At 37.2% G+C, this 71,614-nt stretch overlaps 5 protein-coding genes across 11 annotated transcripts; all 5 read right to left on the minus strand.

Moving 5' to 3' along the window:
- Positions 1-20,485: 20,485 nt before the first annotated feature.
- LOC122020624 (protein CASPARIAN STRIP INTEGRITY FACTOR 1-like) lies at positions 20,486-21,493 on the minus strand. 4 transcript variants are annotated; one of them, XM_042578627.1, is made up of 4 exons: positions 21,345-21,493; positions 21,115-21,269; positions 20,962-21,017; positions 20,486-20,820 (listed from the first exon to the last, which is right to left on the minus strand). In XM_042578627.1, the coding sequence occupies exons 2-4, from the start codon at positions 21,203-21,205 to the stop codon at positions 20,665-20,667; spliced, it is 303 nt and encodes a 100-aa protein (XP_042434561.1). In that variant the 5' UTR covers positions 21,206-21,269; positions 21,345-21,493; the 3' UTR covers positions 20,486-20,664. The 4 variants fall into 4 exon arrangements, with proteins under 4 accessions (XP_042434561.1, XP_042434563.1, XP_042434562.1 ...); XM_042578629.1 differs by having other exon boundaries at positions 21,115-21,243; positions 21,345-21,490; XM_042578628.1 differs by having other exon boundaries at positions 21,115-21,251; positions 21,345-21,476.
- A 1,100-nt stretch (positions 21,494-22,593) lies between these two features.
- LOC122020500 lies at positions 22,594-29,257 on the minus strand. The gene is made up of 5 exons (XM_042578456.1): positions 28,756-29,257; positions 28,303-28,381; positions 25,887-26,744; positions 24,679-24,936; positions 22,594-23,290 (listed from the first exon to the last, which is right to left on the minus strand). The coding sequence occupies exons 1-5, from the start codon at positions 29,180-29,182 to the stop codon at positions 23,131-23,133; spliced, it is 1,782 nt and encodes a 593-aa protein (XP_042434390.1). The 5' UTR covers positions 29,183-29,257; the 3' UTR covers positions 22,594-23,130.
- Positions 29,258-29,817: 560 nt separating this feature from the next.
- On the minus strand, positions 29,818-30,793 carry LOC122021131 (bZIP transcription factor 11-like). Its single transcript, XM_042579218.1, has one exon. It carries the CDS (start codon positions 30,342-30,344, stop codon positions 29,832-29,834), a length of 513 nt encoding a protein of 170 aa, XP_042435152.1. The 5' UTR covers positions 30,345-30,793; the 3' UTR covers positions 29,818-29,831.
- Positions 30,794-34,029: 3,236 nt separating this feature from the next.
- On the minus strand, positions 34,030-36,744 carry LOC122021137 (iron-sulfur assembly protein IscA-like 1, mitochondrial). Of its 3 annotated transcripts, XM_042579226.1 has the most exons (5): positions 36,630-36,744; positions 36,478-36,542; positions 36,131-36,321; positions 34,474-34,591; positions 34,030-34,396 (listed from the first exon to the last, which is right to left on the minus strand). In XM_042579226.1, exons 3-5 carry the CDS (start codon positions 36,318-36,320, stop codon positions 34,267-34,269), a joined length of 438 nt encoding a protein of 145 aa, XP_042435160.1. In that variant the 5' UTR covers position 36,321; positions 36,478-36,542; positions 36,630-36,744; the 3' UTR covers positions 34,030-34,266. The 3 variants fall into 3 exon arrangements, with proteins under 3 accessions (XP_042435160.1, XP_042435159.1, XP_042435158.1); XM_042579225.1 differs by having other exon boundaries at positions 36,131-36,542; XM_042579224.1 differs by having other exon boundaries at positions 36,478-36,727.
- Positions 36,745-58,565: 21,821 nt separating this feature from the next.
- Positions 58,566-61,857, minus strand: LOC122020398. 2 transcript variants are annotated; one of them, XM_042578316.1, is made up of 4 exons: positions 61,733-61,857; positions 60,784-61,465; positions 59,389-59,832; positions 58,566-58,853 (listed from the first exon to the last, which is right to left on the minus strand). In XM_042578316.1, exons 2-4 carry the CDS (start codon positions 61,382-61,384, stop codon positions 58,684-58,686), a joined length of 1,215 nt encoding a protein of 404 aa, XP_042434250.1. In that variant the 5' UTR covers positions 61,385-61,465; positions 61,733-61,857; the 3' UTR covers positions 58,566-58,683. The 2 variants fall into 2 exon arrangements, with proteins under 2 accessions (XP_042434250.1, XP_042434252.1); XM_042578318.1 differs by lacking the exon at positions 61,733-61,857 and adding an exon at positions 61,546-61,704.
- Between the last annotated feature and the right edge of the window lie 9,757 nt (positions 61,858-71,614).

Here is a 71,614-nt window from a genome sequence, read left to right on the forward strand (position 1 = left end):
CATTAAGTAGATATATTTATATCTACTTAAATCATCAGTAAAAGTCACGAAGTAGGTATATGCTCCTCTATCCTGAACTTGCAATGGCCCACAAACATCACTATGTATGAGTTCTAGTAGTTCCTTTGCCCGTTCACCTATCTTGGTGAATGGCTTTTTGGTCATTTTTCCTTGTAAACATGCTTCACATGTATCTATAGGCTCTAATTCAAAAGAGTCCAAAATATCCATTACTGAGTAATCTAGTGATGCGTTTCTGGGATATATGACCAAGTCTACAGTGCCAGAGATATGTTAAGTTTGAGTCATGTAATTGTTGTTTCTTACTTTCAATACAATAGATCGGTTCATCTAAGTTAAGAATATAAAGATCATTATTCAATAAACCATTCCCATATAATATATTATTCAAATAAAAGGAACATAACTTGTCCTTGAATTGAAATACAAATCCCTTGGTATCTAAACTTGACACTAAAATGATATTCTTTGAGAAACTAGGAACAAAATAACAGTTTTCTAAATTTAAAACAAGTCCAATAGGTAAATTTATTGAATAGGTTCCTACAGCTAATGCAGTAACTCTCGCTCCATTAGCTACTCGTAAGTCCATTTCGCCCTTGGACAATCGTCTGCAGTCACTTAGACCCTGCATGTTCGCACAAATGTGAAAACTACTTCTAGAATATATGACACATGATGAAGAAACAGAAAGATTGCACTCTATCATAAACATACCTGAAGCATCTGCTCCACTGGCATTCTTCTTCATGAAAATATAGTAATTTTTCTTCCAGTGACCTTTCTTGTCACAATGGAAGTACATGGCCTCCTTCTCATCAGATTAGGGTATTTGCATCCCTTTCTTAAGCTTCTTCTGAGCTTGATATCTAGGATTCTTCACTGCATTAGCCTTGGGATTAAACTTCCCAGTGTTAGGGCACTTGTTGATCTTTCTAACCATCATTGCATGCAGTGAAAGATTTACCTTCATATCCTTCTCAGTAGTTTTCAGCATTACCATCAAATCAGTCAAACTCTCATCCATGCTGTTCATGTTGAAATTCAACACAAACTGAGAAAATGATGGAGGTAGATGTTGGATCGAGTCGCGCTAGAGGGGGGGGTGAATAGCGCTCGCGGCTATTTCGTTCGATTATCGGAATCGTAAAACGTTCGTAGAGTAATTAAAGCAGCGGAATAAAGGAAACAAACACAAGAGCACAGTGGTTTACTTCGTTCGGAGCCTAGGTCGACTCCTACTCGAAGGCCCGCGATCCTTGATCGCTTTCCGTGGACAACAACTATAATTTCGTATGAATATTACAGATTAATTACAACAATGTAACTGCAATTAGAATTATACCGACAACAGTAGTAGAAAGGGAATCTGAGCTTCGGGTCGTCGGACTGTTGCAACAGCACTTCGGAAGCAGCACTTGAGCAGAACACAGCAGAATGGAAGCTTGGAAGTTGTTTTCTTGTCTTTCTTGGTGCTACTGCTCGAGACCCCTTATAAAGGGTGTTCAAGGCGCCTTAACTGTTCATCAAGGCGCCTTGAACGAGCCGAGTCACCCGCGTGGATCAGCACGGACCTGGTCGAACTCTATCTGGTTCAAGGCGCCTTCAGCCTATCCAAGGCGCCTTCAACCTCCGGTCCAAGGCGCCTTGAACTCCTTTCAAGGCGCCTCCAGTTTGCTGCGCTGGCCTTTTCCTGGCTCGCACCCGAGGCGCCTCCAAGCTCCATGGAGGCGCCTCGGACACTGTTCATCCGAGTTCTTCTTTGTGTTTTTGGTACCTGCAAGTATGTTAATCCAAAAATACCTGCAACACAAAGTTAACACAAAGTAATAGTATGAATATGAAATTATGACAGTCTCCGGACTGTCCGGGTCTGACTTCGGATTTCCCGCCAGAAACCCTACTGTTCCCTCTACGGGGAACGCGTCCTCACCTACTCCACTCAGGAGATTTTACCTGTTGCCAGTACGATCCTCCAGATCGACTGGACTTTTGCTCGGCACTCGATGCTCCCGGACTTTCTGCTGAACATCCGCTTCACCGGCCAGTTCAGACTTTCACCTGGTTTGCGACACCAGGACTTTCCACCTAGGGTTACCACCCCCTAGGACTTTTGCCTGAAGCCATCGACCTGCCAAGGCTTTCCGCATAGGGTTACCACCCCCTATGACCTAGGGTTACCACCCCCTAGGGTTTTACCTTGCCTAACCGCAGTTAGGGCTTTCCTGAAACACTCAGCAAAAGCTGTCAGAAAACAAAGCACCTTAACTTTGAATCCTTTGCCATTATCAAAACTTAGGTTCGATCGTCGGATGCTTCCCACACCAACAATCTCCCCCTTTTTTATTATGGCAATACGTAATTCAAAGTTAAGAAAAAAGAAAAAAATAACATATGCATAAAGTTAACCAAGCTTAAGTAAATAAACTTCAAATGCAATAGCAGTTAAGCTGGAAACTTTTAACTTGGTAATATTAGACTCCCCCTTAATAAAAGCCCTCCTTTTATTAAATATTTTGAATTTTCTTTTAACCTTAATTTACCTACTCTCCCCCTTTGCCATATATCAAAAATAAACCAGTTTGAAAGTAGATTTGTATTTTTTCTGAAGGAATATTTTCAAAGAGAGATAACAATGAATTTTCTTCTTAGATTGTCAAATTTGAAAATACTTAGCTATATATTTAGCTTCGAAATGACTTGTATTGAGAAAATATTTTGCCAAATAGCTAAGTTTAGAGTACAATCTAATTGAGTCTAGTTAAAATAGTCTTTAAAATTAACTAAGTTTGAAAATATGAGTATTTAAATTTTCAATAAAGGAATTTGCTTAGAAGTTATAAAATATGAGGTCACTTGAAAACTTTAAAACGTTATAAAAAGTTGACTAGTTTTGAAAATATTTGAATACTTAATTACATGGGCAAGTTTTAAAAAACTGTAATTAAGTTTTGAATATGCATTTTGAAGAAACTTTGATATTAAAAAAATATATAGTTTTGGTTCACAGGGAGTAGTAGTAGTTTGTTTTCTAGTCCAAGCATGAGTCAAATTAAATTACTGAGTTTAATTTGATTAAGTATCAGAGCCTTGAAATAATCAGGTAAAGTAATTTGATTAGAACCTTAAAGTGCAATCATGCTTAAAAAAATTGAAACACACTTTTCCCAATTGTCTAACCTTTAGCTACTTGCTGATTGCCTAGAGGGCAGTAGCTTTCACATGGTTAGTCAGGTTGAGTTAATTTGATCCAGGTAGACTTGACTAGAGCTGGAGAACTTAACTTGATTAATGTTTATTACATATTTAACGCCCAGACTCATATTGATGCACAGATATAAGCATTCTTGAGTCCAGGCAATACCCTATGCATCTCACGCCTTTCTAAGTTTTTCAAGACACAAGCAAGGTATACCTAGGTGATTGTGAGATGCTCTGGCTTTAATCTAGGGGTACATGATATCTAGGGGAAACCTAGGCTAAATCCAAATTTTAAAAATCTAACAAAATTGGAGTTTTGAAAACTGTTTTTCCTAGAATTTTTAAAAGCAAATGATAACCAAAAAAAATTGTCTATTCTACCCAACACATTCCTATTTGTCTTCTAAGTGAGCTGAACTCAAGTTCAGGTAAGGGTTTTGTGAAGATGTCAGCTAGATTTGATTTTGACTCAACATAGTTGAGTATAATATCACCCTTAGCTACATGATCCCTTACAAAATGGTGCTTCACTTCTATATGTTTAGTCCTTGAGTGATGAATTGGGTTTTTTGTTAAATTTATGGAACTTATATTATCAATTGAGATTTTTGTGTTATGATAGTTCAGTTGATAGTCTTTAAGAGTGTGCATCATCCAAAGCAATTGAGATGTGCATTCACCTAAGGCTATATATTCACAGTGGTAGATAAAGCAACACAATGTTGCTTTCTACTTGACCAACTTACTAGGCATTGTCCTAGAAATTGACAACTACCACTTGTGCTTTTTCTATCTAACTTGCATCCGTCGTAATCCGAGTCAGAATAGCCAAGAAGGTCAAAGGTGCAAGTTCTAGGGTACCAGAGTCCTATATTTAGAGTACCTTTAATGTACCTAAGTATTCTTTTAACATAGGTTAAATGTGACTCTTTTGCACAAGATTGGTATCTTGCGCACATACCAACCGCAAATAATATGTCGGGTCGGCTTGCAGTTAGGTAAAGCAGGCTTCCTATGGCACTCCTATAGTACTTTGGATCTACTGGTTTTCCTTCAGGGTCAGAGTCTATGTTAATGTTGGTTGCCATTGGTGTATTTATTATTTTTGAATTTTCCATGCAGAATTTTTTAATTAATTCCTTTGCATATTTAGTTTGATAAATATATATTCCATCTTTAGTTTGTTTTATTTGTAAGCCTAAGAAAAAATTAAGTTCACCAACCATACTCATTTTGAATTCATTTTCCATTAATTTAATAAATTCTTTTAAAAATTTAGAGTTATTTGATCCAAAAATTATATCATCAACATAGATTTGAGCTATGAAGATGTCTTTGTCTACAGTTTTTACAAATAGAGTTGGATCTACTTGACCTTGGTTGAAACCTTTAGATATTAAGTGATTTGACAATCGTTCATACCATGCCCTAGGGGCTTGTTTAAGTCCGTACAAGGCCTTTTTTAACCTAAATACATGATTAGGATATCCTAAGTCCTCAAATCCTGGGGGTTGGCTTACATATACTTCCTCCTTAATAAATCCATTTAAGAATGCTGACTTGACATCCATTTGGTATAGTTTAAATCCTTTGTTTGCTGCATAGGCTAACAACATTCTAATGGATTCGAGTCTAGCTACTGGGGCATAGGTTTCATCATAGTCCAAACCTTCAACTTGGCTGAATCCTTTAGCTACAAGCCTAGCCTTATTTCTAATTATTTCGCCTTGATCATCTAGCTTGTTTCTAAATACCCATTTTGTATCGATTATTGACTTATTTGAGGGTTTAGATACAAGTTCCCAGACTTAATTTCTCTCAAATTGGGCTAACTCTTCCTGCATAGCTATGATCCAGTCCGGGTCAGGTAGTGCTTCTTCTATTGTTTTTGGTTCGATTTTAGAAATTAGGGCAATCTGACTGTGAATTCTATAGGAGGATCTAGTTCTTACCCCTAGATTTGGATCACCCAAAATTTGATCAGATGGGTGAGAGGTACTGACCCTAGTTGGTCTGATAAGTGGGTCAGGGGCTGGTTCCTCTGGTATATTAAGATTTGGTTGAATTTCATCATCTTCTATATTTCTTGGGTCAACTTCAACATTCTCATTTATATTTGGTAGATTATATTCTTCATCAAATATTAAATTAGTTGTTTCTTCAACTTTTAGGGTGTTTTGATTGTAGACTCTATAGGCTCGACTGTTTGAGGAATATCCTAAAAATATTCCTTTGTTAGATTTGGGTGTGAATTTTCTTAAATAATCTTTAGTATTTAAAATATGAACTTTACATCCAAATACTTTTAAATAATTTAAGTTAGGAATTTTATGATAATATAGTTCATAAGGGGTTTTCTTGTGAAATTTGTTGATCAAGATTCGATTTTGAATATGATTTGCAGTATTTATTGCTTCTGCCCAAAATTGGTGATTTAAATTATATTCATTTAACATGGTTCTTGCGGCTTCTTGTAGAGTTCTATTTTTACGTTCCACCAGACCATTTTGTTGTGGGTTCTAGGACATGAAAATTCATGTTGATATCCATTTATTTTACAAAATTGGGTAAATTTATGATTTTCAAATTCCCCTCCGTGATCACTTCTTATTCTTTTAATTTTAGTATCTTTTTCATTTTCTATTAATTTACAAAAGTTACTAAATATTTCATAGGTTTCATCTTTAGTTTTTAGGAATTTTACCCATGAAAATCTAGAGTAGTCATCAATTATTACTAAACAATACTGGTTCTTGCTTAGTGACTTAGCTCCATGTGAATCAAATAGGTCAAGGTGAAGGAGCTCAAGTAAGGAGTTGGTTCTTTCAAAATTTGTTGATTTGTGTGTTGACTTAGTTTGTTTTCCCTGTTGACACGCATTATAGATAGAATTTTCAATAAATTTTAGTTTTGGTAAACCTTTAACTAAACCATTATGACTCATTTTTTAAATGAGTCTAGTGTGAGTGTGACACAATCTTCTGTGCCACAAATCAGTTTCCTCTTCTTGTGTTAGAAAACACCTTTTTGAGGATGTCGGTAGATTAATTGAATACATATTATTTATCCTAAGTCCCTTAAGTAAGATTTCAGGATTTTCAATGTTTTTAACTAAACACCTGGTTTTGTCAAAAGTTACTAAGTATCCGCTATCACACAATTGACTTATACTTAATAAATTAAACTTGAAATTTTCAACTAAAAGGACTTTTCGAATAATAAAATCGGAGTTGAGTTCGATATTACCTCTTCCGATTACCTTAAGTTGACCTTCGTTACCGAATGCAACTGATCCTAAGTTCTTGTACGTTAGTTTAGTAAACTTCAATTTATCTCCAGTCATGTGTCTGGAGCAGCCACTATCCAACATCCATTGATCCAATTCCTACATAGTAAGTGGTTGACTTGTTTTAATGGATTTCACGATAGTTAAATTGAAGTAAACTTGTTAGAGATAAATTTTTGAAAGAGTTTTGAATAATTTTGAAATTTAGTTTAATTTCGAGATTTTAGTAATAATTTTGAAATTTGATTTTAAAATAATTTTGAAATTTAAGTTTTTAAATTAAGTTTGAAATTTAAGTTTAAAATAATTTTTAAGTTTTTTTTAAATAATTTTGAAATTTAAGTTTAAAATAATTTTTAAGTTTTTAAAATAATTTTGAAATTTAAGTTTAAAATAATTTTGAAATTTAAGTTTTTAAAATAATTTTGAAATTTAAGTTTTTAAAATAATTTTGAAATTTAAGTTTAAAATAATTTTGAAGTTTAAGTTTTTAAAATTTAAGTTTAAAATAATTTTGAAATTTAAGTTTTTAAAATAATTTTGAAATTTAAGTTTTTTAAAATAATTTTGAAATTTAAGTTTAAAATAATTTTGAAATTTAAGTTTTTAAAATAATTTAAAATAATTTTGAAGTTTAAGTTTTTAAAATAATTTTGAAATTTAAGTTTAAAATAATTTTGAAATTTAAGTTTTTAAAATAATTTTGAAATTTAAGTTTAAAATAATTTTGAAGTTTAAGTTTTTAAAATAATTTTTAAGTTTTTAAAATAATTTTGAAATTTAAGTTTAAAATAATTTTGAAGTTTAAGTTTTTAAAATAATTTTGAAATTTAAGTTTTTAAAATAATTTTGAAATTTAAGTTTTTAAAATAATTTTGAAATTTAAGTTTAAAATAATTTTGAAGTTTAAGTTTTTAAAATAATTTTGAAATTTAAGTTTTTAAAATAATTTTGAAGTTTAAGTTTAAAATAATTTTGAAGTTTAAGTTTTTAAAATAATTTTGAAATTTAAGTTTTTAAAATAATTTTGAAGTTTAAGTTTAAAATAATTTTGAAGTTTAATTTTTTTTTTTGAAATAATTTTGATTTTTAATTTTAAATTTCTTAATCATCTCACCTGACCTAGATTTTCAATCAGGGAATCCTATAATTGTTGTGAGATGAATTATAATTCAATTTTAAGGTTTGGGTTAACTTTGTGTTAGATTCAGGTTTAGCTTTGGGTTCAACAAGTAAGCATTCTTTTGATAAACTTCTGGGCTATGGTGAGTCACAAGGAACTCATTAAAGTAATCATGCCTTCGAGGTTTTCCAAATAGTCCTACCCATTGAGCTTAGTACTAAACCTTGGTCTAACTAGTTAGGATCCATTTAAGGGTAGCTTCGGTCAGTTCCACTTGGCCAAATGCACCAGGTCGAAGTCATATCTTCCTAGACATGCGATGCCCAAGCTTCCCTAACGTACTATCATCCAAAAACTTCACCAGTACTGTGGTTCAAGTTAACCTTAGTCCGTTTTAATCTAACCTTAATTACCCTATCGGGTGATCTACTCTTGTTTTACCCATTTCGGGTAGATTAGGTTCAGTTACCCTGCCGGGTAATTTAGTTGGTTAGATTAGGTTCATTTTGAGTTTTAATTGAATTTTGAATTTTGAATTTAATTTTTAATTTCAATTTTGAATTTTGAATTTAATTTTCAATTTCGAATTTTGAATTTAATTTTTAATTTCAATTTGGAATTTTGATTTTAATTTTTAATTTCAATTTGGAATTTTGAATTTTGAATTTAATTTTTAATTTCAATTTCGAATTTTGAATTTAATTTTTAATTTCAATTTCGAATTTTGAATTTTGAATTTAATTTTGAATTTTAAATTTTAAATTTTAAATTTTTAGGATTGTTTTTCTTTTTGCTCCCCCTGGATCATGGCCTCGATATGGTCTATCGAGGTAGTATATTTGATCCTTCGGAACCCAGTATTGGCCAAGTCCAACTTGATTGACCAAGTTAGACTTGGAAACCCATGCTTGGACTGATTTAACACTTTGTTTGTTTATTAATGATAAATAAGATCTATATTTACTTTTGTATCCCAGCCCAGTTCTGTTGTAGACGGCTCTTTGTGTCCCAAGAATCAAGTCCAAATTCTTGGAGCCCAAAGTAAACCGTTCTAAGGTATTTTCTAAATTTTTAACCTGATTTGTTAGACTTGAATTTTCTTTTTCAAGTTTTTGAACTTGAGTTGGTAATTCAGTCTGACTCTGGTCAGGTAAAGGTTTGGTATTTGCCACTTCTTTAAGGACACTTACTTCCTTTAGAAGTGACTTAACTTTCAGGTTTGACTTAGCTAATTTGCGCAATAAATAGCTAACTAAAGTATTCAGCCGGGAAATACTTACAGCGGGGTCTGGTCCTTCGGAAACGGATACGGATCCGTGGCTTTGCTCGGACTCGGCCTCAGACTCGCTCTCGCATCCGTATTCGACGACTTGGTCCCGGGCCATTAATGCAAGTAGACTCGTTTGTTCGAGCTCGTCGTCGTCGTCCTCCGATGAAGATTCGTCCCACGTTGCCTTAAGGACCTTTTTCTTTCTTTGCTTTTTGACCTCCTTCAGGTTAGGGCAGTTGGATTTGATGTGCCCTTTTTGGTTACACCCGTAGCATGTAACTTCAAACTTCATCTTTGTATTTTGTGGGCCTTCCTTTGATTTTACTGCCTTCTTTAGATCTCTTTTGTCGAATCCTTTCGTCTTGTAAAGCTTCTTCACGAGGTTTACCAGCTCGGTTGTAATGTCACCTTCTTCATCGTCAAAATCTGGTTCAGTTTCTGATGTTGGTTCGGTTCTCCGTCGTGGTCTTGGTTCCCGGGTTCGGCTTGTACCTGCAACCAACGCAATACCTTTCTCGGTAGGCTGTGCATTAGTCTGCTCATGAAGTTCAAATTCACTAAAAAGTTCATCTAGTTTTAAAGAAGATAAATCCTTGGAAACTTTGTAGGCATCTACCATTGATGCCCACAATGTATTCCTTGGAAACGAGTTTAGGGCATACCTTATCACGTCCCGATTTTCTATCTTTTGGCCAATTCCGTGAAGAGAGTTAAGGATATCTTGTATTCTCGCGTGAAGAGAGCTCGCTGTTTCGCCTTTCTGCATTTTTAGATTATATAATTTATTAAGCAAAAGATCTCTTTTACTTACCTTGGTGTCGTCAGTGCCTTCATGGAGTTCGATGAGCTTTTCCCAGAGCTCCTTTGCAGAGGAGAACGGGCCAACTCTGTTGAGTTCTTCCTTGGTAAGACCACACTGGAGGGTGCAGGTAGCTTTGGCGTCGGCTTCAACCTTTTTTATTAAAGAGGCGTCCCACTTTTCGCAGGGTGTAGTTTTGTCGTCGTCATCGATTGGCAGTTTCAGTCCCGTCTTTATGATCATCCACGTTTCGAATTGTATCTTTAGATACGTTTCCATTCTTCCCTTCCAGTAGCCAAAATCCTCTCCGGAGAATAGCGGGGGACGTACAGTGCTGAAACCCTCTTGTTGGGCCATTTATAATATGTAACAAAAGAAAACAACAAAATATGTTCCAAGACTAAGTCTTGGATTAGTAGTGCTGGAATAAAGAATAATAAAGACGAACTCGAGTGGTGTTGCACCTACTTCGAGCAAAAGTCGATTCGAGGGAAACAGAAATTAGAATATAGCTATAAGGCTAAATTCTAATTCGACTCCGAAAACGAAAAAAAACTGCGAAAAATTTGTTTTGAAAGGTGGTTGCACCAATTCAAAACGACCCCGCTCTGATACCAATTGTTGGATCGAGTCGCGCTAGAGGGGGGGGGTGAATAGCGCTCGCGGCTATTTCGTTCGATTATCGGAATCGTAAAACGTTCGTAGAGTAATTAAAGCAGCGGAATAAAGGAAACAAACACAAGAACACAGTGGTTTACTTCGTTCGGAGCCTAGGTCGACTCCTACTCGAAGGCCCGCGATCCTTGATCGCTTTCCGTGGGCAACAACTATAATTTCGTATGAATATTACAGAGTAATTACAACAATGTAACTGCAATTAAAATTATACCGACAACAGTAGTAGAAAGGGAATCTGAGCTTCGGGTCGTCGGAATGTTACAACAGCACTTCGGAAGCAGCACTTGAGCAGAACACAGCAGAATGGAAGCTTGGAAGTTGTTTTCTGTTTATTTTGGTGCTACTGCTCGAGACCCCTTATAAAGGGTGTTCAAGGCGCCTTAACTGTTCATCAAGGCGCCTTGAACGAGCCGAGTCACCCGCGTGGATCAGCACGGACCTGGTCGAACTCTATCTGGTTCAAGGCGCCTTCAGCCTATCCAAGGCGCCTTCAACCTCCGGTCCAAGGCGCCTTGAACTCCTTTCAAGGCGCCTCCAGTTTGCTGCGCTGGCCTTTTCCTGGCTCGCACCCGAGGCGCCTCCAAGCTCCATGGAGGCGCCTCGGACACTGTTCATCCGAGTTCTTCTTTGTGTTTTTGGTACCTGCAAGTATGTTAATCCAAAAATACCTGCAACACAAAGTTAACACAAAATAATAGTATGAATATGAAATTATGACAGTCTCCGGACTGTCCGGGTCTGACTTCGGATTTCCCGCCAGAAACCCTAGGTCGACCCGACGCCTACTGTTCCCTCTACGGGGAACGCGTCCTCACCTACTCCACTCAGGAGATTTTACCTGTTGCCAGTACGATCCTCCAGATCGACTGGACTTTTGCTCGGCACTCGATGCTCCCGGACTTTCTGCTGAACATCCGCTTCACCGGCCAGTTCAGACTTTCACCTGGTTCGCGACACCAGGACTTTCCACCTAGGGTTACCACCCCCTAGGACTTTTGCCTGAAGCCATCGACCTGCCAAGGCTTTCCGCATAGGGTTACCACCCCATATGACCTAGGGTTACCACCCCCTAGGGTTTTACCTTGCCTAACCGCAGTTAGGGCTTTCCTGAAACACTCAGCAAAAGCTGTCAGAAAACAAAGCACCTTAACTTTGAATCCTTTGTCATTATCAAAACTTAGGTTCGATCGTCGGATGCTTCCCGCACCAACAGTAGAGACGACAAGACTAGGTCAACTGCCAAGTCCTGGTCCAACTTAGAACCTAAGCTCTCGAGCCTCTCTATGTACCCGATCATCTTGAGTACATGAGACCCAACTTAGTTGTCTTCCTCCAGCATGGTACGAAATAGTGCTCGAGAGGTTTCATACCTCTCTACTCTCGCACTCTCTTGGAAGAGCTCACGCAAGTGCTGATCAATCTCCCTAGCACTCATGTTCTCATGTTGTCTCTGCAACTCGAGAGACATAGAAGACAACGTGATGCATTGCACATCCAGTGCATCTTCCATATATTGAGAATAATATGACTGATCTTCGTCTGAAGCATTGGGTGTAGGCTCTTTCAGTGGTTCATCTTCGAGCACATAAATTTTTCTCTCGTGTCTTAAGATGATTTTCAGTTTCCTATACCAATCCAAATAGTTGGAACCAATGAGGATATTCTCTTTCTCGAGAATGCTTCGCAGTGATAAGGTACTTGTGTTTTCCATCTAAAATTTTAAAGCAGAGTTTTAGTATTTGTGAAATATATTTAATAAAGGTCTTTTATAACTCCTATTATTTTATTCAAGTCCAACAGTTCTCACTGTTAGAATCGAAAATTAGTTGGTAACAATTCCTAATAGGACCGAAATCCTGAATTATATAGAATGCACACAGCTGAGTTGTACCTACACATCAAGTAGGCCTTAACTTGCCAATCACAAATCTATGTGACTTTCGGTATGTTCTTGTTGAGCCTTATATTCTCAACACTTGCCCCTCAAATCAGTTAACCTTAGTTGAGCTAAACAAGTCAACGAATTTGAGTTAAGTCGACCCACTGATAATTATGATAAATTATAGATATTTTGACACAAACTCACAGCTAAGTTGTACCAACTTATGTAAATACTCTAACTATCATCATAGTTATTAGTGGAAGGCTTTTAACAAATCTTGACTTTAATATATTTAAGGGATTTTATAATTATTAAAATGTTTCACCATAATTAAGTTCTTATGTATTTGCACAATCTCATTACGAGATTTATCTCCATTAATCCTCTTAGTCTTTTAAGACAAATAGGTCTCGGAGATTTTAACATGTTAATCTACTTATGTCATAAGGAATTTATATCTAAATTACAACATGTATTACTTTACAAGTTTTAGACAAAATTCATTTCTATCATGAAATATTACGACATATAATTTGAAATAAAGAAATTAAGATTTCTTTGAAATCTCTCGAAACACTGATTTCTCAAATAAATTTTGAAGAATCAGCTTCGTACTATATGGTCCAATCACGAATTAGCTCTGATACCATACACTGTTGGGTTTGGAGCGCAGCGTAAGACATATATTGATCATGAATCTTTTCGTGGTACATATAGTTTTACACAAAAGTAACATAAAAACATACCTAGAGTCCTCAATAGGTGTGAATGATATCACAGACAGATAGACAGATAAGAGTCCCACGTGTGACTCCTCTAGCGGTATACACACACACTAGATCATGAACTTGATACGATCCGTTAGGTGCTAGCCTCTTGGATCGACAAAGTCTTGGAAGCACTACCGATCTCTTCCGGTGGAAGGTCCACGAAGAAGAAATTGACAAGGGAGAAATCGAGAGAAAGAATTCCACTCTTGCATCTTTCCGAGGATGGCTACTTATAGCCTCCAAGGAATACGAAAAGTTAAGGTCTCAATTAATTCATCATTTATGATCTTCATTAATTAGGAAGATGAAGAGTTATAGGCTCCATAAATTCTTCATTTATAACCTTCATTATGACGACTCTTCAAATTCTTCATTAATTATCATTATGATGACTCTTCGAATTCTCCATTAATCATCATGATTATAGCTATTCGAATTCTTTCTTCTTTGTATCAAATAAATCCATAATTGATCTTGATGTTGACTAGATTCCGATACCATTGTTCATGTCTACGTGTTATGCGTGTGACCCTCTAGGTTTTATACACGAAGGCAGTGTAAATTCATACAGAGACTAAGGTAACCGTCTAGCAACAGTTTTTAGTCATCCAACGTGATAAAATTAATATTAGTTATAAACTGTAAACCACTATGAATTGATTACTGTATAATTTAATCTCTTCATCTAAGCCTACATCCCAATTAATTGATACATTATGCATCATTACCAAATTAATTGTTTTACTTGATTTTCAAGATATAATGACTCCTCTTGAATGATAAATCATTCCTCCCATGGCCATGGATTTTGAGTCACTAATATCTCTATCAAGTAGTCAGGATGTTAACTCCTAATCCAATAGAGCGATGAATCCTCTATTGACTCAACACTATTCTCTCTATGCTTTGTCATACACCCAACTACCGTATTAATCACAATTTGATTAAAGACTGCTTTTAACGACGTCAAAGCACATAACTCCACGCATAGAATAAATGAAGGTCTCAAGTCAAAAGATCAGTTACACTCGTTCATAAGAGGAACCCAATGATACTTAATATGTGGTCTCCTATTTAGCTGGTCGTGTCCAGTGTACCTCTAAACTCAAAGCACCCCCAAGTACAATTTGGATATCCATCCCTCAGTCTATCTCGATCTAGTCATACTCAGCGTTGATATAGATATCCATGTCTTCTCTAGATATCTATCCGATCAAGGACTATTTTCAGATAAATATACTCATTAATTTGTGGAACTTTATCATTAATTGTATACATACAGAAAAGTAAATAATTAATGATAAATTCTTACATTTATTAAATAATTATCCATAAAATATATATGGAGTGTCTTGGCACATAAGTGCATACACTAACAATCTTCACAAAGTTATCGCCATGCAAAATCAGAATAGGGGAAGAACATCCAATCAAGCAAGACAACAAAATCATGAGTATCAAATTAAGATTCAATAGGCGGTTATGCAATGCTAATATGTTAGTCATCATTAATCCAAGAAAACAATGTTTTGGGGCATCCTAGTAGTGTAGGTCATTCAGTCAATAAGAACAAGAACTAAATCAACATGAACTATTCGTACAAAATTCTAGGTAACCAATCATCTTAGACAAGAACAAAAAGTCATCAGAGGGTATTGATAGCAACACATGTTGAGACTTTAACTCTCAACTAAATTATCTGAATTTAAGTGTGTTAAATAAAAAAATTTCATGTCATAGGATTTATAAATCTTAGTGAATGATAAGAAATCTTTGATTGAAATTTGGTTTCCTTCGGCCCTAGATATTGTATAATGAGAATTAAATAAAAAGGCAAACCATCATTTAGAAATACAAACAATGAAGATAAATATTTCAATTTTCATAAAACATTGGGCAGGAAGAGATGAAAATTATAAGTTATGATGAAAGGAAAATAATAATGATAGACATAGAAGGTCTAGTAGAAGTTTCTTTTAGGTTTGTTTAATTTGTGGTAGGAACCAAGAAATCCTATGCAAAACCAAAATAAAGAATAAAACAATCTACCACATCAAAATTAGTCAATTCATTTTATCTATTAATTAATTTTTGACCAAAGATGAAACCTTGAAACCTTAACTCTCATTAACATCCAATGGAACCACATGGAACAAATAAGGTTTCTCTCGCACTTCAAGCTCTCCAATTTGTTCTTTTAGGTTTGTTTCATTTGTGGTAGGAACTAAGAAGTTTATGCAAAACCAAAAAATGAATAAAACAATCTACCAAATCAAAATTAGCCAATTCATTTTTTCTATTAATTAATTTTTACCATATATAAAACCTTGAAACCTTAACTCTCATTAACATCAAATGTATCCTCATAGAACAAATAAGGTTTCTCTCTCACTTCAAGCTCTCCAATTTGTTGAACTGCCACTACTCTAATTATTGAAGAACTTATCTGGAGAGAGCAGTCATCTATGCTATTTGGAATTGACAAACAACATACTGATAATCACTACAACATTAAAGTATAGCATGCAACTATGGATATTGAAATGTTGAACTAGTAAACAATGGAAGAAGATAAATATTTGTTCCAAACATGAATTGAATTAAATATAATGGTTAACAAGAAACAAGTACTTATGTTGAAGTATATTTACTCACTGTTCCATCCTTCTGACTTTTGGACCAATGATTTTGGAACAGCTCTAAGAGAATAGATCTCAACTCTGCACATAAAGACCTAGGCAAGTAGTTCGACGTTAGAAAGCTAAAAAAACATGGAACCAACCACCAAGCTTACAAACTGCAGCTCTACATCTCTAAGGAGGCTTCTGGGTTTTCGATATCTACTGCATCAAGAATCTTGAGAGCGTACCAGATCTGAGTTATAACAAGCAACAGGTAAACAATTAATAGCTAATTATACTTGAAGCAGAGAAACAGAGAAGTACGTCTTTGTTACGCAGCAATTGATGAACATAAACAATGGAATTGAGCTTCTTCATCAGGGGCGGCGCCTTGAAGCCCATCAATGCCAGTGTAGTATCTGTCCACATCTTCGCAAGGGTAAATTGTGGCCGTCACAGCTGAATTGAAAGTAAGGGCACAGGCGAATCCAACGATGCTCGCTAATAAAATGCCAATATCGAATTCCGATCATATGAAACGAGAAGATCATCGAGGCCAAATATGCATGCAACATTATGATTAAATAAATCACATAGGGCACAATAAAAGAAGAAAAAAAGAAGCTCCAATCAAACAACAAAAAGATAAAATCCAAGTTACAAGCTCCTCTTCAACTTCATGGACAAGGAGAAAGACAACCATAAAGATTTTCAAGCCGCGAAATGCCCAAATCCGACCACAACACGCAAGAGCACCAAGGTACGAGATCTACATAGCATCGAGCTCGGCGATAAGGGAGGATACGGAAGCAGCAGTAGAATGAGGATAATTCAAATTCGAGGGACTTACAGAGAAGTGCTGGCGGAATCCTAATCTTTATCAGTGGAGCAATCCATCGAGGGTTTCTCAGGCCATCGACAAAGGCTTCGGCGGCGGCGGCAAAGTCTGGGGAAACAACTATCACTTTGGAGAGAGGAGTTTTGAGGAGTGGGTTTCGTTGAGAAGGGTGGAAGGCAAAAACATACGAGGAGAGGAGAAGATCGTGAAGAGGATATTGTGTGAAGAGAGGGAACGTGAAGAGATCGTGTGAGGAGAGGAGTAAGACACAAAAGGCTGGGCGGGGCGGCTTTTAGAGAGGGAAAGTAAAACACGACATTCGAAAAGAAAAAAAAGTGAAAGAATTTGACTTCAACGGTTTTAATAAATCATTATCTTTGACTATATAAAACAATATAAAAAACACAATGATATATAAAACTATTGTCGTAGTCTTAAAAATATTTAAAAACAATGATTTTAAAAAATCATTATAAAATGTGTTATTGATTTAAAAATATCGCTTAACGACCACGATTTTTACAAAATTGTTGTCGTTGGGGGGGGGGGAGCTCAAAGACAACGGTTTTATCAAAAATCGTTGTCTTTGAGCAAATTAACAATAGTTCTTTTTAAAATCGTTGTCTTTATACTATTGTCTTTTAATAGTTTTGTTGTAAAGGGTAATCCTTTAACCAAACTTTTTTGAGTTATGAAGTATCACCTTGAATTGGGAGCTAATCCTCCACACAAGAGATTCACCGATTCTATGCTAGGAAGTTATTTGTGTAATCTAGATCGAGGGTCCTCAGTTACAAAGGATAACCTTTAACCAGATCTTCGATATTACCTTTTTTACTTAGTAGCACTAAATGTCAATTGAGAGAACACTCCGGTAAGACCGTTGCGGGGTTGCACTAGAAATTTTATTAGAATCCCTATAATAGTGTAAGCATAGAGACAAAGAGATAAACAATACATACAGACATTAATCGACATCATAATGAAACCAAAATCCAAAAAACCATCTCCCAAAGCTCATTCCCTCTCAAGATCATCTCTCCTTCTCTCTCTTACTCTCTCAACTCTCTCTATGCTTCTCAACTTTAGCTCTCAAGACTTTTCCCAACCTTCGATCGTCTAGATAATTCACCATGAGAAATTAATTAGTGCTTAATCAATAGTCTCTATAGGATCGATATTTTTATTACTGACAACGTAACCGTGAACTTACAGTACCATAACAAGTTTTTGACACCATTGACGTAGACTATTTTAGATTAATATTAGTTAATTAGCATATGAGTTATTCTGGATTTGTTAATAGATTTTTTATTTCTACATTTACTTTTCTTGTTATTAGTTTATAATTTAATTTTTTCTTTCCTTAATTTCTACATTTTATTTGTTGCTCTTAATTTTACATTTTTATTTTTATTGCTATTACATGTCTATCCTATTTTGACTATTATCTTATAAATAGACATGTTTTCCATAAATGAAATGATGTATGCTTCAATTCAAAGGTCTAAAAAAATGACTGCTATGAAACCTCCTAATGTCTATTGTGAGATTTGTAGTGTAATACGTCATACAATCGAAATCATCAAACTACGCAACTTGGAAACATCAATGGATGATCTCGACAGAAAGCTTGATGCAATGGTCTCATCACAATCTCACACATATAGCCTCGGTTGGAGGAACCCTTAAAATTTCTTCATGAACAATCAACCACAAGGAGAGCATAACAATTTTGGGCTATCAACGGAAGTTCTAACACTATCTCAGTGGGAAAGAATATAGAAATTGGTGGAAGACAGCTTAACCACACAAGCTCAAACGCACAAGTACATCAAGCAAATGAATTCCAAGTACGATGACATAGACTCATCATGTGTTAGGATATCAACTCGACTTTCAACTTGGGAAGAGTCTCAAATGAGCAACAATAATGACGATGAAGGCACTAAGGTATAAATTAAAGAAGAAAATTTAATTGTGTCTACTGGCGCATCAAGAATTGAGCAAGTTGTGAATAAATGTGTAAGACTTGTGCAAAGATGGCAGAGCCCAAAGAATCACCACTTTAGTTGTATTTCCACCTAAGCAAGAACTAGAACCATCCTTTGATCCAGAAGTAATTATACCCACTTGTTTAGAACTTTTAGGTACCTCTCACCAATGCAAAGTGAGTATATTTAGTGATCTTTTAGAAAATTTTATAGAAGTACCTATAATCAATTTTGTAGGATGTGATTCATTTTTCCATATATACTCTGTCAAATTTAATATGATTCTAGTTCTATCTTATATAGCACGCTTGTAGGAGGTATGTTTTTTCTTTAGGTGTGCAGATTTTTCTAGGGCCTAAAATTGGAAGTTAAATATGAACCGTGTCCATTCGCCTGAATATTCTTTCAAGACGACGAAGATGGAGAGAGTGATACTTAACTTTATAGCTCCTATGATGAAAGCTCTCCATAATAAGATCCTTTAGTAAGAGGATAATGAAATATCTTACCCCTTCAAGAGCGAAATTTAGATGAATCTAATATGGTGGTTGAGCTAATAACCTAAAATAAGTATTTCTTGGGAGGCAATCCAAATTCTTTCTAATTTCCATTCAAGTTTTTTTATTTCTTTTTTGTTTCTTATCCTAATATATCTCTACTTAGCTTTTATTATCTATTTTCTTTTTGTAGGATTCAAAGTTTTTGAGGAATGTGAATATTAGATGGAGTATTTTAAGCACATGAATGTCTCAATAATCATTTAGAGTTCATCACTTGATAACTTCTCTAACTTCAAAAACCTCCTCTATATTATATCTCTAGTTTTTATTGGGACAATGAAAGGTTTAAATCTGGGGGATGTGTTGGATTGTAGTTTAGTTTTTAGTTAGTTTTCTTTGTTACATAATAAATTTTTTCCTAAATGTAAAAATATTAACACACTTGTTCTAAATTTTATGCATTGAAGGGCACATCAAAGAAAATTCAATAGGAGTCTCTTGTCTCAAATATATGCAGTGATAAAGCATTAGGAAACAAATAAAAAGATCAAGAATATTTTGAATATTAACTTTTAACTGTACATAAGTGTATTTTAAATTTATTTGAACGATGAATTAAAATAAGATCATCTATTTATTTAGACAATAAAAATATTAATTTCTAATGCAGAATATTAAAAGAGCACCTTTTATATTAGAATAATCTTTTAAAAATTATTACAACAACATTCTACTTATTATTTTTTATTATCTAAAATACCCTTTTATATTGTACTTGAGAATTATTTATACAAAATAGTATAACCTTAGAGTTGTTTTATATAAAATAATATCACCTTAAAGTAATTTTTACTCATTTTTAGTCGAAATTACTCCATGTTAAAAGTAACAATGTACAACATAATTAATAGATTTTAAAAGAGAGTTGCTTTTTGAGGACATGGATTTTAAAAAGAGCCCTTTTGATTCTCTTTTGATTTTTCTACGAACTTAATTCTTCAATTCTGGCTGTGTAATAATAAAGCTCCAGTTTCATCAATGGCCAATGAAAGGAAAGCCTCATGGAAGAACTTAAGTGTCCATAAGGATCTAAAATTTGAGCTTTAGTTACGGTGTACTCATAGAGATTTTTCTTCCAGTGAGAAACAAGTTTAAAAATATGGATTATTTGGATGATCCTCCATTAGTACTTCTTGATTTATCTTAGTGGTCGGTGAAAAATTTCTGTTGGACTGGCAAATTATCTTTAGGTTTAGTTAGTTCAAAGATTTAGATAACTGGATTACCCAAAATAAGAACTTGAGGAGACGCTAAGTCACCTTGCTCCTTCATACAAAACTCTTAACATTCAAATCCATTCTTTTTATTTCTAATACCTGTTTATTGCTGTAAAAAAAATTTGTTTATCGTTTAAATATTTTATATCTAATTTTTCAGATCGTAATTAACTTGACAAATTTATAGTAAATAGCTAGCCTAAGACCTAACTAATCACACAGATATATATCAAATTAATACTTCAGCAGGAAATCAAATCATATATGTACTATATACACCATAATATAGTTCATCATTTATTACTAGTTTGGTATATGATATAGTACTACGTGCTATATATTTGTTCTTCTTCCAGCTGAACATATTATATATATCGAGAAGCATGCACGCATTGATCGATGGATCAGTTAGGGATGAGCTTGAAAGGAGGCTTGGAAAGAGATGGAGTTGGATCGTAACTTCCATAATCCTTTGTGTTCACCTTCATCAGCATCCTCCAACGAACAGCATGACTGTCATCAACGCCATCAGCTCTATTCTCAGATATTGCATAATATTCCTGCCATTGATGAAAAATGGTATAAGTTAAATTAATTAGAAGCTAATTCCTAACCCAAAAAACTAATAATCTTTGTTATAAAAACAAGAAAGTCTGCTATAAAATTAATAAAGTGAAGGAATAAAGAGCCATTTTCATTACCTTGGTCATGGTTACTGAAGGAGCTGCATACTCGACAAAGTTCCTGCTTTCCCTCCCTGTGTGTGAGTGTGTGTGTGTGTATAGAAAATGAAGAAGGAATTAAGATCTTTTTGTAAAGACAGTCTTGAAATAAGGGATTGAAGTTGTACCTACCTCCCAATGCTGTTGATGGAAGTGAAACCATGATGATGATGATCATGAAGACAACAAAGGTATGTTTCTGTGCCATTAAGGCCATCACCATACACTGCGATTTCTCAATCCCTTCAGTGCTTTTGCTCTCTGATCATCTACTTGATATGATTTCTCTGTTTTCTTGGATGTTTCAAGAACGAAAGAGCAAACAGAAGAAGGAAAGAGACAGAGAGAGAGATTAATGTTACCTTGTCCTAATTAGCTTAACTAATAGAAGGAGAATGCTGCAGACAGTGTTGGAAATGGCCAAAGAAGTTGTGAAGAAAATTAGATAGTCAATTCTTTATACGTGACAATGCAAATCTCACTCGACTCTTTTTTTAAACAAAAAAAAAGGAGAAAAATAAATATTGGAAAGAGGAAGCCGGCACTTTCTCTTTGGACCATGCTTTAAGACAACTCTATGTTGTCTAGCTTAGCCATTACTTTAAGACTGTGTATATATAAAATATATACAACTTTAACCTTGTTTATTAGGGATGATAATATATATAATTAACTACAATGGAGAAAACACAAATTAAAGGAAAATACATATTCATTGCAACAAGCTTTACAAGCGAGAGTGAGCCACTAGGGAGGAATCATTCCCTTTAAAATGTATAGCCGGGTCTGTCCAAGAATAAAGCTGATGAGAAGAACTAGGAATTCAATGCTGACCACTAAGTATATCCTATCCAAGGACCTCAATTGAGATGGCGAAATATCATTCGAGGAATATCGGTTTAAATGTATAGGTTTATATAAATTAAGCTTGCCTCATACACATTAATTTGCTCAATGTAGGTCCTCGTTTCTTATCTCGACCAGAATGCTTTGGCCTTAATCATATATGCATAGTGGGGATATTGGAATCATGTCATATAAAGGCAACCATATACTAATTATTAAGGAACAAAAAAGGTGAAGCATATATATACCTTTGAATTAACAAATTAAAGAGAGTTGAATAGTTAATGAGTGACTTGATTTAAAACTATTAGTTAAGCAAAGTTGTGTTCGCAGGCTAACAAAGACGCTAAGAAGTGGTATTGCACCAAGAGCAAAATATATATATATAATACGAAATAAAGGGTTTGTGAGTGAGTGAGCGAGTGGGGTGCACTTTAAGCTTTGGGATTGCTTCAACTCGACGACTACAAGACAATAGTGGAGAATAAAGGCAGATACCACCGTGCCTAAAGTTATGATGTACTCACAAGAATATTAATTCTTTATAGTACTTTTGACTGTTTGATTATATGTTTTTTTATTTTTTTTAGAAAACAAAGAAATAAAATTAAAATTAAAGAATTTGATGATCACATGCTAACTTAATAGCTGACAAAATCTATCTTTTATAAAATATATACGAGACGGGTGTCACAATGAAGGTAAAAAACCCCAAACATTTGAACGTCGCTAGAAAAACGTTCGAGCGCCATACAGATCCATGTAGGAGCATATAAAGGATGGAAATTCCTAATTAGATATCTATCTGGGGAAAAAAAGGCCCAGAATAGAAGAAAAGCGTGTAACTAGTGCATGATTGAGTTCATAAACCAAGCCAATTACACTCGGCTTTATAAATTTTACGTATCAATTGCATGGATTCTATAGCACTTTTTTTCATGGTGCATGATCAGCATCGGGCCGAGACCATGTAGGCATTTTTGTCCAAACAAACGTCGAAGCAGCTGACAAAGCATTCAACTTCAGGTGGGGTCTTTGATAAAACAGCCGCATAGAGAAATCTGAAAACTATGACACGCTTCAGAACAAAACTAGTGAGCGCACCGACGTCCTTCCCTTACTTTAGAACCTCTTGAAACCATATGAACATCTCCACGAGTTACTGAAAACATACTCATAAAACCAGCTCCAGCTATTAAAACAAAAGCAATTCTTGGAAAATTGACGATCTTATTATTGACGTGATCCTGACTCCGAAGGAATTAAGCTCCAATCTGATGGATAAGATTATATTGACACTAGTTATCTTTCCAGTGATGACAAGGACATCCCTTGTAAGGAAGAACAAGATGGCGGCAACTTGTAGAAAGCTGATTTTAGGTAAACTGTCAATTCTTCTATTAGGTGGGTCAACATATAAACCTCCTCAGCATGATTTCTAGTTGACCAGTCCTCAATAATCCTGCAAGTGTTAGCATATGAATGTTTTTTAGGAAAAAAAAATTATGATCATATGAGTACAGAATCATAGTGCTTATAATCATGCATTATTTAAAATCATATAGGGGCAGTTCTAGATCCATTTTGAAATAGATAGTGTCATCTCAAAATGTAAAGCGCTTTCTTGCAGTGTTTTTGAAATTCTACATATGAATCATCAGCATCCAATAAGTGATATTGGTTTAATTACTCAGGATCTAGGTAAAAGGAGAAACTAGATTGGCTTTAATCCCAACATGACTTTTTTTTGTTCTATTTCTTTTTCTCAAGTTTGCTTTTGTTTGTCCAATACAATAATTACAAGTTGTAAAGGTAGCATGCATTTAACATTCCTTTTCACGTTGTCTCCAACGATATAATGTACAATTATGGTGTAACAATTTGGGTCATAAAGGGTTGATCGTCTAATGATCCATAACTAAACAATTAAACGTGTAGTTCATCTATGACTCAGATGCTCTATCTAAGCTATAAATATATAATATAAAGTTATGAATACATCTTATTATTCCATATAGTTCAAAGGACTATGTTTTTAATCTATCTGTAATAATTCAAAACCATATATTCTCTCTTTTTTTTCTTTTTTTTTTTTGAGTTTACTAAATGGGTCATTTTGTACCAACCATTTATGACTCATCTATATAATTTAAATAATGAGGTAAAGTAAACGATTTATAAATGGGCTACATACAAGTCAATAAAATCTAACCTGTTTTGCCCGTATATGACATGAGTTGTATGAGTTTGTATTAAATGTGTTGCAGGTTAATGAGACATTCCCCAGTTATGACCCCACCAACTCAAATTACCAACCATATATTGATATCTTATGCTAATTCATTACTTTAGCTAGCAGACAAAGTAGGAAGGTGCAAGTGTACCTCCACAATGTTCTAACTTCTAGCATGCGAACTTGTTAAGTTAGAAAGGCCCTGATAATGGCCAACATTAACGCACCACTCGTAAGAGTGAATGCCAGCCAATGATTCATTCAACTTAAACGCATAAGTGCTGCCATTAAACCCTACACCCTAGCTGATATGGAAAAATACAAACAAAAAACAAAATTACCAATTTATACAAGACAAACAAGTTGTGCCACACGAATAGGGAAAATATACTTCATATAGCCAAAATACGTCTTTAGTATAATCAATCTTTTAATGCAACAAAAATATCATGTATTCATCCACCTTGTGCACATAGATAATGAAAGATGCTACAACAACAACAAAGCTTTATCCTATTAGGTGAAATCTATTATATGGATCTTCTTATGCCGTTAGGCCCATAGTTGAAGAAAGTTAAGGGGTCATAAATAATCGAAATAGGAGAGACTATTATTACCTTGCACTTGCTTTTGAATCAATGCTGCAATCAGAAAATAATACTTTCAGAAAAGGTTGCAAATCTGCAGAAGGGAGTGGTCCCCTGTCGACATTTTCCATGCAATAGCCACTAGAACTCCAAGATTTTGAACTTAAGAAAACCAGAAGTAGCATTGGAGTTCCTGAATTCATGTCCCTAACAATTATCCGGTATGAAAGTTCATCTTCTGCACTTTCTAGTAGCAAATTGGCAAAAACTCTCTGCAAAGTGTGATTTCTGAAAAAAAGTATGCATTCAGCTGTTAAGAACATAGTTTGAGTGGGTAAAACAAAATAGCAGAAACTGTAAATCAATCAGATCAAATAACAAACTGCGAATGGCATACTGCAACAAAAGCTGACATTGTACATCATAAAGCACAAAAATAAGAAGAACCCAGTATTTACTAATTACCAGAAAAGTGCAATACTTAGTGCACAATTGATTTGCATAAAAACAAGAACAATCGCCAGACACTATTATGTGAATCTGAATCAGTTGAAAGTAGTGGCACTCTCAATCTGACACTATCTATAATACTATCAACACAAAAAAGGTCACACAACCAAAATACAAAAAGAGAAGACAAAAAGATTACATATGTACCAAAAGACAAAATAAGCATAGAATTCACAGATAGATGCCAAAATTAAGCAATATCTTAATACACAAGAAAATTGAGTAAATATTGAATACTTTTTGCTAAAATCCAAAAAGGTTGAAGGATTGATCTTAGTATTATCAAACAGTAAAAGTTGAGTAACCATTGTTTCTAAACACTACCTTCAGCTAAATTACATACAGTTGCTCAGTTTGTACTTGGTAACTTGAAAACATAAAGAATAAAGCTATACATACAGTCTTAGCTATTTAATTTTATATGTAAATGTTATTGATGGGGCGGTACATCAATTGTTAATAGTCTCTCCTTTCCATAGACAAGAAATGTGCAACCTACAGAAACTTTAAGATATCTACTTGGCCAAATCTTACAGATAAATCCAGAGGAAAGAAACCACTAAAATATATAGTAAATTTGAAAAGACATAAATGATCATGACTTTTCTCATGAGAAGAATCTAAAATATTATCATTCAATAACATCAGTAAACAATAATGACATGTTTTAACCTTCAATAATTCTGACTAGTTACTATGCCTAGATAATCATTGATAAAAAGGATCACCTGAATATGTCACCAGTTCTGCCAATTGAAGCACAGGTAGAAATGCAAAACTTGAATAGTCGAATTCCACCATCTAGTGGAACATTTGCACTTCTAGAAGAAGGATTGCAACCAATAAGAGATGAGCAATTTTTGCATAAAACATTAACCCATTTAACATCATGTGAAAAATTGGATGTTGGAACTATAAAGCCACCTCCAAGAGACTTATTATGCGGCCATTTCTGACTGCTAGGCATGGCTGATGGACCAAGCATAGATCCTCCAGAAGTATGATTTAACACATTGCACATTTTATCATCGCAGTTGTGGCAATGACCATCTGAAGATATGGTGTTAGGCAGATCTAAAAAATGTTTCTCTGATTTTCCACAGCAATAATCTGAATGAAGATTCAGGAAATTTGCATCTTCAGTACTTAGCATCTCATCAATGGTAAGCTTTGGGAAAGACACATGATCAGTGTCCCCTTGAACAGGTGTTACTTTTGCTAAATCAATACATGCTCCTCCCATTTTACATGAAGAAAAATCCAATGCCTCTGCAGCAACATCTTCAGCAAACTCACAATAACTACTCCCATTTGCAGAATCAATTCTGACACCATTAGATGCTTGCTCATTATTTTGGTGATCAGGATATCCAGTTAGGAGATCCTGAATTGTATAACCTTCTAGATCATCCTGGCATAAAATTATTGAAGCACTATCAAGTAGGCATGTACCAGCAGAGCAGTCATATTTGTTGACGTATTGAGAGACAATTTTCTCACTTGCACCGCCAAATGAACAGCAGCAATTTCCAAACCAATTGTCTGCCACCTCTTGCCAATTCACCGACGGCATTTCCACAAATTGTCTGCAAACCAATATAGTATACACAAGATAAAAAGGCAGATTAGAGATTGTGAAGATAGGGGCAGCAACCACTTCACTAGGAAGATTATTTTCCAAAAAGACAAAGAAAATAACAAATAAACAACAAGTTCAAGACGGAGACACATACAGTGGCATCCATATCTAAATCCAAAGTCATTTAGTTCTTGTATATTTGCATTGACCTGCATAGTGACATTACCATGAAAATAAACTTTTTTTTTTTTTTTTGTTTTTAGCGTATACTTATTTACACATAAGACAAGCACATTAGAAAACAAGAAAGTGGAACTCTTCATGCATGATATGGAAAGAAAGCAAACAAGGCAAAAACCTGAAAATCATACCTAAGTTGATCGATAAAGCCTAAATTTCTCACACCAATATTATCCTTCTGCAAGAAAAAAAAAAATCTTGAATAGGAACCATTGTCCCAGTTCTGAACAGAAATCTAGTGTGACCATTCACAAGACTAACAATAATTTCACCCCTTCCATCTATGCCATTATTTATTCAAGTTCTCGATTCTTAAGATCTCCATTCCTAAGATCTCCTCTTCCATCTATTCCTTTATAATTTAAACTCCAAATATTCAAAGTAAAAAAATATGACTGCATGAATTCATCTATCAAATTTTCACTTTGGTTATAGAAATTACCAAGGTTCAAAAGCAACCAGCTTTCTTAGACACAAAAAAGGAAAGCAGCTTCCACACACTAAATTAAAACTCTCCCACCAATATTGTGTCCATCTGCAAGACTGACCTGAGACCCATCTATGAAAAAGCACACAGACTAGCATAAAGAGCATAGACACTGTTATGCAACAGGTGCATATAATAATGATAAACGTGCTCATCATATAATTTCTGATTGCTGTTGATTAGTGGCTTCTGTTCTTCTTAGTTGAGCCTTTCCTCTTGAAACAAGGACCTAAGCTTATCTCTCAAGATCTTGTCATAAAAAAACTAAAGAAATATCACTAGCTATATGCCTGTGGTCATGTATCTATGATGCTTGTCTGATACCAATCATAAGTGAATATTTAATTTACATTACAGTGATACAGATAATTGCTTACAAGAACCAGAGGTTTCAAAACCAACAGGAATAAAATTGGATACAGAAAGGAAATAAAACCTATTGTCACTATTAATAGAAGCTAATTTTGTTGATGGTTCATGATGATCAAACTTGCCTAAGTTCAAGAAAAACAGAAGAACATAGTGTAGGACAACAACATCACAAAAGACTTCAAAGTCAGAACTGCAAAGTGGTGAAATATCAGAAAATGTTTCCTAAGATATCTCAAAATACAGATGATATCCTATATGAGTCTTTGCAAAAAGGAGGATGGATAATTCACATGGTAACAATAATAAAAGAAAAGTAGCACACTGGTTGACATCAGGGAAACAATATGGCAACAAAGCATGTCCAACTTGAGTGCTTTATAAAGAACTAAATGCATCATACTCTTTGTTTATAATGTGAGACAAAGTAAGACGGTACGTTCAATTAAAATGGGATGCCCATGCTTACCTCAGGTGTTGTTTCGTTAGCTTAGTTGAGCATGACTTGCAAAAGAAATCCACAGCGCCAGCGGAAAGGTTCTTTATATCTGAATGTTATTCCGGAAAAAAAAAATGATAGACAAGATAAGAAAATAAGGGACAGGAGATTCATGATAAAGGAACTGTGATTTTTTTTTTAAGTAGGTCAAATAACCTCTCCAAACAAGTAATTGTCGACTTGGCCTTGGTTGCTAAATGTTAGTGTCTTTCATGTCTCTTTTAATGTTCCCAAATCTACACTCTTCTAATCAGGAATGGAATTGATCATTATATTCATACATTTTGCATAAATACACTATGATGATGCAAATGGAGCATAGGGTGAGTTGATTTACCACTTAACTTCACGTTTTAATAACTAATATATTGTTACAAAATTTATTACAATTGAAAATAGAGTTTTAAATATAAGCATGCTAACCGGAATCCAAGGACAGCGGAAGCGACCTATTCGAGACCCCGCCGGCACCGCTCGCAGTATCCCAAGAACCGGGATCGAGGACCCCAAGTAAATCCGAAACGGCGGGATTATCCAACGGGAGGACCAACGCCAGCTTAATCTCGACATGGTCGCTTGTGGCCCTGCAATCCACTCGGCAGCTCGGGTCGATTAACACTCTAGGAACAGGAACCCTGAGTCCTACGTCGTTCCCGCCTCCATCCTCGATCCAGGAGACGAGGATAACGAACTGGTCGAGGCGGAGGGATGCAGCGAGGTTTCGGCAACGCGCCGAGGGGTCAACATCCGGGTGGAAGAGGTAGAGGCGAAGGGTGGGGATGTAAGAGAGCGTTTCCCAGGTGAAGCTCCACCGCCGCTGGCTAGGGTTTTCCGATGGGACTGAAGCCATCCCCGCTCGCTTCCAGCACGATGGCACCACACGCGCTCGGCGGCGCGGAGAAGGGGACGACTCATGTGCTTTTGGTCCAGCGTGGCCCAGTAGCCCAAAACCCGTTAGACGTTATATAAAGTAAAGCCCGACCCATATGTAGGCGAGATTTCACTTCCTCCGTTTACTTTAATTTTTTTTTTTTTAAATGCCGAGCCTTCGGTTCAATTAATCAGGAGAGGAATCTTGACATAACACTCACTATCACTAAGAAATCCGAACTCTCGTTGCTAGCTAGTTACCACCGCACCTTGGTGAAAATTTTCATTTCTAGATTAATATGGAGAAGATAAATGAATAATTATTAGTCATTAGTACTAAAATATGGAAGAAGATATGCGTATCAACTCGATCCCATGATTTAATATAATAATATCTCATGTCTTAATTACTGTAGACATTGAATGAAACATTTTGTTTTGTAACATTGAATGAATGAATCATTTGATTCTTCATCATCCTTGAACAAAAGGAACAAAATCAAAGCTGATTAAGGCATTAATGCAAGCTATTAATTATTGGAATATTAAATAGAGAACAATGCAGACTAGAAACATGACACACAGACCGAATCACCAGGCCCATCAACGCTAAATAGGCCGTGATCTGATTATACTTTTCCCTGCCCATCCTCTTCCCGGCGTTGATTAAAAAAGTACCCCAACACGTCCGCCGAAGCCACCCTTTCCGCCGCCGCCGCCGCGTCGGCGTTCATCGAGCTCCACTGCCCCATGCATTCTTCGTCAGCGCCGCATCCGGAGAAGGCGCATCGGCGGAGGATGTTGTTCAGCGCCTGCAGCGTCAAGTCGAGCTCCGCCACCTGGGCTCTCAGCACGGCGTTCTCTGCCTCGGCCGCCGCGCAATGCCGTTCGGCGAGGGCCAGCGCCGTCATCATCCGGCAGTTTTCCTCCCTCAGCCGGCTCGCCTCAGCCGTCAGATCGCCGAGGTGCTTCTGTTTCCTCATCCTGGACCGCCGTGCTGACTCCCGGTTCGACAGCATCCGCCTCTGCTTCCGCCGGTTCATCAGGTCCTCCTCCGACTGGGTGTTCAAGCGCCGGCTCGCACCGGAAGAAGTGCCGCAGGGAGACGCCATGAAAGCTCGCTTTTCGTTTTTGCTTATCATTTTACTTTTTAATCAATATTACCCGAACACAGAAGTAGACTAAACAACACGCGTACGATATTTATCAAGAGACGCTATATATCTATTCAGGCGATCAATCGGTCAACGAGTTCATGAGAAAACGTAGAACCAGTAAAGGAAGACGACGGAGAAGGACTGAACCAAATGCGTTCTTCGCCGGAGAGTCGAATTGATCATAAACCCGGAGAGCAGGATCTCACTTAGGATAGGCGACATCTATCAGGAACGCTAACAGGAACCCGTGCTGCATGTATGTGACGATCTAAGAAAAACGGCAGACAAAAACTGAAAATAAAGATGAGATTTGGCAGCAAGAACAGCAACAAGGGACTCAGAACCAGTCCCAAAACCACAGCTTTGATTCACCGAAAGAATCAGAGAGGGAAAAAAAATCGAAGCGGACGACGACCACAGAACCGAATTAGGGAGCGGATGGAAGAAGAAGGAAGAGGCGTTGGGCGTCGAAGGGAGTGGGACTTATACAAGAGCAACTCGAGAGGGTAAATTTCACCCTACCTGTACAGGTAATGCCCCAACCTCTCACAATGAGATGGTGGGACTCACTACTTAAGTGTGGATCCCACCATCCCAATGTGAGAGATTAGGGCAGTGCCTGTACAGGCAGGATCGAATTAACCACTGGAGAGGGCGGAGCTTTGTTTACTTGAGAGAGAGAGAGCGAGAGAAAGCGAGAGAGAGGGCAGAGGTTACAGGGAGAGACGTGATGAGGCATGTGGGGTGGAATGGGAGGTTGAGGAAGAAAACAATGCCAGCTGGCCAGCAGAACCCTGACCAATTAAATTCACCTGCTAATTCCAATTTTGTCGATCACCATAATTTCTCATTTATTTTACCATTTTTTTCAGACAAAATTAAAAGATAGGTAAATTAGAGAAAAATCCTCAATGGTAATCATAACTTTACATATAATCCTCATGCCTAAAAAATTTTGTTTCCACTCTCTGCATACAAAGTATTACTTGTTTCAACTCCCTCATGCAAATATTGATACCTAAATTGCCCCTCAGATTTTTTAGGTACAAAAAGTTCAAAATTGAGTACAAAAAGTCTGAAAACGAGTATAATTCTTCTTAAAGTCAGTTTATATTAAAAATCGAGTATATTTTCTATCAAAATTGTCCCTCTTATTTTTTAGGTATAAAAAGTCTAAAAATAAGTATAATTCTTGTTAAATTCAGCACTTTACACTATAATCTAGTACTCTATACTAGGATCGAGTATATTTTCTATTGAAATTAACCCATATTTTTTAGGTACAAAAAGTCAAAAAATCGAGTATATTTTCTATTAAATTCAGCACATTAAACTAAAACGAGTATATTTTGAGGTGAAAAAAAGAATCGTACTCAATTTAATAGAAAATATACTAGATTCTAATTTAATATACTGAATTTAAGAGGATTTATACTGATTTTTGGACTTTTTGTACCTAAAAATATTATGGGCAATTAGGTAAATATGTTTGACTGGGGAGTGAAAAGAAAGTTTTTCATGGATGGAGACTGCATGCAAAGTTGAGTTTACCAATGGGGAGTGCATGCAAATTTACCCTTAAAAGATCTTCCGACCGTAAATCTTAACTGAGAAAATATATTGTAAATAAATATAAATTTGCAATCAGTTAATAAATTAAATTGATCATATTTTACTATAAATATAAAAAATAAATCATTCTTATAAAAAATTAATTAATTCGGTCCATTATTAAACAATCGAGTTAGTACCCAATTTTTTAAAAAAATTAAATAAATATAGGTCCTCTTACAATATAATTGTTTCCATTTAATTAATTTAATTGATTTTAAAATTTTAAAATTTATAGTCAATCGAACAAATTTAAAAAATTAAAATAACTGAATTTTGGAATAAACTAAGACCAAACTTAATTTTCTTAGCTCTGGTAATTGTAATAACTGCCTTCTTAATGAATAAGTCAATCCTCTTACATATAAAACTTTAATTTCGATAAATTAATGAATAAGTCAATCCTCGGATGATCTAGATGGGGCCAGCGCACAAGGCCCACATCGTCAATTTTTTATTTTTATATTATTGATTCTATTAATTTTTATATGAATTATACAGTACCATTTTTTTACACCAAATTTTTCAAAGTCTAGCATACCTCTCGTGCTAGGGCGCATGATATTTTTGATATAATAATCAGGAATTAATTCTTAGAAATTAATTATTTAAAATTTATTTCATCATATGTATATTTATATATATCTTTCTTTATATTCATGAAATTGACACTGACACTAAATAATTATTAATATAACGGATCTATATTTTAAAATCTAGCACTGGCCTGACAGCTAATCTAAAAATACTATATTGATACATCATCTACTGTGAACGGTTCTTAATTTAGGTTAATGATCCACGAAAAAGTTTCTTAAAATTGAATCAGTACCTAAGCAACATACATACTGACAATTAAATAAATACTATTGAATTTGCATCAAATTTTAAATTCTAAGGAGAGGAAAAAAAATAGAGAATACTTTCAAACTCCCACGTGACCAAACGACACTGACAGGACAATTTAATCGAATTTGAACAGTATTGAGAGATGCTGCGGAACAAGTCTGTCACGATTTCAAAATAACTTTAAAAAAATAAATTAAATGTATTATTATTATTATTAAGTAAATCCACGTGAATTGTTAATGTTGCGTACTGATTTATTAATTAAATAGCACAAAATTTAATAGATTGAAGACCAACCGATGGAACTGCAACGAGCATGAGCAGAGGCTTTCATGTGACTTGAAGGCTTTAAATAATCTCATGTTCTAAAAGGTGTGTGTGGACAAGTTAAATTAAGCAAACTGCTTATGTTTGATAATCACTTCCACCTCCATTAATCACTTACTTTCTCCCAAAATAACTACGTCCCCTCCCAACTTTTTGTTCGATCATATAGCACGTTCATATGTATACACAAATATATGTAACACACAAGTGTCCATCGAACTTTTGGTCGTAGACAATGATGTATCATCTGCCATTGTATAAGTTTATGCATGATTTGGACTTCAAGGCAATAAAATGGAATCCTTTTGTGCCTTTGCGCTTTCCACCGTCCTTGGAATTCTTTTCTTTTATATCTAATTATAATGGTAGAAAATTAAGAGCCCATCCTTCTTTATTTACATCATTAAAAGAGCATTTTTATTAAAAAATAATAATATCAAAATAATACTTTATGAGTAATTTGATTCCTAAGTTTTTTTAATAACTTCATTTGTGGGATGGACGTGACCTGTTTGAGGTAATGCCACAGACAGAGATCCTAACGCGACGCCAACTGCGCTGCACCGCCCACTGTATTTTTGGTTCGCTATTAATGATTTTGGAGAAACGCTAAAAGAAAGTTTCTATTTGTATTTAGATAAAATAATATGTCACTAAATCTGAAATAAAATAATATTTTAAAATTATTAATAAATATATATTATTTTAATGTGCAAAAGAGAGTAAAAATAATGTTTATAATTCCATATTAGTCCTCAATATCATTTTTTAATTTCAAAACTTCTGCTTAAGCTAGTTCTCTTCTCCCTGTTGTTGTCAATCAAGGAAAAACAAAACAAACAATGCAAAATAATACTAGAAGATTCATATACGACCAGCGGCACTAATCGAAAAGTTCATGTACAAACATAACAAATTGGATATGTTATTGTTGGCTTATATTACATCACCACCTCCTGGGATCATTGAAATGTAAGGAATCTATCGACTAAACAATGTTAGGTCTCGAATAAACGCTTGCGTTAGGCAAATTTCATCAACTACTTGCCCTCGCTAAAACGGCATTAGGTTCAATTAGAGAATTAAGTACAGCATTTGAGACTGCAAAACCAGACTCTCCTTAAGATGCCGCAGAAGAATTGTGTTGTGGACCGGCTGTTTTAGCATTTGGAGTGCTGCTTCTTGTCATAAAGGATTCCCCGCACCCACATTGCCCTTTTGAGTTGGGATTGATAAATATGAATTCTGACCTGGAGTAAAAGGTATCACATATTTAGTATCTGTAGACAAAAAATGCCGCGAGTGCAGTGTATGCACTAAAGCTTACTTCAGTGCGTCATCAACATAATCCATCTTTGTTCCAATTACATGCATAAGAGCTTTAGGATCAACCAGTATTTTGACACCCTTGTCCTCCACCAGTTCATCAAATTTAGCCTTTTCATCTGCAGAGCACCATATTTCACATCAAACTTATAGCAAACATCAAAGCAGCACCAGATTGTGTGACAGAGTATGATATCAATATCAAGTCTGAATATTAAGGTCAGGCATACAATACAAGATGCCGCAATAACAGTCTGAAACTAAAGCTAAGGTATAATGGCTAGAGATAAATCATAGCAACCAAATATTTAACTTTGCCAAATGTTTTGTGGAAGGTAATCACTCTACCTCGTAATGGGATATTAAATAGCGATTATATTTTGTTTTGCAAACTCAAATCGAGTTTCACTAAGTAAATGTTATCACTGATTAACATCATTAAAAGTAGAATCCCTTGAAAATTATTTTGTTCCATCAAACCTAGGGATAAATAGCTTATCAACAGCAGGAGAGTTTCCAAAAATGCATGCTTCCAGTACTTGTCTATGAACTGGACTCAATCATGAATCAGTAGACTAAATATTGCTACTCAAGCATTCTTTTAAAAATTTAAATGCACATATAACATGGCTACTTAATAGATATGACTATTATGGGAAAATGGATGTTTGGGCAACATTGTGTCAGAATATACAGATTGGTTTCCATTCTATAGTTCAAGCTCTAGAAAATGAACAGATCAATGGAAATTAACATTGTATAAGAGCATGACGACATGCTTTCTGCGTGTAAAATTTTCTTCTACCAAGATTACAGTGAGACTGTTGTGCAATTAGCACTTAATCTCTGATCACAATATGAGGTACCTCTTATAGCAAAAAAAAATGAAAATGAAAATATACCATACTTGAAAACATGATTGTTGCTAGAAAAAAGCAGCCAGACATTCCCAAACTGATACTTATATTCGTTGTCCAACTGAGATTGTCATGTTGTCATAATAGACAGTGAAGAAGCCTATAATTGCTCAGTGTGCCAGTTGCATTGATGGTGGGGGTTTTTTAATACTAAACTGTCTTTTACCACCTTTCTAAGCAATTATGCATAGATTTAGATAACATGGGCCATATCAGAAAAGATAAAATGCATAATTAGGTTATTGAACCAGGTGATTAGGCATGAATTTCTGACATAGATGAATATCAAGTGAATAGCTTCACAACAAACAAAGTTTAATCTCGTAACAAAATGGAGCCAAATTGCCACCGTTATCCTAAGTGATTAGGCATCAGGATATATGTTCCACACTGTGATAGATCAATTCAGCTGTATGACAAAAAAAAAACTGAGTTGAGCTGATAAACAATTGAATTGACGTTCCAAAATAAACAGATTTTTTTACCACCATGTCACCATTCTAACACAAATGGACCATGGACCAGCAAGACAAATCAAAGCAAAGGAAGCAATAGGAACTCTAGAGCATGTACAAGAAAACTAGGAAGGATTGACAATAACAGCCACCTCTGGCAAACAAAAATAAATAAATAAATAGTAAGAAAAAACCCAGCCAAAAAAATGAGTAGCTGCCAAATTCAAAGAGAAAATAGCATTTCTATGACAAGAGGCAGTAGATAAAAAAGACGACAGGCGCTTACCAGTATAGTTAAGGGTGTAGGATAGACCATTGCAGCCACGCGCCTTGACACCAAGCCGGAGGTAAGGCCGCTTCCGGAGGTTTAGCAAGTAACGTATCCTCTCAGCGGCAGCATCGGACATTGACAGAACGTGCTTACGAGCTGCAGGTCCGACCTTCTCCGCCACCGCCTTCATAGCAGAAGACGCCATCCTTAGTCGGACACCGGAAAACCACCAAAAAGATAAATTCCTCAGTTTTATTCTTTACCATTCTCCTCCATTAAGCATGATCGATTCATCAAACATCACGTGTTCATGTCTGACCAAAATTAAGCAAATGCTAAGTAGAAACAAGTGCCGGCCTTACCCAAAGAAATCCAATATTTCCCCCAATCACGCAATTTACCTCGATAGCGGCAAGCAACAAAGGTTCTACAATATTTTAACCTAACAAACAGATCAGAGAATGATCGAGTATAAACAAGCGCGAAAACTGAAGATTCAGTGGAAGAACTAAACTAATACAGGCGGAGATAAGCTTTAGGATGACAAGAGCAAACATATAAATGGATTATCATGCCGCAATCTCGATAGAACCTTGACCCTGTCTTCTTCTTTTCCCCGTGTTTTGAGTAGGTTCAAGTTATCATGTATAACTTTAGTTATGTGATTATCAAATAATCACATAACTAAAATTATGAAAAATAAAACATAACCAAATGTTATTTGGTTCAACGTAGTAATACAACAAAAACTTATTTATTTGAAGGTTTTAATGAATACATTAGTTTAATATTTTATCGTATTACCCTCAGTTACAAAATCAACTATACATAATATTATTATTATTATTATTATTATTATTATTAATGTTTTTTTACTTTTCTTTTTCTTGTATTTTTTTTACTTTTTTTATGTGTTTTAAAATTTTTTTAATGTTTTTATATTTTTTATATTATTTATATTTATTTTTTTACATTTTAAAATTTTAATTTTTATTTATTTATTTTATTTTTTAATTTTTTAAATTTTAAAAAAAAAATTTTAAATTTATTTTAATTTTTTAAAATTTTAATTTTTTAAAAAATTTTAAAATTTTAATTTTTTAAAAAATTTTAAAATTAAAATTTTTTTTTAAATTTATATTTTTTTATTTTTTTAAATTATTTATTTTTAAAAAAATTAAAATTTTTTAAACATTTAAAAAAAAATTACATTTTTAAATATTTTTTTACATTTTTTTCTCTTTTTTCCATGTTTTTTCTTATCAGAGGGTATTTTTGGTAAAAAAAATTCGTTAACCCCGAAATCAAGAAAAACCTTAGTTTTCTGAGGTTTTCGGATTCCGGACTGCATGACCCTTTTGCTGACGTGTCGGGCATGGAACATTACTCGGGAATCATCGAATACCTAAACCAAACAAGGTTTTTGTTGATAACCTTGGATGAATAACCAAGGTTATCAAGAATAACCCCGAACCAAACGCACCCTTACTATGGGAGCAGAAAAGGGCAATGATCCTCTAGTCCAGGATTCTGGACCATCCCTGACCTCAGCGGAAAAGTTGTATCGTGTACTCTATCGTCTCTTTGCACTCTAGTTTTTACCGATAGAGATCTTCTGGTTCGTAAATTGCGGACTAGAGGATGATCCATTGATGTGGACCCTTAATTTGGATGGACCCCATCTATTTAAAGATGAGTCCATCTAAATCAAGGATCCTCATGTAATAAACCATCTTCTGGTCCGTAATTTGCCATGTCCTGTCAACCAAAATAAACAAAAAATAGATCTTCGAATATATAATATGGAAATATGCCATAGTAATAAAATAAAGCATAATAAACATAAATTATATACATGAAATGCATATAGATGTGCTTCAAATAATACCTATAAATATATATAATCTCCATACATTATTGTATTTCATAAGATCACTTTGTTACATAATCATATAAGGGCTACACTGTGAGGCTTCAGAATCAGTAGCACATCTTAGAATTGACTTGTTTTTACTTATCTTGCTCGATCTCATGTTGTGTCGTACTTATATTTGTTATCAGTAGCACATCTTCTTCTTTCTTTCTCTCTTGGTGAAGGCCCTAAGACAGATCATAATCATTAATAGAATGCATTAAACACTAAAACAATCCAATACGAATCAAGGTAGAAAGAAGAGAGATAATAAGCACACCGTATACATCACTGACAAAAAAAATCTTTCAAGCGCCTACTACTAATCACTCTATGGAACCTGAAGAATCAATTAGCAGCAGCTCCATTCATCCTCTGTTCGATGTTAGTCTGAGTAGCCTAATAATAGGTTCATCCAAACACATTTAATTTTAGGGTGCGTTTGGTTCAAGTCATCATGTATAACCTTTGTTATGTGATTATCAGGTAATCACATAACCAAAGTTATAGGGAATAAAACATAACCAAATGTTGTTTGGTTCAACTTAGGTAATGAAACAAAAACTTATTTGTTTGAAGGTTTAATGAATACCCTAATTTAATATTTTACTGTATGACCCTCAGTTACAAAACCAACTATACATAATATTATTATTATTATTATTATTATTATTATTTATTATTATTATTATTATTATTTATTTTTTAATGTTTTTTATTTTTCTTTTTCCTGCATATTTTTTTACTTTTTTATGTGTTTTTTTATTTTTTAATGTTTTTATATTTTTTAAATTTTAATTTTTATTTATTTATTTTATTTTTAATTTTTTTTTTATTTTTAAAATTTTTAAATTTTTTTTAATTTTTTAAAATTTTTTTAATTTTTTAAAATTTTTAAATTTTTTTAAAATTTTTAAATGTTTTTAAAATTTTTAAAAAATTTTAATTTTTAATTTTTTTAAAAATTTTTAAATTTTTTAACATTTTTAAAAATTTTATTTTTTTATTTTTTTAAATTATTTATTTTAAAAAAAATTTAAAATTTTTTAAAACATTTTTTTATTTTTTTACATTTTTTAATATTTTTTTTATATTTTTTCTCTTTTTTTCATGTTTTTTCTTATCGAAGGGTATTTTTGGTAAAAAAAATTCGTTAATCCCGGAATCAACAAAAATCTTAGGGTGCGTTTGGTTTGCACCGTTTTCATTTTCATTTTCTGGAAAACGCGCGTTTTCTACAAAACAGAAAACGATTTTTTGTCATTCTCTATTTTTCTAGAAAACGATAGCCAATTTTTTAGAAAACGCGCGCGGAAAACACAAACCAAACACCATTTTCCAGAAATCGCGCGTTTTCCAGAAAATGAAAATAGAAAACGCGCGTACCAAACGCCCCCTTAATTTTCTGAGGTTTTCCGATTCCGGGCTGCATGACCCTTTTGCTGACGTATCGGGCATGGAACATTACTTGGGAATCATCGAATACCTAAACCAAACAAAATTTTTGTTGATAATCTTAGATGGATAACCAATATTATCAAGAATAACCCCGAACCAAACGCACTCTTAGAGTTCTCATAGAATCAGATGCAACATCGCACCCTTTTTCGGCTTAAAGTAAAAAAGTAAATAAGAATAAGAATAGAAAGAAAAGAGATTTCATAATATAATTACAGGTTAAAAATTAGCTTATAAATCGATTTTTATTTATTATAATAATTATCAATTTAATATTTATTTATAATTTTATTAAATTTTGTTATATATTTTTTTAAAAAAATCATTGTTAAAATTTTATAAAAAATTTAAATAATTTTTTGTTACATTTTAAAATTTTTTACCTAGGTAATGTTAATATAAATACTAAAACAAATAATTATAAAATTGGATGATATCTTTAATTTTTTTAACAATCGTAATCGATATAATTATTGACTGTATTTCTTTTTTACTACAAATCATTTTTTATTTAATAAATTCGCCTTCCAAATCTTTTTCGTGTAACTTTATTAAAATACTAGTAATATTATTAGTTTTAACTCAGAAAGTTGGATCAAAGACGAGAAAAAGGGCGTTGAGAGAAGAGAGAGGATAACACTAGTGAAGGAGCGAGAGTGCTGAACGAGTCAATCCTTAGGGAGCTATTTGGATCTTAATTTGAAATAAAAATCATTTAGATTTGTTAGATTAAGTTAACGAGTCAAGTTCACATATAATTTTGAGTTTAAAAATATTATTAAACTAAGCTTGAACTCATGTGAATTATAAATATAAAAATACCTTAATAATTATTATAGTTAAATATCTTAAACAAACTATCTCATTTAACTTTTAAATAAGTTATTTTTAACAAAGTCGAACCATTGGTGATTTATTTAATTTCATACGAATCAAGCTTAAGTTTAAAAATTAAAATTCGAATTAAACTCGAATTTAGCTCGAACTTAGGAGACAACTAATCAAGCCAAACTCAAGTCTCTTATTGTTCATTTCGGCATGATTAGATTACAGTCCTAATGACAACTATATAAAAAAGACGGCAGAGCGAAGTAGTATAAGTAAAATATTAATTACTAATACATATTACAATACATATTTTTAATTTATCAATCAAAATTAACTCTGACTAATAATTAAACTTTAAGTTAATAAAAAAAACAATAATTATCTGACCAAAAATAAATAAATAAAAAAATTAAAACTACCTGCCAAATCTAACATTTACCCCAAAATAAAATGATAACATTCATTTCGGTTCGGGTTGATCGGGTTCGGGTTGAGGTGTTTTGGGTTGAACTCGGATTCGGATTTGGTTAAAAAAAAAAACTCAACCCAACCCAACCTGACCCGACCCACCCGAATTGACACCCCTAGGACTCACATGAGACAGTTCAGTCATACAAGATAACTCAATAGCTATTCTTATTCGTAGGGTCGGACCTGATTTTTGGGAGTTTGGCAAAAAGAGAAAAATGGTCTCTATAGGAATTTTTTTTACTAACATTCAATTTGAATAGAGTTTAACAGAAAAAATTTAAAAATCAATATATTTTATTTAAAATATGATAAACTTCATACAAAATATATTACTTAAGATTTTTCAAAAAGTGCAACACTATAAAATATATTTCCTAACATTCTCCTAAAAAAGCAATATCTACAAATACAAAAAAAAATATCAAATAGTCATCGAAAAAATCTAGATATTCTAGTATTTTGAGAAGTAAAATCATTAATAAGGTCTTCAAAATATTTTTTTTTTTAATAACTCATTTTAAATGCTTAAAATTGCCAAGTCATTTAATATTTATCAAGACATAGTTGAACGCAAGTGCGATTTTATCAATTTTAGTTTAGAAAAACTTCTTTCTGCTAATGATACAGGTATAGTTAATAAAACTTTATAAGCAATGGAAATATTAGAAAAATAATCTAAGATTTTACGAACTCAAGAACTTCAAAAGCTGACTTTGTTTCTATTGGTAAACTCATTTGTAGCACGTGCAATTCAAAAAATAAATTATCAGCGTCAGATTTATCACTATATTTTAGAGCAACTTAAGATTATCACAACACTCATGCAATCTATTGTCATCCATTGAAAATAACTTTTTAGAATTGAACAGAAAACTAAAAATATTTTCAAAGAATTTCAATTGTTCAAATATACTCTTAAAAGATGAAATCGTAATATCGGCGATAATAAAAAATAATTAATCTTAAAAAAAAGATAGATCCGCTACCTTAGCGGCCCCCCTAGTGCCGGCCCCACGGATATGGAGGGAGGTTCATGCAGGTACACAGGAATAATTAATCTTAAAAGATTTGTCAGCAGATTGTGAAATCTCTTCATGACAATTTTCATAACTTATTTCTTTCTGTGTGGTAGTTTTTGAGGAATAATAAGATCAATTTCCATTTTAGATGCAATATCTTTTACTAATATATAGCAGATTAGAAATCTTCCTCGTATATCTTTCAAAAATACAGATGAGTAGGTAACTTATGTTGCAGGTTTATATATTGATGAATGATAATATTAATGGGAAAAAAAATTAATTGGAGAATAGGATTTTTTTGATTTAATTAAAAGAGATTCAAAGAAGAAGAAGAGAGGAAATTGTTATTCAAGATTCAGATTTCACTCTTTAAAGTTTTCTGACTTGTATAAATGAATTAATGAATAAATAGTTTACAAGAAATAAAGTTTTGGAGAGGAAAAATGACGATTTGCATTCCTTATTTTTCCTTTTTTTTCTATTTATTAAAATAATCCAATAAAATATTTTTTTATTAAAATAATCTAATTATATATAATATATATTATATATCTATATCAAATTTGGGGTCCCAAAAAATCAGGAGCCCTAAACCATCGCCCCCAGTGAAATATCTTAAGGCCGACCCTGCTGATTCAGTGCTCTACATTTGACAATTCAGCCACATGAGACAGCTCGACCATATAAGGTAGCTCTGTCATACAAAGGAGCTCAACCAGCTTAGGCAACTCGGGCAACCATACCAAACAATTCAATCTTCCCTACTTAACAGTTTTGAAATTATGTATTCAAACCCACTGTAAATTTAAATTGTTTTTATGATTTCATATTCCTTATATCTTCGACAAATATCTCCAATAATTAACATCCTACTAAATAAGGTGTTGTACAAGGTTAATTATTTTACGTATATGGCTAAGCTAGAGATTCTGCCAGCTCCCTCTTTCCAATATTTATTTTTATCCTTTTTTGTTTTAAAAAAGAGTCCGGTGAGATTTGCATTGTCACGTATAAAGAATTGACTATATATATCTAATTTTCCAAGTAGATGATCAGAGAACTAGCAAAGCACTGAAGGGATTGAGAAATCGCAGTGTATGGTGATGGCCTTAATGGCACAGAAACGTATCTTTGTTGTCTTCATGATCATCATCATCATGGTTTCACTTCCATCAACAGCATTGGGAGGTACGTACAACTTCAATCCATTATTTCATGACTGTCTTGACTTAAAGATCTTCATTCTTCTTATATACACAGGGAGGGAAAGCAAGAACTTTGTCGAGTATGCAGCTCCTTCAGCAACCATGTCCAAGGTAATGAAAATGACGTTTTGTTCCTTTGCTTATATTAATTTTATAGCAGACTTTCTTGTTTTCATAACAAAGATATAAAAAAAACAACAAAGATATTATTAGTTTTTTGGGTTAATTAGGAATTAGCTTCTAATTTAACTTCTGTTCATCAAAAGCAGGAATATTATGCAGCATCTGAGAATAGAGCTGATGAAACAGATGGCAGTCATGCTGTTCGTTGGAGGATGCTGATGAAGGTGGACACACAGGATTATGGAAGTGACGATCCAAATCCAACTCTTCCGGAGCCTCCTTCTGGACGTATCCCTCACGGCCCCCTTAATGGAAGTGATGATTCAACTCCATTAGAAAGTGAAGATCTAACTCCAACTCTTCCGGAGCTTCTTTCCAGACGTATCCCTCACGGTCCCTCTAATGGAAGTGACGATGCAACTCCATTAGGAAGTGATGTTCCAACTCCAACTCTTCCGGAGCCTCCTTCCGAGCGTATCCCTCACGGTCCTAAAGTGACGATCGAACTCCATTAGGAAGTACGATATAAAATAAAACATTCAAATATTAATTAAATAATAAAATTATTTGAGAAATACTTTTATTGAAATTTTTAATAATTTTTTAAGAATTAATTGGAGCTCGTATGATGTAGATTAAGGAGATCAATTATTGGGTTATGGGAAAACTTATTTAAGCTATACTAAACGAGGAAATATTTAATTTCTCTATTTTTTTTTCTTTTCCTTCGTTTCTCCCGTGCCCTCGGGCCGCCATCATCCCTCTTCCTCTTGCAACCTTGCTGTTCCATCCATTGCCGCCGCGCGAGATCAACAACTGCGACCTCCCCGGCCCTTCGCGCCGACCGCCTGCAGCCGCGGGTCATCGCTGGAGAAGAAGACGCCCCATCTCCTCTTCCTCCCCGAGCCGCACGCCACCTGGTCTCCTCTTCCTCCCCTTCATCCTCTCATCCTCATATAGCCGATGTCAGCTAGCTAGCAACCGGCATGAAGATGAGCTTGTGATTTATTGGGTTCCGGAGAGTTGGAATTAGTCGGAAGGAATCACGATTTGGAGGTTGCTCAGGCTGAGGATGTGGTGGACTGCAGGAGCAATAATGGGAATGCAGCCAACCACCTTCACTTCCTCTTCAAGCTTCCTTTTTATGGAGAAGTTCGTCTCCAGATCATGCTATGTGATAGAATATTCAAGTTATCATCTAATTTGAACTCCAACTATACATATTTATAGAAATTTTTTCTTCAAATAAGGGACATAATCAAAAGATATTGGACTTCTGGATTGATCGTCGTGTGTGTTTTCTAATTTATCCTAATAATCGATGAAAAATTTTCATGACCCCAAGTCGATTATCCCAGAAATAATCAATTAAATTAACTAGGATTACCATTTTTATTTTTTTTACTGAGAATTTCGAAATTTTCTCTTAGTCGGAAAGAGAACAAATAGCAAATACTGATTGTTTCTTTATTGAAAAAGTTTCGTTACTTCAATCGGTTTATTGGTTCAGTTTCTTCAATTTTTATGGAAAAATTCAATGATTCAATTGTATCGAAAAAATTTCAGTCCATTCAATTCGGATTTATTCGGTTCAATTTTCAACTAAATGCTGAGCACTATTTATAAGATCTTAATTTGAAAACTATATAGCTCTAAATTCTTATAATAAATTTGTGAAGAATTTATAAATACAAATTTGAGCCTTCAAGTCTTTTCTAAAACGAAGATGTCTGTCCGCAAAGACAGATTGGTTATTGTTTCAGAAGGTGTGATCTTATAAAAATATTTCATCAACCACACAAATAAATTTTATTAATCGCTAAAATATCTGATTAATGTGGCATAGATTTATCATGTAATTAATATGAATTCACGTAGCTCCTTCTCTACCTTCTATATTCAATTTTTCAAGCTGATAAATTATAAAAGTGACTTAACCATCAAAATAAATTGGGACATGCTCATGATTAATTACCCATCTAAACGGCAAAAGTTTTTTAAGTTTATCAACTTACTGGACATAAATTTTCACAATACACCCCAATTGAGAATCAAGCTACAGATTCCTAATTAATCGTCGAAAGACCTCTGATACGGCACATGTTTATGGGGTCGGTAAGATGATGTGGTTAGGAGTCAAGACCATAAGAGAGACAAAAGTCAAGCCTCTATGACCGGTCAGAAATCAAGCTAACGTGGAGGTCAAGGAGGCCAAAAGTCAAGCCTCCGTGGTCGGTCAGAAGTCAAGCTAACGTGGAGGTCAAGGAGGTTAAAAGTCAAGTCTCCGTGGTCGGTCAGAAGTCAAGCTGATGTGGAGAGCAGGGAGGTCAGAAGTAAAGCTTACGTAGACAGAGTCAAAAGTCTCAGCTGACGGGGGCGATCAAAGGATGGGAGTATAAGTCGGACAAGGACCAGCCCTGATAGCTGTCAAGGACCGGGCCCACGGGCCAGGTATAACGGAGGACTGAACCCACAATGCCCAATTAAAGGTAAAGGAAAGAAGGCTCCGAGCGTAGAACAAACTCAACAAACAGACCTAACGTGCAGGTCGGGACATACAAACCAAGGGTAACAAGTATACAGAGGTAGGTTTGGACGCAGACCTGGCGTGCAGGTCGGGAAGGGTCAGCCATGGATAACAGCGGATAGAAGCAGGTCTAGGTACGGACCTGGCGTGCAGATTGGGACATACAAGCTAAGGATAACAAGTATACAGAGGCAGGTCTGGACGCAGATCCGGCGTGCAGGTCGGGAGGGGCCAGCCATGGATAACAGCGGATAGAAGCAGGTCTGGGCACGGACCTGACGTGCAGGTCGGGACATACAAGCCAAGGATAACAAGTATACAGAGGTAAGTCTGGACGCAGACCCCGCGTGCAGGTCGGGAAGGGTCAACCATGGATAACAGCGGATAGAAGCAGCTATGGGCACGGACCTGGCGTGCAGATCGGGACATACAAGCCAAGGATAACAAGTATACAGAGGCAGGTCTGGACACATACCCGGCGTGCAGGTCGGGGAGGGGCCAGCCATGGATAACAGCGGATAGAAGCAGGTCTGGACACGGACCTGCCGTGTAGGTCGGAACGTACAAGCCAAGGATAACAGGTATACAGAAGCAGGTCGGGACACAGACCTGGCGTGCAGGTCGGGAAGTGCCAGCCACGGATAACAGTAGATAGAAGCAGGTCGGGATACAAGCCTGGCGTACAGGTCTGGATATACGAACTATGGATGATAGCACATAGAAGCAGGTATAAGTATAGATCTCGGAATACAGATCCAGCGTTCAGGCACTACAGGACAAACAAGTTGGGGAATCGTAACTGCTTGTCAGAAAATGTCAGAAAGCAATCAGCGTGTAAGGGAATATTCTCACAGTCGGGGCTCATTACCCCATTCGATTCCATCGCCAGCCTATAAAAAGGTGTCACATGTCATTCATTACCAGACAAAGCCTGACAGCCGACATTCTCTGACATTCGTTAGACCCAGATGTTGGTTGCTACTCGGAAAACCTAGAGGTTCCACTGTACAAAAATTTTGTACAAAGGTCTGAACCTTTTCCTAGCTACCATGTGTTCTTTTAAATTAAATTTTGGATCGCCTGCGGAACTTAACACGTTTGATCCAAAACTTAATCTATTTGTTCTTTTAGGTTTTGACTTGGATCTCCTGCGGAACTTAACACGTTCGACCCAAGTCTCCTTAAGTTATTAATTCCATTAAATATTAATTTCCATAAAAGGTTCCCAGTACTGACGTGGCGAGGCACATGACCTTCTTGGATATGGGAGCAACCACCACCGACTAGACAAAACCTTTAATAGAAAGCTAATATTTAATTTCCTAAAATAACTTTAGGTTAACCAAAGAGAACAATCAAATCACAAGGAAAAGAAAGAAAACAAAAGAACACAACATCGAAAAACATATTCGAAATACTAGAACGTAAGCCTCTTATATTTGGTATTATTTCCATAAATAACTAGCATGATGCGGAAATAAAAATTACTAGTTATACCTTGTAGAAAAAACCTCTTGATCTTCTACCGTATTCCTCTTCTAACCTCGGACGTTGTGTGGGCAACAATCTTACGAGACGAGAAACCACCAATCACCTTCTTCTCCTCCTAGCTAGGTTCGGCCAACAAAGAGGAAGCTTCACCAAGGAAGAAAATCAAAATACTAACCAAGCTCCAAGAGATGCTAGCTTTCTCTCCTTCTTCTTCTTCTTCTCCGAGTAGTATCCGGCCACCACAAGAGCTCCAAGGAAGGGAGAGAGGTTCGGCCACCACAAGAGGAAGAGAGGGAGAGGATGGCCGGCCACACCAAGGAACAAAAGAGGGAGAGAAAATAATAGAGGTTGTATCTCATGAAGGCACCCTCACCCCTTCTTTTATATTCCTTGGCCTAGGCAAATTAGGAAATTTAATTACAATAAAATTTCCTCAATTTCCTTGACATGATTTAATTTAGAAAAATAAAATAAATTTTCCAAATCAATCTTCAATGGCCGGCCACATCATTGGAGAACAAATTGGACAAGTTTTAATCAACAATTAAAACTTCCTAATTTGTTTTCGGAAATTTTAAAAAATAAAATTTCTCTTTAAAATCTCTTCATGGTTGATAAAAGGAAATTTCTATAATTTTAATTTTATCAACATGTGAATAATTTTTAAAGAAAAAATAAAACATCTCTCCAATCTACAAATAAGGAAAGAGATCTAATCTCTTTCTTTAATCTTTTATAGATCTTTTACAAGAGAGATATTTTAATTTTAATTCTCTTTAAATTATATCTTCCACATAATAATAAAAATTAAAATTAAAATCCCTTTTTAATTTAATTTGGCCGGCCCCCACTAGCTTGGGTTCAAGCTAGGGCCGGCCACCCAATAATATACCTAGGCCGGCCCTAGCTTGGTTCCCAAGCTAGCTTGGCCGGCCCCTTATTGGTGGGTATAGAAGGTGGGTATAGGTGGGTATAGAACTCTATAAATAAGAGGCTACGATAGGGACCGAGAGGAGGAATTGGTTTTGGTCTCCCGATAAAATTAAGCATCTGTCATTGAACACACAACTTAATTTTATCAATGATAATTCATTCCACTAGAGAACTATCATTGAACTACCGCACCAATCCCAAATTACATTTTTTGGGCTCCTTCTTATTATGAGTGTGTTAGTCTCCCTGTGTTTAAGATATCGAATGTCCACTAATTAAGTGAGTTACTGACAACTCATTTAATTAATCTCTAAGTCCAAGAGTAGTACCACTCAACCTTATTGTCATGTCGGACTAAGTCCACCTGCAGGGTTTAACATGACAATCTTTATGAGCTCCTCTTGAGGACATTATCAACCTAGTATCTCTAGGACACAGTTTCCTTCTATAATCAACAACACACACTATAAGTGATACCATTTCCCAATTTATCGGGTTTATTGATTCAACGAACTAAATCTCACCCATTGATAAATTAAAGAAATAAATATCAAATATATATGCTTGTTATTATATTAGGATTAAGAGCACACACTTCCATAATAACTGAGGTCTTTGTTTCTTTATAAAGTCAGTATAAAAGAAACGACCTCAAATGGTCCTACTCAATACACTCTGAGTGTACTAGTGTAATTATATAGTCAAGATAAACTAATACCTAATTACACTACGACCTTCTAATGGTTTGTTCCTTTTCCATTTTGGTCGTGAGCTACTGTTTATAATTTATAAGGTACTGATAACATCATCTTCTGTATGTGACACCACATACTATGTTATCTACAATATAAATTAAATGAACAACTACAAACAAATGTAGTCAATTAGACCAAATGTGATTCTTTATTCATAATAAATGTTTACAAAGCTTAGGCTTTCAGTATACACTCCAACACCAGAGACTTCCGTTGCAGTATAAAAAAGGATGTTTTGTCCCTTATGCAGGTACACTCACTCGTCATTTCTCACTAGTCTTTACTTTACGTCATTTCTCTGTTTTTTCTGAGGAAAATGTACTTGACTTGCAGGTACTGCTATTATTTGTGTGACCGAAGGAAAATCAACTATTAATTTGTCATAAAGATAGGTTGACAAGATAATAAAATTAAAACCCCCTCTTACAAATGTTGAGATTTTGTATACGTTCACACTATCGTGGCATACAAAATTCACGGTGTTTGAGATAATTTTATTTGTCAGGTTGACAAGATAATAAAATTAATGGGTAAAACTCCTCTAACATATTTTTAGATTTGTATACGTCCGCACTATCGTGGCATGCAAAATTCATGGTGTTTGAGGTAATTTTATTTGTCATAAAGATAGGTTGACAAGGTTATTAATGGGTAAAACCCTCCTCTTACAAATGTTCAATTTTGTATACGTCCACACTATCGTGGCATGCAAAATTCACGGTATTTGAGGTGTTGGTGAATTTAAATGATATTATTTTGAGGAATCAATATTATTTTAAATTCTAAAGTTTTGACCAAATATTTGGTCGAAAAAATACCAACTATTAATTTTATTTGACAAGATAATAAAATTAATGGATAAAATCTCTTTTGTATACGTCCACACTATCGTGGCATACAAAATTCACGGGGATTTTGAGATGTTGGTCTTGAACAAATTTTTTTTGTGATTCTTAGGATTACAAATGTTTTTCAATTCCCTAGTTGTTATACAATAGAATAGACTTAGTAGTCTCAATTATAATGATTGGAAAACATGGACACTAAGGTAGACTGTCCTCTCAGAACTGAGAACAATAAAGGTGTATTTTATTAGTTGTTAAAATATATTTAGTGGTGTTATCTACCGGTACCTGGTGTGAAGATACAGAAGCCACTGATCATGTCTGCAATTCATTGTAGGGGTTCCAGGAAACCCGACAACTATATAAATCATCGTCCACATGGGCACTGCTGTAAAAGTAGCAGCTGTTGCAGTAGGAGATGTTTATCCTTTGATAGGAATAAAATATGAATTTTGAGAAATTATCTTTACGTACCAAGTTTAGAAAGAACTTGATTTCGGTTTCTAAACTATCAAAGAACTTGATATTCTGTCTCTTTTGATAACAAAATTGTTATCAAGAATAATAGGGAAGTTATCTATTTTGGTACATTGGTTGATAATTTATAATCCAATAACTCCCACGATGTAACAAATGGAAATTAAATCTTCTAACTCTAATAAGAGAAAGCAACCTTCGGAAATGAACCAATCATATCTTTGGCATTTAAGGCTATGTCATATTGACTTGAGTAGGATTCAAAGGATAATAGCCAATGAACTTTTGGGGTTCAATGATGGTGGAAAACTTTCCAACCTGCGAGTCTTACTTGGAAGGAAAAATGACCAATAGGCTTTTTAAGTCTAAGGGGTATGGAGCCAAAGAAGTGTTGAAATTGGTTCATTCTGATTTGTGTGGACCTATGACTATCCAGGCAAGAGGTGGTTTCGAATATTTCATCTCTTTTATTGATGACTATTCGAGATACGGGTATATTTACTTGATGCGTCGCAAGTCTAAGTGCTTTGATAAGTTCAAAGAATACAAGGCTGATGTGGAGAAACGTCAAGGTAAAAGTATCAAGACACTACGGTGAGATCGTAGTGGCGAGTACCTCTTAGGAGAGTTTAGGAGTCACTTATCAGAAGTCGGGATTCAATCCCAACTGACTGCACCTAGTACCCCCCAACAGAATGGTGTAGTAGAACGAAGGAATATGACTCTTATGGAAATAGTTAGATCAATGACGAGTTATTACCAAATTCATTTTGAGGATATACTCTGGAAATGGAAGTGAACATAGTACCTTCTAGAGTCAAAACCCTTTACTCCCATAGAATTGTAGAATGGGCGTAAGCCTAGTCTGAAGCATATTCGGATTTGGGGTAGTCTAGCACATGTGCTGAAGGGAGACGCTGATAAGTTGGACAGGAGTTCACTTATTTGTGGGTTATCCTAGAGAAATAAAAGGAGGTCTATAGTCCTAAAAAAAATCAGAAGGTCATTGTAAGCACCAATGTCCGATTTTTAAAAGAGGACTATGTAATGAACCACAAGCCTATAAGTAAATTTGTTCTTAAGGAAATAATAAAGGACACGTCTAATCTAGTACCAACTGTACAAGATGAAATATCACAAGAAACTGTAACACGTATCACAAATGATACACAATTGCACAAAATGTCTCGTCATAGTGGGAGGGTTGTTAGGCAACCTGAAAGATTCATGTTTTGGGAGAGTCTTTGGACTTGATCCTTGGTGAACATGAACTTGATCCCCGGACATATGATGAAGCACTCCAAGATAAAGATGAAGCATCTTGGCAAAGAGCAATGAATACTGAAATAGAATCTATATATTCTAATAGAGTCTGGGAGCTTATAAAATCACCAAATGGTGTTAAAGTCATTGGGTGAAATGAAGGGAAGATGGAAAATTTCAAAGCAAGACTTGTTAAAAAAGGGAAACCTTTTACCGGTAGTCATGCTTAAGTCTATCCGGATTCTTGTATCTATTGTTGCTCATATTAATTATGAAATTTGGTAAGTGGATGACAAGACAGCTTTCCTTAATGGAAGTCTTGAAGAAAGCATCCATATAAAGCAACCAGAGGAGTTCATTGCAAAAGGCAAAAAACATCTGGTATGTAAGCTCAATCAGTCTATTTATGGACTGAAGCAAAGCTTCAAGGTCTTGGAACATCCAGTTTAATGAAGTAATTCAGACCTATAGATTTATTCAGTGTCCGGATGAATCTTGTGTATACAAGAAGTGTGATAGAAACGTGGTGGTATTTCTTGTACTATACGTAGATGACATTTTTGGTAGTTGAAAACAATATCAAAGTGTTGTCGGAAGTAAGGGTATGGTTGTCCAAGCAATTCAATTTGAAGGACTTGGGAGAATGCGCACATATTCTCGGGATCAAAGGGATCACTAGAAAAAAATGTTGTGCTTATCCCAAGCTCGTTTTAGTATGCAAGACTCCAAGAAAGGTTTTCTACCTTTTAGGCATGGAGTATCTTTATCGAAAGAGATGTCTCCGAAGACATCAGAGGAGATAGAGGATATGAAGGCTCTTTATGCTTCGACTGTCGGAAGTCTAATGTATGCTATGCATGAGACCGGATATCTGTTTTGCCCAGGGCATAGTTAGCAGATATCAAAGTAACCCAGGACCGGGACACTAGACTGCCGTAAAGCATATAGGGACTAGAGATTATATACTAGTTTACAAGGCAGATAATTTGATTCCTATGGGTTATACGGATTCTGACTTCCAATCAGATAGGGACAATAGTAAGTCGACCTCGGGGTTTTGTGTTTACTTTAAGAGGTAAAGCCATAGCAATGGAGGAGTAATAAGCATAGATGTTTTTCGTATTCCACCATGAAAGCTAAGTATGTGGTAGCCTCTGAGGCAGCCATAGAAGTTGAATGGCTCAGTAATCTCAAGATGGACTTAGATATGATTTCTGATTTGTCCAAAAAAATAATTACAATTTATTGTGATAATAAGTGGTGCAGTAGCAAACTCGAAGAAACCATAAATCCATAAGGCAAGTAAACACAATAGAGCGCAAGTATCACCCAATACGAAACTTTGTATAATGAGGAGAAGTTGTTGTCGCCTAGATTGCATCAGATGATAACCTGAAAGATCCTTTCACCAAGACCCTTAAGGCAAGAGCTTTTGATGGGCATGTTGAGGGGTTGGGGAATCGGATGTATGGCAGGATATATGACAACATAGTCTTTTAGTATAAGTGGGATATTGTTAGAGTGTATACTAAAAGCTTAGCTTTTTGTATAAACATTTATTTAGAAATAAGAATCACATTGGTCAAATGTCTACATTTATAAGCTAAGTGTAGCTATTCAATTAATTTATATTGTAGATAACATGGTGTGTGGTGTCACACACAGAAGATCATGTTATCAATTCCTTATAAATTATAAACAGTGGCTCACGACTAAGATGGAAAGAATAAACCATTGGAATAGTCATAGTGTAATTAGTTATTAGTTTATCTTGCTAATAAACTACACTAGTATACTCTGAGTGTATTGAGCAGGACTATTTAAGGTAAGTTCTTTTTATACTGACTTAATAAAAGAACAAGACCTTAGTTATTATGAAAGTGTGTGCTCTTAATCCTAATATAATAACAAGCACATATATTTAATATTTATTTCTTTGATTTATCAAAGGGTGTGATTTAGTTCGATAAATCAATAGGTCTGATAAATTGGAAAATGATATTACTTATAGTGTGTATTGTTGATTATAAAAGAAAACTGTGTCCTAGTAATCTAGGTTGATAATGTCTCCAAGAGGAGCTCATAAGGATTGTCATGTTAAAACCTACAGGTGAATTTAGTCCGACACGACAATAAGGTTGAGTGGTACTACTCTTGGATTAAGAAATTAATTAAAGTGAGTTGTCAGTAACTCATTTAATTAGTGGGCATTCGACATCTTAAACACAGGGAGACTAACACACTCATTAAAAGGAGCCCAAAATATAATTTGGGATTGGTGCGGTAGTTCAATAATAATTTTTTAGTGGTATGAATTATTATTGATGAAATTAAGTTGAGTGTTCGGGGCGAACACGGAAAGCTTAATTTCATCGGGAGACCAAAACCAATTCCTCCTCTCAGTCCCTATCGTAGCCTCTTGTATATAGAGAATTATACCCTCCGCATATCCACCTTCTTACCCACCTTAAGGTGGCCGGCCAAGCCTAGCTTGGAGCCCAAGCTAGGGCCGACCAAACTAAGGTAAAAGGTGGTCGGCCCTAGCTTGAACTCAAGCTTGATGTGGCAGGCCAAATCAAATTAAAAGGATTTTATTTTATTAAAATTTTTCTTATGTGGAAGTTATGTTTTTAAAAGAGAGTTTAAAAATAAAAATCTTTCCTTTTATAGCTTTCTATAAAAGATTAAGGAAAATGTTTGATATCTTTCCTTATTTGTAGATTGAAAGGAAGATTTTATTTTTAAGAAAAACTTTCCTTTTATGTAACCATGCGCATGATTTAAAAGAGAGTTTTAAAATCATAAATCTTTTCTTTTATAATTTCTACAAAAGATTAAGAAAATATTTGATATCTTTCCTTATTTGTAGATTGAAAGGAGATTTTAATTTTAAAGAAAACTTTCCTTTTTGGAAATCATCCACATGTTTTAATAGAGAGATTTTAATTTATAAAATTTCATTTTATAACCAACCATGAAGGGAAAAGTAATAGAGAAATTTTTATTTTAAATTTTCAGAAATAAATTAGGAAGTTTTAATTCTTGTGTTATTAAAACTTTCCTTGATTGGAGTCATGAGGTGGTCGGCCACATTGATGAAGAAAAGGAAATTGGTTTTAATTGATTAAAATTTTCCTTTTCATGGCAAAGAAAATAAGGAAGGTTTTATTTAATTTTTCCTTATTTGCCAAGACCAAGGAATATAAAAGATGGGGTAGGGGTGCCTTCATGAGAGACAACTCTATTCTATTTTTCCTCCCTCTCTTCCTTGGTGGTGGTCGGCCCTCATATTCTCTTCTCCTCCTTTTCTTCTTCAATTGGTGACCGGTAGCATCAATCCTCAAGGAGCAAGTTGGTGGCCGGATTTTGCTTGGAGAAGAAGTAGAGAAAGGAGACTTTGTTTCTAGCATCCCTTGGAGCTTGGTGGTGGTAGCCGAACCTCATCCACTCTTGGAGTTTTTGTGGTGGCCGAAACATCCTTGGAGAGGAGCTTGGGTGGTTCTCGTCTCGATAGATCGTTGCCCACACAACGTCCGAGATAAGAAGAGGAATACGGTAGAAGATCAAGAGGTCGTTGCTTACAAAGAAAGGTATAATTAGTAATTGTTTTCCGCATCATACTAGTTTTTTTTTCTTTGTATGAATTCTAAACACAAGAGGCTAGAGATTCTAGATTTTCGGATTAGATATTTGAAGTTGTGTTTCTTTTGTTTTGTTTTTCGAATCTGTGATTCGATTGTTCTTTTTGGTTAAACCTAATGTTATTTTAGGAAATTATATATTGAATTTCGTTAAGAGACTTTGTAGAGGCAGTGGTGGATGCTCACATACCCAAGAAGGTCATGTGCCTCGCCATGTTTGACCTGGGAGCCGATTTTCGAAATAAATATTTAATTGAATTTGTAACATAGGTAAATTTGGATCAATAGTGTTAAGTTCCGCTTGCAATCCGAGTTTAAACCTCTAAGAACAGCTAAATTAAATTTGGAATCAATAATGTTAAGTACAGTTTGTGATTCCTAATTTAATTTCTAAAGAACACAATAGGTTGTTAGGAAAGATTCGACACTTGTACAAAAATTTTGTACAGTGGAACCGATACGATCTTCCTAGGACCAACCAACAAAGAGGTTGTGCCACAATAACATCAAGTAATAAGTGATAAGTTTTTCTCCACAACCAAAAACCCTCTCCTTTTCTTTCCTCTAGGGCTGGCACCCAAAACCCCCTCCTTTCTTTCCTCTAGGGTCGGCGCCCCATCCCTTTCTTCCCTCTAGGGTCGGCGCCCCATTTCCCCTTGGTGGCCGGGGCTTGGAGGAGTAGAAGAAGAAGAGAAGAAGCACCTAGGTGGCGGCGGTTTGGAGGAAAAGAAGAAGGAGGAGGCACTCCCTTTTGCTTTGCATTCTTTTGTGGTAGGCGGCTTGGAAAGGAAGAAGTGGTTCGGGTGTTTTATCTTGGTAGATCGTCGCCCACACGACGTCTAAGAAGATGAGAGAAATACAGCATAAGATTAAAAGGTCTATAGCTACGAAGAAATGTACAATTAGTTCTTTAATTCCACTACGTATCTGGTTTTGTTTTCTTCGTATCGATTTTAGATATTGATTTTGAATACCAACACAAGAGGCCAGTGATCTTATACTTCGATCAAGGTATGCTTTGATCATTCAAGAACTTGCTTGATTGATCAAACACATGTCTGATCGAACGTGCGGGTTGCTAGGAATAAGTTCTGTGCTCATACAAATTTTTGTACAAGGGATTTACACAGAACAGAATTCCCAACACCAATAGGTTGAATGTGTAAAACCCTTTAGTTCAATCTATTATCATCTATGAGCTAATAACAGATTAATTGTCTATATAAGGGGAGATCCCCAAAGATTTAGGGTATCATCTTGACCTAGTTTCTTGTTCCCCATTAACAAGAAGTTTTTCGGCGTCGTCATCCATTAAGCCCCTTGGAAGATCTTCCTCGTTTGCTTTTGCTTCTTTTTCCTCTGGATCTTCTAGACGACGCTAAGGGCATGTTTGGTTCGGGGTTATCGCTGATAACCTTAGTTGGTTATCAACGATAATCTTGTTTGATTTAAGTAATTGGTGATTCCTGGTAATGTAACATTCCCGCCATATCAGCAATTAGGGAATAGAACCAGGAATCAGAAAACCTTGGAAACCTTAGGTTTTCTACGATTCCGGGGTTATCAATATTTTTTTCCAAAATTACCCTTCGAAGAGGAGATGAGCAGGGATGTCGATCGTGGCATCACTATGCCTTCTCTCCCCTTCGAGCTCTTTACCTGTTCGTTCTTCGTGGAGATGGCGCACCAGCGGCTTGCGGAGGCGGCGGCGCCGGTTGCTTGCGGAGGAGGCGGCGTCGGTGCTAGTTGCTTGCGGAGGAGGCGGCGTCGGTACCAGTTGCTTGCGGAGGAGGCGGCGCCGGTGCCGACAACGGCGGATGGCAGTCTTCAAAAGCGTCTGCATCTCGATTGCAAGTGTTCGCTACCGCTCATGCTCGTGAGCGGCCCTACAAGCCTGCAAATAATTCAATAGAGGCACCAAAGCCTTGTACCATACGAGGATCGGGACGAGGACGCTCAGACAAGCGATCTTAGGCGAGGTGATCTCAAAGTGGAGCCTCGGAGGGAGGAGCGGCGACGAGCCTCTACCAAAATATCCAAAAGAGAAGGAACAGACTGCGAGCTTAGAAGCCGAATCTTCTGCTACAGCGTTTCCTCCTCAACCTCCGTTCTACTTGAGAGTGCTCGACCTCCCGAAAAAACGTAGAGTCCGAGAACCCCCAAATCCCAATCCAGCAAGCCAGCCAACGACAGCGAGAAGACCCCTTGAATTGCCCAATGCCTGAAGGAGCCTGACGCAGGGAAGAAATCTCCGGCTGCATCAGAGCAGCAATCAGATCGAGACCTCGATGAAGCAAGCGATCGAGAGGGAGAGCTCTCTTGGGCAGTGCAGTCAAGAACAAGCAAAGCGAGGACGCGAATGGAAATGGAGACGAAGGGACGAGGAATGATGCAGTCGAATTCGCTCGCCAAGAAAACCCTAATTCTAGCTGGTCCGCGCTGATGGCTCTGAGAAGGGGAGCGAGGCCTGCAGGCGAACGCGGAAGAAGAGTCGAGACGCGAATGTTAAAAACTTTTTTCGTGGGTTTGTTATCCCAAGGGTAAATTAGTAAATGTAAAACTAAATAATTGTATAATTTTAGTTGAACCAAACACTTAATAAGTTATGTTGTATTCCCCATAACTTTGATTATGTGATTACCTGATAATCACATAACCTTGGTTATGTGATTACCTGATAATCACATAACTAAGGTTATAGATGATGACTTGAACCAAACACACCCTAAAAGAAAAAGACATGACCTTTCAATCAGATTTTTTGTTATTATATTTATGTATTTATTTTCTTATACCATATTTTTTAGAAAACGAAGATTCACACTCATATATTCTTATCTTTTCTCTATTCAAGTTATTATTTCGTTCCTAGAATTTATGAGATTAGAAGAGACATGTTCTTATCAGTTATCACTTTGTACTCCAAGTGAACATTCAATTTGTGGCATTACAATATTCTCTAGTCATATCCTAAGATCGTTTAGGGAGCTCTCAATATGTAGATCAAAGCAATCTATTTGGAACCAATTAACAAAAGAAATCGATCAAGTTTTTTTACAATAAAAATGATGGGATCGAGATCGGGCCCAGCTGTAGGAGTCAGGATCTAACCAATGTTCATTATAGTGGATACATGCCAGCATATCTGTTACGATCATGAAAGTTTTCAGCGTATATGGAAGTAATAAAGGCACATTTAGAATTCAGGACCTCCAGAGTAGTCCGTGGTGTCAAGGTTGTTCAATAAAATGCAGAGAAGATCACGGCAGATGAGAAAGCTACAATTGCAGGTGTAAAACCAGCACGCCTGTTTGTTTATGATCGCACACTTGAACTGACGCAAAGAAAAACAGTAGCATCCATTGAAATTGTTGCCTTTTTTCTATGGTCTTTTTATTTAGTTAAAAGCTGATGAAATTGCAGCTAAAACTAACTAATGAATGAAAATTGCTCACTGAGACAAATGACCTAGGAACCGTAGAACAAAAACACACCAAACTCACGCAGTATGTGATTTATTACCTTGAGGATTGTATTCAGCTTCAACTATGAAGGTAAAATTTGTTACAGGCAAAGACACTGATATAGGATAAGCTGATTCTTATGGTGCTCTGTCTTCATTCTTGCTCGCCGATGGTAGAAGATTTGCTTTCGCTGGGAATTGCCTCTGTTGAAGGAACATAGGACCAAGTGATAGCAGCGCCAGTGATTGTAATGGCAAGACAGATTGAACCCCAAAACCATTTCTGTCTCCTCTTGCGCCTATTCCGTTGTTGTCTAGCCATTTCTACAGAACCAGAAGTTGTATCACAAACATTAGATTTCAATTCAAAATATTTTAGATAAGCAAAAGAGTTGTAGATTACAGATTTTGACAGGATAAGGATACTTTCACGATTCAAATAGCCAAATGCCCCAACTGCTGGCCGTTATTGCAACCAGAGTTCAATTTGTCATATATACAGATGAAAAATAAAAACTAAAAAAATGAAAATACTGACAGTAGGAATTTACTTTGGAATGAAACGTGCTGGCTAATATAAAAAAATTATCATCTAACATTCTCGAACAAAGCCCTACCTTACTGACGTTATATTTGCTTCTCTAGAGCATGAAACATAAAGGGAATAATACTTCTATCATATTCATACCAAAGACACCGGTTACCACTGAAACAGGTATTTATGAAGTTAAATATCAACAGAAAAGTAATATAATACTTGAAAAATAAAAACCAAGATCAACCAAGGAAACAGCTTGTGGAGTTGACTGATAACAGAAACGAAGCAAATTAAAGGATATTTTAAGTCCAGCATTCTCACCGACTGCCTCTTGATTCCTATGTGACATTTCCCTATTTGCAGCTTCATAATACTGGAGTCGATCCCATAGCCTAGTAATCTCAAAATTCTTTGATGCAATCTGAGGTTCCATTTCCATCTCAACTTCAGCACGAGCAGAACCTCGTACGACAGCATCAGCAACACATCGTGCAACAACAATCTGTTGGGACAATTCCGCAACAGGATCCACACTATGTTCTATATTCATATCCTCAGAGATGGATGGTGGAAGAGGAAGGCTAAAGCCTAATAGTGACAGCTGATGGGACAGTCTATGCCAGAGATCTTGCAAGTTTTGCAATGATTCTTCAGCCTGCGTCCGCTTCTGTATCTCCATCAAGAGATGAAGCTTCATCTCACGAAATTCGACTTCAAGGTTGTTATAGGAAGATGGTGACGGTGATGTGCCATCGCTAGAAATCTCTACAATAAACGATAAACATAAGCTAACTTCTTGTATAAGTTTAAAACTAGAGCATCAACTTACTTGGATAAAAATTAAGAAAAAGATTATAAGTTACCATGTTTCTATAAATAGTTTGGTTACCACTTTGCACATCAAAGAGCTGAAATTGAAGTTCAAGAAACAGCATGAACCAACCAAAAAAAGAGTTGGTGTTATTTATGAGTAGCAACCTATTGCTAAATAACTTATCTGTTAGAGAGGTGAACCAAAATTAGAATGTATTTTAATATCAAAAAACTATAACTATAAAACATTATACCCTTGAATTAATATGATAGAAAAATAGTAGGCTCCGTGGTGTTTTTTGTTCTTTTTTCCTTGACAACTGCTTAAAAATCCATGTTATTCTATTATAGTTAAATCCTGCTGAGAATATGAAATGGTGTTTCTGACAAATGTTGATATCAGTGTATGCCATACAAAAAAACAGAATCCATGTTACTGTGGTAGTTAGAATTATACTCACTAGTATAGTAACAGATCTAACAGAGTAAGGTAGGCAATATCCAGAAATGCATAAAGGAATAACCATTGAATTTAACATAAAACTAAGATATTGAGCTTAAGTTACTATTAGATTTCCAGATATTAGGCTTGTAGAAGTAACCAAATTAATGAATGCGTAAGTTATTATTTCTACACCTTGTGTACTATTTTGAGTATTCTTCAACAAAAATCTGTTGACGTCCCATGAAATATCTTCAAACTAGTTTAGCAAATAGCTTATTCAATTCTCTTAATAAGTTAGAAAAGGATAGAAATCTAAAATAGAAACAAGTTTGACAGCTAGAACAAAATTCAATGAGAGAAAATATGCAATGGAATAACAAATGCCCATCAGTCGATAATATAATACCAAGATATCACATGATGAAGGATTGGAACTTGAGAAGAGCACAAAAAGATACCTTCAAGAGCATCAAAGAATTCCCCTCGAGGAGTACTTGATCTAAATCGACTACAGCTATCTTCAAAATCAGAGCTACTTGCAATGCTCTGCATGTCAAAAAAGTCATCGGTGTCCTCATCTCTTTCAAGATTATATAAAGTAGGCTTCCTCGAATCCTCAGCTCCCGTCTCCCCTGTGCCCAGATTTTGATTTTGCAGCTTCCCCTCACTAGTTTCCACTCCATCAGCTTCATAGTTCCCAATATCATACTCCATTTCCTTTACCACATCAACCTTCTGTTCCACCTCTGATTGCTTAGATTGTCCATCAATGGCATCATTCTTCTGGAAACGATTAATCAAACGAGGCCCTCGTCTCTTATGATTGATCAGATATGGGGATTCCGATGTACATGATGATGGGGAATCTGGAAGCGGAGTAGTCTCCGGAGTAGCATACAGGGCAGGTGAAATGTTCGGCCGGGGAATGCTCTTACTTACCGTGGACACTTGCGCCGTTTTTTCCACCGTGTTCGGCACCACAGGCGGCGGCTTCGGAGCAGAAACCCGATACCCAGGCTCCAAAAGCCTTTCTAAAGCGATCGCAGTGTAAGTGGGCATCTCGGAGATGAGAGGCCAAGAAGATTAAGCAGCCTCTTAGGTAATCAAAGGTCGTATCTTTTGCACCGACGAAGCTCCGTGCTGCAAACAACAGATCAAATAAGTTACAGGGACAGCGAAAAAATTGCCAAATCGTGACCAAACGGATCAGATGACGAAACCTAATCCGGAATCATCTCCAAATAGGGCATACAGTTTGCGGTCGAATGACACCGGGGAGGAAAAAGCGGGGAAATCATGATCATGAACCAACGCAGAAGAGAAGAGAAATCTAGCTGTTTCGATCCAAAAAACTAGGAGACTTTGCAAGAAGAAGAGACAAAGGAGGAGAAATTTCTGGAATTTTACCTGCGCTGGAGTCGATCCTCTGAAACCCTAGGCCTTGATCCTTCGAGTTGCCAAGATTCGCCCTCCACGATAAAATAATCCCGCGGTATGACTTGCGCATAAAGAAACACGAAAGAGACAACAATGTGATTCCCCATATGACGTCATCAGTGACATACCTACTCGTTGTACACATCACCCTATACAAACAGGCATTCGACGAATAACAAACCTGGTAACAACATGGGGTCACAATATTTTTTAAATATACAACCAAGACACTTACTCGTGCATTTTCTAGCCATTGCTTACCTTCGTTGATAATGGACATCAGGATACTCTGTGTGGGCCCAAGTGGCCACTCGGTTTCAGAACACGTGAAAGTCGAAACTAATTAAAATGATTAAAAATTGCGGGGACTGTGATCCCGTGCATTTCTAGCAAGTTCTGGAAGGAGGTGACCTGACTTAGTAAAACGATGGCTATAAGTCGTGCTTAGTGTTCATAATCATATTATTATTAGAGTAAACGAGAGGGCGCACAGGTATCTTCTTCCTCAAGTGTTTGAAAACGGCTTCCTCTCATTTATTATCGAACACCGTCGCAACCACTTTTGGACAAAGAAAAGTCCATCGGTAGCCCCCCGCCAATTTGGTGGGATGGCAAAGAAGGAATCAAGGAAATAAATAAAAGTGACGGGTCAGAATCTGTGCTCTGCTTTTTCTCGTTATTAATTTTTTTTTTTGTCAATTTTTTATCGAACGAAATAAAAAAGTAAATTTCTTCCCCACACCGCCCATCCCCCTCTCTCTCTCTCTCTCTCCCATTGAAATGACAATTCTATCCTTTTTTTTAATTTTTATTTAATTTTACTTTTAAATCATTCTGTTTATTAATTTTTCATTAATACTTGTATATATTTTTTAATTTTTTTTAAATTAATTTTGTTTATTAATACTTGTATATATTTTTTAATTTTATTTAATTTTATTTTTTAATTAATTTTGTTTATTATTTTTTCATTAATACTTATATATATTTTTAATTTTATTTAGTTTTATTTTTTAAACTAATTTTGTTTATTATTTTTCGTTAATACTTATATATATTTTAATTTCATTTAATTTTTATTTAGTTTTATTTTTTTCATTAATTTTGTTTATTATTGTTTCATTAATACTTATATGTATTTTTTAAATTTTTATTTAGTTTTATTTTTAAATTAATTTTGTTTATTATTTTTAAATTTTATTTAATATTTAATTTTTATGTAGTTTTATTTCTTTAATCAATTTTGTTTATAATTTTTTTTATCAAATTTTTTTTATTTTATATAATTTTTGATATATGTCGGAATCTCTCCATTCCTTTAAATTATCTTCATAATTCGACACTTAAATTACCCTCATCTAACTCTTGACATATGTCAGAACCTTCTCTCCCTTTAAATCATTCCTCCCTCCAATCCTTGACACATAACACATGTCAGAATCTCTCACCCTCTTTAAATTACCCATCCTCCAACAATTGACACCTGTCAAAACACTCCCTCCCTTTAAATTATCTCTCTTCAACGCTTGACATATGTCAGAATCTCCTCTTCCTTTAAATTACCTCCCCCTTCCAACCCTTGACATATGTCAAAATCTCTCATCCCTTTAAATTACCCCTCTTCCAACCCTTGACACATGTCAAAATCTCTCATCACTTTAAATTACCCCCCTTTCAACCCTTGACACATGTCAAAATCTCTCATCCCTTTAAATTACCTCACTTCCAACTCTTGACACATGTTAGAACTCCTCACTCTCTTTAAATTATCTATCCTCCAATCCTTGACACATGTCAAAACACCCCTCTCCCTTTAAATTGCCCCCTCCAACCCTTGACACATGTCAGAACCTCCCCTCCCCTTAAATTATCCACCCTTCAACTCTTGACACATGTCAAAACCGCCTCTCCCCTTAAATTACCCACCCTTCAACTCTTGACACATGTCAAAACTTCTCCCTTTAAATCCTCCTCTCACACTTCATTTTTAGTCACTCTTCAATCACACTTCCTTCCACTCTATCTCCCTCTCAGTCTCTCATTCTCTCTTCCTGAAACATAGTTATCTTCTTAGTCATTACTTTTCGTAATTCATAAAAGGAAACTATGGATGATTATTTGGGTTTATTTTCAGATAGTTGGTCAATTAAGAATGATGTTCCTAGTGGAGAGAGTATCTCCAACAACAGTCGTGACTATACAGTCGTGATCTTGTCCGAACGCTGACTCAACGGACGCTGGGCACGTGGTGCTCTCCGATTTACTGATATAGATCTCCGGCTAGTCGTACGAAGCTCCGGCGAACCTGCACAGAAGTCGGGCCGGGAAGGGGTTCCCGGCGGTGACCCTCCGACGCTCAAGTCAGGCAAGCAAGTAGTGAAAAAGGTGGCTTCAAAGATGTCTCACGCGTACCTCCAGCGAAGTATGAGGCTCTTTATATAGCGCGGTGAAAGAGCTCCTGCACGTCCACCGAGGTGCATACGTGTCCGTAGCCCATACCTCGGTATGTGTCTGTCAGAAAGCTTACCTGACGCCATACTGTTACAGTCCCAGCACGTCGTCGATGGGACAACATAACACCCCGTTGTCAGACTTGTAGTACGGCCTAGCCATAGGGCTTGACAACTGTCATAAGATATTCTTGTCCCTCTCTACCGATCACAGGCCAGGGCGTCTGGCCAGCCGGCTGGACGGGAAGTCCATCCGGACGGCCCTTATCTTATGTGCTGGCCGGACGGAGATCACATCCCGTCCGGCCTGCCGTTGGCATCGATATACTGGGGATATTTTCAGTAGAATGCCATGTAGGGACTGTAGCAGTGTCACCTTCTATCAGGCTTTCCGCTCGGCTCTTTGCTACTGTTTAATTGAGCGTCGGAACCCCAACTTCTGTCGGGGCGACTTTTGCCATCGGCTATTCACCGGTCGGTCGGCCGGGGGGTCGGCCCCTCCTTCTCCGATCGGCCACCTGGGCCTTTGACTCCCGCGTGACATTGACCCCTCAGAATGGGGGTCCCCTGTTCTAACCGCCGGATCACTTGCCTCTCCCTCAAGTCTAGTCGAAGGAGGCGAAGTCCAACTGACTGGACTGCCGATCTGACTGGACTACGGTCGATATACTAGTCCGCTCGGCTAGGCATAGAGTTGCACATCCGGTCGGCGGTGTCTCGCTCATGCCTTGTATTCCCTTGAAATTCCTATCAAATCCTTTCACTCACTGCCAATCACGTGCGCTACGCACGGTAAGGTGCATTCATTAAATGCGACCAGTGTCCTGCTGACACGTGGTAACCCTGCTCTTGTCAGCGTATGGCGGTGGCGTTACCTCCGATGGGACAGCAGCCGTTTGAAATGAATGGCTAGATGATAACCTCGTTCTCCGTGACCTGAATCGGACGGCCACGGTCGTTCGACGCTAACGTTATAAATCTCGCGGCCACTTCTCTCCGCCGCCTTCTTGTTTCATCGACTTCGCCTTCACGCTGCTCTCTCTGCTCCGGCGATCCTCATTCCCTGCCTGTTTGGTGTGCTCGCCATCTTCTTCCTTTCCTCGATCTTTCTAGCACCCGTAAGCCTTCCTTTTCTGCTACCCGCCTCTTGTATTGCTTCCTTTTGCATTCTATCGGCATTTTCTTTTAGTTTTTCTGTCGATTATCGCTTCTGTTTCGACCATGGCGAGTACTTCTACGCCTACAGTCGGCGCTCCTGGTCTCTGGTATACGACTATGGAGAGCCGCTTCGATGAAGAAGATGCATTGCGTCTTATTCGGACGTATGAAATTCCGGCCGACCACGAAATAGTTGTAGCCACTCCTTCCGATCGGCCGAATGACCCGCCGCCCGGCACCATTTGCTTCTTCCGTGATCAATTTTTGGCCGGGCTGCGCTTTCCTCCCCATCCGTTCATCATCCAAATATGCAACCACTTTCGCCTCCCGCTCGGCCAATTAGTCCCGAACTCGATCAGGTTGCTGAGCGGGGTGATAGTTCTTTTCAAGTTGAATAATATCCCCCTGGACCCCCAAATCTTCCACTATTTCTTCTACCCAAAACAATTCGAGTGGGGGACCTTCATATTTCAATCTAGGTCGGGTTTCGTACTATTTATCAATATGCCGAGCTCCAATAAGCATTGGAAGGAGCATTTCTTTTTTATGCGTCTTCCCGAATGGCCGGCCTTCCGAACGAAGTGGCAGACGGCGGTGCCGAACCAACCGGGTCTTGGCAAATTCAAGAGCCATCCGGCGTATCTTCATGCGGCCAACCAGCTGGTCGGCCAACGCTACGATATCGACAAGTTGCTCCTCCCTGGAGTGATGTATATATTCGGCTTGTCCCCCATCCAAGCCGATCTGCCTTGTAGCATGAGTAAGCGATTCTTATCTCCCCTTTTTCTTTTGTTCTAACTGATTTATTCTTTGTTTCTGCAGCTGAAGTTATGTGGCGTGCAAAGGCAACCGAAAAGCTCAAGCTGAAAGCCGCCAATATTGAGGCGGTGAAGGACAAGGAGGCAGCCGAACGGGGTTTGGTTCTGGCCGGCTCAACAACTGAAGGGAGCGAGGGAACTCAAGTTGCTCCCGAGGCTTCGGCCGCCCGCGTCTCCACTGACGAGGCCGTGGCACATATCACATCTGTCCAGGCCGAGGAGGAGGGCCGATCGGCTGACGAGGCGCCCTTGGTGACTCGTAAACGCCGTCGGCTAGAGCAAGCCGCTCAACAACCTCCTCCAGGGGAGCAACTTGCCGAGCGGAGCGATGAAGCTCCTGTGGTTTTTGAGGTGGTCTCCTCGGAGCACAATCCGACTCAGCTTGACTTGCAGCCGACCATCGCTGAGGCTCAACCTTCCACCACTCAGACTCTACGTTGTCTTAGGCGACTGGGCGACCGTCCGGTCGGCGAGTCCTCTAGCCATGCTGCTGCGTCTCAAGATGACTTGAGCGGCCCGAGGGTGATAAAAACTGTCCTCATATTTCCCTCGGAGGAATACTTACTGGTCACCGATCGGCAGCAGATCACCCTCACCGGTCCGCTCGCCAAAGTTTGGGAGGACGCGCGCGTACGCGTAGCGCTCATGTCCCCTAGTCAGCTAGGGGACAGTAACCTGCAGCAGGCGACCGGGGTATGCCTTTCTGCTTTACTGATATTTTTTATTTTTTAACTTAACTGCCTTCATTCGCAGAGTTGGGTAGAGCAGATCGCAGTCAGCAATAGACTGGCTGAGCTGGAGGAAGAAATGAAAAAACTTAAACTTTCGGAGGCAAACCAAGGGCAATCCATAGCTGCTTTGAAGAAGAGCAAAAAGCTTTTGGAAGCCGAACGGAGACGCACTTCCGATCTGTCGAGCGAGGTCGCTCGGCTTGAGGCTGTGGTCAAACAACGGGATAAAGAGATCAAGACGGCGACCACTCGGAAGCGCAAGGTCATCGATGACATGGACCTAATGAAGGTGGAGATCAGAGGGCTAGAGCAACGCATCAAGGATCTGGATGCCCTTCTGGCCACCGAGAAGGAGGGCCGCTCAGCCGATCTTCATAAATTTGAAGAAGACTTGAAGGATCTCCATGCCGCCAACGATGCTTCCCGAGCTGCGCTCAAAGAGTATCAGGAGGGGGAGTCGGCTCGCTATGACGAAGTGAGGAAGGCATTTGTCCGCTCGGACGACTTTGGAGAGAAATTCACCGACAAGATTTCCCTCACTTTCAAAGAGGCGATTAAGGCGGCGGTGGATTACTTGAAGACCAAAGGCCACCTTCCCGCCGAGCTGACCATCCCCCCCCCCCCCCCCCCGAGGATCTGGCTACCGTGATGGGCGTCATTCCAGATGCTCTTTTTGATTTTGACGCGTGAGACGTGTTTTTTATCAACCTTTTTGTACCGTCGTTCGGCCTAACTTATTTTTGTTGTAATTCCTTTTGTTTGCCCAGCGTTTGACGCAAATAGATCATCTTTCCGTTCCTGCAACTTTTGTTTTGGCGAGAAATTTTTCTTTCGTCATGTTTAAAGTGTTCTTTTAAACTCATCCGATCAGCTTAATATTCTAACACGGATTCAAGCCGCTCGGCTTCATACTCTAAGACGGACTCAATCTGATTGTCTTCAAAAATGTCTTTCGCCATGCAACTGCGTAGCCGCTCAGCGCGCGAAATAATTGTCGTTCACCTTAATTCTTATTAACTATCTTTTACTTTGCACCTTACCTTAAAGGGGGTTTCCATAAATTTTTGCTAATCGAGCCGTTCGGCCGTATGTTGGCCTTAAAGAACAGGCTCTGTCGTCGGTCGGCTCCCACCGCCGCAATGTATCACGTGGATGGCTATCCGCTCGGACGTTTATAGACGCCGGTTCGTCTCTCGATATTTAACGTCGGAGCTCGACGGTCTTCCGCTCGGACGTTTATAGACGCCGGCTCGTCTCTCGATATTTAACGTCGGAGCTCGACGGTCTTCCGCTCGGAGGGTTTATAGACGCCGGCTCGTCTCTCGATATTTAATGTCGGAGCTCGACGGTATTCCGCTCGGACGTTTATAGACGCCGGCTCGTCTCTCGATATTTAACGTCGGAGCTCGACGGTCTTCCGCTCGGACGTTTATAGACGTCGGAGCTCGACGGTCTTCCGCTTGGAGCGTTTATAGGTCAACGCCCGTCGAGGTCGGCCAGCTGATCTGTCAGAAGGGTGAGCCGGCCGGCCTCGAGAAAAGTTCAGGCCGACGGTCTGCCGGTATACTCTGATAGTTAAAGGCGCCCTCGACATGAATCGGGCTCGGCGGTCTTCCGCCGGGCGTTTATAGACGCCTGGCTCGTCTCGATATTTAACATCGGAGCTCGACGGTCTTTCGCTTGAGGGTTTATAGACGTCGGCTCGTCTCTCGATATTTAACGTCGGAGCTCGACGGTCTTCCGCTCGGAGGGTTTATAGACGCCGGCTCGTCTCTCGATATTTAACGTCGGAGCTCGACGGTCTTCCGCTTGGACGTTTATAGACGCCGGCTCGTCTCTCGATATTTAACGTCGGAGCTCGACGGTCTTCCGCTCGGAGGGTTTATAGACGCCGGCTCGTCTCTCAATATTTAACGTCGGAGCTCGACGGTCTTCCGCTCGGAGGGTTTATAGACGTCGGCTCGTCTCTCGATATTTAACGTCGGAGCTCGACGGTATTCCTCTCAGAGGGTTTATAGACGCCGGCTCGTCTCTCGATATTTAACGTCGGAGCTCGACGGCCTATTTAAGGCTAACTTTAATACTGCTGCTCGGCAAACCCATTGGCCATCATTTGAATTAATTTTACTGCCTGCATTACAAGAACATGGGCGACTAGAATATACACAAAAGTGAGTTACATCAGTGCACCTTTCACCCAGCTCTATAAGGCTGGAGATGATTTGCACTCCATGGCCGATCCAGCTGCCGTCCGTCTTCATCCTCCAAATAGTAAGCGCCCGAGCGGAGCTTTTCGATGATTTTGAAAGGACCCGCCCACGGAGCTTCTAGCTTGCCGACGTCGCCGACCGGCTTGACTTTCTTCCAGACAAGGTCGCCGACTTGGAATGATTTGGGGATTACGCGCCTGTTGTAGTTTTGCTTCATCCGTTGACGGTACGCCATCAGCCGGACGAACGCCTTGGCTCGCTCTTCATCAACCAAATCCAACTCCATGTTCCTCCGCTCGTCGTTGCCCTCATCGTAATTCTGGGTCCGGACGGATTCGACACCGACTTCGACGGGAATCACCGCTTCGCCGCCATACACCAGATGAAAAGGCGTGACGCTCGTTCCTTCCTTTGGAGTTGTTCGGATGGCCCATAGGACGCCCGGCACTTCATCCACCCAACTTCCTCCCAAATGGTCGAGCCGAGCGCGCAGAATGCGAAGAATTTCCCGATTGGCTACTTCGGCTTGACCATTGCTTTGGGGATAGGCTACAGATGTGAAGTGTTGCTCGATGCCATAGCTTTTGCACCAATCTTCAAGCAATTTTCCTATGAACTGCCGTCCGTTGTCGGAAATCAGTCGGCGAGGGATGCCGAACCGACAGATGATGTTCTGCCAAATAAATTTCTTGACCATCTGCTCGGTGATCTTGGCTAGTGGCTCAGCCTCCACCCACTTGGAAAAATAATCGACCGCCACTAGCAAAAATTTTCGCTGCCCGGTCGCCATAGGAAATGGACCCACGATATCCATTCCCCACTGATCGAACGGACATGAGACTGTTGATGCCTTCATTTCCTCTACCGGCCGGTGGTAGAAGTTATGGTACTTCTGGCACGAAAGGCACGTCGACACGGTCCGAGCGGCGTCTGCTTGTAAGGTTGGCCAGAAGTACCCTGCCAACAGGATCTTCTTAGCCAGCGATCGTCTGCCCAGATGCCCTCCGCATGATCCTTGATGTACTTCTTGGAGGATGTAAGCCGAGTCCTCCGAGCTCACGCATTTCAACAGCGGGCGTGAGAAAACCTTCTTATAAAGCTGATCGCCGATGAGTGTGAACCGACCGGCTCTCCTCCTTAGCAGCTGGGCTTCATTCTGATCGGACGGTGTGGCTCCCGAGCGTAAAAACTCCGTGATGAGTGTCCTCCAGTCGCTCGGAAACGTGAGGCCCTCCATCCGGTCGACGTGCGCCACCAAAGATACTTGTTCAATTGGCTGCTGGATGGCGATCGGTGCTATTGAGCTTGCAAGTTTGGCTAACTCGTCAGCCGCTTGGTTCTCCGCTCGGGGTATCTTCTGGATAATAACTTCTCTAAAGTCAACCCTGAGTTTCTCGAAGGCTTGAGCGTAAAGCTTGAGCTGAGCGTTGTTGATTTCAAAAGTACATGTGAGCTGCTGAGCGGCCAACTGGGAATCCGAATGAAGTGTTACCCGACCGGCACCCACATGTCGTGCTGCCTGCAAGCCGGCTATGAGGGCCTCATACTCTGCTTCGTTGTTCGTAGCTTTATAATCCATCCGGACGGATAAGTGCATCTTTTCTTCTTGTGGGGAGAGCAACAGTATTCCAATCCTGCTTCCGAGTCGAGTGGAGGATCCGTCCACAAATATTTTCCACATAGCTTCTGGCTCTGAATTCTGCACCTCAGTCACAAAATCTGCCAAGGACTACGCTTTGATTGCCGAGCGGGGCTGGTACTGGATGTCAAATTCGCTTAACTCCGTCGTCCATTTGATGAGCCGCCCAGACGCTTCTAGATTCAGTAATACACGTCCGAGCGGGCTATTGGTTTTGACAATGATGGTATGCGCCAGGAAGTATGAACGAAGGCGCCGAGCGGCGAGGACCAGAGCGAAAGCCAGCTTCTCGAGTCCAGTGTAGCGAGATTCAGCATCTTTTAAAATATGACTAAGGAAATACACAGGCTCTTCTCCGCTCGCCCTCACTAATGCCGAGCCGATTGCTTGCTCGGTTGAAGACAAGTAAATACATAATGGCTCACCCGCAGCCGGCTTGGCTAATACCGGGAGGGAGTTCAGATATGCCTTCAAGTCTTCGAACGTCCGATCGCATTCTTCATCCCAGTGAAACTTAGTGGCCTTGCGCAAGATTTTGAAAAAAGGAAGGCTCCGGTCGGCAGTTTTGAAGATGAATCTGGACAGAGCAGTTATCCGCCCGGTCAAACGCTGCACTTCCCTTGTATTTCTTGGAGGCGGCATGTCTTGTAGAGCTTTCACCTTGCTGGGATTTGCTTCGATGCCCCGTTCGGTCACTATGTACCCCAAGAAATGCCCTCTTTTTGCTCCGAACATGCACTTCTGGGGATTTAGCTTGACTCCATATTTGTGTAGCGTTCGGAAGGTTTCCTCCATGTCTTTGAAGAGATCGGCCGCTCGGACGGACTTGATGAGAATGTCGTCCAC

Source organism: Zingiber officinale, chromosome 9A (assembly GCF_018446385.1).
Source record: "Zingiber officinale cultivar Zhangliang chromosome 9A, Zo_v1.1, whole genome shotgun sequence".
Classification (NCBI taxonomy): Eukaryota; Viridiplantae; Streptophyta; class Magnoliopsida; order Zingiberales; family Zingiberaceae; genus Zingiber; species Zingiber officinale.

Excerpts from the sequence above, each read along its gene's own strand:
- LOC122021131 (XM_042579218.1), bottom strand. The coding sequence starts at position 30,344 with ATGATAAGCAAAAACGAAAAGCGAGCTTTCATGGCGTCTCCCTGCGGC.
- LOC122020500 (XM_042578456.1), bottom strand. The coding sequence starts at position 29,182 with ATGGCTTCAGTCCCATCGGAAAACCCTAGCCAGCGGCGGTGGAGCTTC. Across the intron at positions 24,937-25,886 it reads AGAACTGGTGACATATTCAG|AAATCACACTTTGCAGAGAG; the intron begins GTGATCCTTTTT and ends ACTTTTTTTCAG. Across the intron at positions 23,291-24,678 it reads GATTCAAAAGCAAGTGCAAG|GATTATTGAGGACTGGTCAA; the intron begins GTAATAATAGTC and ends TAACACTTGCAG.
- LOC122021137 (XM_042579226.1), bottom strand. The coding sequence starts at position 36,320 with ATGGCGTCTTCTGCTATGAAGGCGGTGGCGGAGAAGGTCGGACCTGCA. Across the intron at positions 34,592-36,130 it reads CTACACCCTTAACTATACTG|ATGAAAAGGCTAAATTTGAT; the intron begins GTAAGCGCCTGT and ends GGTGCTCTGCAG. Across the intron at positions 34,397-34,473 it reads TATGTTGATGACGCACTGAA|GTCAGAATTCATATTTATCA; the intron begins GTAAGCTTTAGT and ends CTTTTACTCCAG.
- LOC122020398 (XM_042578316.1), bottom strand. The coding sequence starts at position 61,384 with ATGCCCACTTACACTGCGATCGCTTTAGAAAGGCTTTTGGAGCCTGGG. Across the intron at positions 59,833-60,783 it reads ATTCTTTGATGCTCTTGAAG|AGATTTCTAGCGATGGCACA; the intron begins GTATCTTTTTGT and ends CGTTTATTGTAG. Across the intron at positions 58,854-59,388 it reads TAGGAATCAAGAGGCAGTCG|AAATGGCTAGACAACAACGG; the intron begins GTGAGAATGCTG and ends CTGGTTCTGTAG.
- LOC122020624 (XM_042578627.1), bottom strand. The coding sequence starts at position 21,205 with ATGGTGATGGCCTTAATGGCACAGAAACATACCTTTGTTGTCTTCATG. Across the intron at positions 21,018-21,114 it reads TCCATCAACAGCATTGGGAG|GGAGGGAAAGCAGGAACTTT; the intron begins GTAGGTACAACT and ends ACTCACACACAG. Across the intron at positions 20,821-20,961 it reads CTTCAGTAACCATGACCAAG|GAATATTATGCAATATCTGA; the intron begins GTAATGAAAATG and ends CATCAATGGCAG.